This window comes from Trichomycterus rosablanca, chromosome 15, assembly GCF_030014385.1.
Source record: "Trichomycterus rosablanca isolate fTriRos1 chromosome 15, fTriRos1.hap1, whole genome shotgun sequence".
In the NCBI taxonomy this organism is placed as follows: domain Eukaryota; kingdom Metazoa; phylum Chordata; class Actinopteri; order Siluriformes; family Trichomycteridae; genus Trichomycterus; species Trichomycterus rosablanca.
In genome coordinates, this window is record NC_086002.1 from 29,878,339 (window position 1) to 29,950,427 (window position 72,089).

The following is a 72,089-nucleotide window of genomic DNA, read 5'->3' on the forward strand; positions in this document are numbered from 1 at the left end:
AGCTGTGTTTTATAAAGTAAGGGACTGGAGCTTACGCCTTGTAAATGGTGAACAGCCTGATCAGTTCTTTTACTTTGTTACTGGTGGAGCTGGCACTGGCAAATCCCATCTCATCAAGTGTATCTACCATGAAGTGACGAAGATTTTGAGAAGATTGCCCACTATAGATGAGCAGGATGGCATATCAAGGCCAACTGTTCTTTTAACGTCTTTCACCGGAACAGCATCGTTTAACATTTCTGGCAACACTTTGCATTCAATATTGAAGCTGCCAAAAAACTTGAAGCCACCATACCAAGGACTTGGAAATTCCTTGGATGAGATGAGGATCATTCTCTCACATGTGCAAATCATGGTTATTGATGAAATATCCATGGTTTCTAAAGAGCTTTTTGCATATGTGGACCTGAGACTTCAACAGGTCAAAGGTAGCAAGAAAACCTTTGGAGGAGTATCAGTGCTTGCCGTTGGAGACTTTTTTCAATTGCCACCAGTGGGAAAGGCTAAGCCATTGTGTGTCTATGAAGACAACACAATGGATATTTGGCAAGATCGCTTTCAGATTATTAGCCTAACAGAAATAATGAGGCAAAAAGAGGACAAAGCATTCGCTGAAATGCTTAATAGGCTTAGAATTAAGAAGAAAGCTGAGCCACTGCTTGATTGTGATAGAGCCCTCCTAGCTTCACGCACTTTTTTCAGCAAGGATGATTGCCCCTCAGATGTGTTACACATCTTTGCCACAAACAAGGAAGTGGATAATCACAACAATAACACCCTGTTTGCCTTTAGTTCTATTGTAATTCGGATTGATGCAGAAAACCATATAAAGGACGATAGAACAGGAAGAATGGTAAGGCAAACAGCTTCATTTCAAGGACGCAAAGGAGATCTACCGGATTCGTTATTGTTGTCAGAGGGTGCACGTGTGGTCATAACACGGAATTTGGATACAGCAGATAGTTTGGTTAATGGGACTTTTGGAAAAGTCTCACGAATCATCAGTAAGACTGACCATAAAGGCAATGCGTATGTGGAGTTAGTTGGATTAGAGCTGGATAACCCTACTGCTGGAGTCAAGAGATGTGGTGCTGACAAAATTGTTTTTATCGAGAGAGTGGAAGAGCGATGCAAGAAAAAGGGACTGGTACGGTGCCAGTTTCCTTTGAAACTTGCATTTGCGTGCACTTCACATAAAGTACAAGGCATGACCTCATCATCAGCCGTGGTATCTCTGAGGCGGGTTTTTGAACCTGGTATGGCTTATGTAGCCCTCAGCAGAACCACCTCATTGCAAGGACTTCACATCATTGACTTCAACAAAAATAAGATTTTCTGTAATGAAGAAGTTTTGTTGTCACTGGAAAACATGGCAAAAGCAAACATTAGCTTTGTCATGCCACTTCTGGTGCATACTAAAAGCACGGTCAATAAAAGCCTAACTGTCATTCATCATAACGTTGAAGGTTTACACTGTCATTTCGATGACATGAGAAAACTGTTATGATTGGGGAAGGAAGGACCCAAGGATGCAGAGGAAGTTGGATAAAGGGTTTTATTTACTAAATAATAAACACAATATACAAGAAAATAAACAGAATAACACAAATAACAAAAAGGGGAAGCGCGAGGCGCGAACCCTGGTCGCTCACCTCCTGGCTGGGAGCTAACGCAGCCTGCCACAGCAGCGCTGAAAGCAAAACCGCTCCCAGCACTAAAGAGGTGAAGCGACCGGGTTCGCGAGGTGGAAAACCTCGCGCTGTTGGCCGGAGAAGGGGGAAAAAACACGGGCTTTTTACAAGCCCGGGTGTTACGGTCGGCAGCAAGGATTGCTGGAACGCAACCGCGTCATTACGCTACAAAACACAGCGGCGCTGTCACCAGCCAAGTTGGCTGGGAAGTGGCCGCTGTAATAGCGCTCCAGACGGCGGAACGCGACGCTGTCACCAGCGGTTTACGCTGGGAGGGGATCGCGTTCCTCTGGGCGCGTTAACAGGATCTCATGGTGGCGGCGGCACGGCGGCTCGACGGCTCGGCGGCAGCGGCCCGACGGCGACCTGAAGGCAGCGACCAGGCGGCGGCGGCGGCACGACAGCGGCGCCTCAAATGGCGGCAGCTTGGTGGCGGCGGCGGCCTGGTGGCGCCCCAATACCGGTGGCCCGGCGGCAGCGGCACAGCGGCGGCGGCACAGTGCGGCGGCACAATCTAGAGATAAAACAAAATAAAAAAACATAAAAGGGCACCGCAGTGCCAAACAAACTGAAAGAAAGAAAAAGGCCAACAAACGCAGAAGATGCGACGGCTGCAGCTCTGCGCCTATCCCTTAAATAGGGGAAGGCACAGGACACAGCTGCAGCGCATTCGCCCTAACGAGCTGGCCAGGTATTTCAGCCAGCTCGTTCACTGCTCTGTAAGGCCTGTGGCGTCAGGGAGAGATGGCACATTCCCCTGACGCCACAGAACCTAACAAAAACATCATGAAATATCTTTGGGAGATATTTTGTGCTTCACTGAAACACACGTTCGGATCAGCTCTTCCACGGGAACTTCAACTGGAAGGATACAGCATGTATAGACGGAACAGGCAAGTGTCTTATAGCAGCTTTCCTCAGTTGGCAAACCAGAAGGGTGGTGGTGTTGCAATATATGCAAAGAACCATCTAAATGCCCAGGTTCTACAATATGTTTTGGGAGTCACTGATATGGAGTTCCTTGCTCTCAAAGTCAGTGATCCAGTACAAGCTGTAGTAGCTGCTATTTATAGACCACCAAGCTACAACAAGGAAAACTTTTTATTAAACCTCAGAAATCTTTTGGATGCCATCGACATGATGGTCGAAGAACTTGTTATCATCTGTGGGGATTTCAATGAAGACTCTACTTCAACCAATGCGAAGCCCATCAATGAATTATTTTCAAGAAGAGGATACACCCAGATGATAAAAGAAGCTACCACAGAAAAAAATACAACTCTGGATCTTATCTTTATCTCACAGCCTGATAAGTGCTTTTCATCAGGATCATTAAAATCATATTACAGCTACCACAGCCCAATATTTGCCATTGTGAAAGATTGTTAAAAATGTTTCACATGTTCCTGATAGGATCTTAAACGGCCACAGCAACGAAAAAACAAAAACTCTTTAAAGTTTAACAACTGAAATTGTTCCTAATGACACTGTAAACGACGCCAGCAACCCAAATAAAAGTGTGAAGAAAAGTTCTGGGAGGGTGGGAAATAGCTTAGGTCAAAATGTTAATACAAAGCTAACCAAAAAAAGAGAAACTCCTGACATGTTGCTGATAGGATCTTAAACGGCCACAGCAACAAAGAATTGCCTCAACAAAATAAGAGAAACTCCTGACATGTTGCTGATAGGATCTTAAACGGCCACAGCAACGTAGAATTGTCTCACTTAAAAAAAAAAAATGTAACCCCGACTCAGGTACAGCATGGGGATTCGAACCCACACCCACCTGCCACGCCCGTATTTTAGCCTCATTCACTTCCATTCATTTTTTGAAAGTTTGAGATATCAACGCTGTTCCAACTCTATATCTTAAAGCCCACTGATGTAACCCAGACTTCGGTACAGCATGGGGATTCGAACCCACGCCCACCTGCCACGCCCGGTTTTCGGCTCCATTCACTTCCATTCATTTTTTGAAAGTTCGAGATATCAACGCCGTTCCAACTCTAAATCATAAAGCCCACTGATGTAACCCCGACTCAGATACAGCATGGGGATTCGAACCCACACCCACCTGCCACGCCCATATTTTAGCCTCATTCACTTCCATTCATTTTTTGAAAGTTTGAGATATCAACGCTGTTCCAACTCTATATCTTAAAGCCCACTGATGTAACCCCGACTTCGGTACAGCATGGGGATTCGAACCCACGCCCACCTGCCACGCCCGGTTTTCGGCTCCATTCACTTCCATTCATTTTTTGAAAGTTCGAGACATCGACGCCGTTTCAACTCTAAATCGTAAAGCCCACTGATGACACCCCGAGTTGGATAAAGCATTGGGATACGCACAACCGCCCGACCGGCACACGGCAATCACACTCGCATTTTCTCCGGAAATGCACTCTCTAGTTAGTGTGATTGCCTAAAGGCAAGCACACTATTGATATTGTTATTTTCGTTTTCAATAAAATATTACTATTCTGCCCGTTTTTTGTCCGTGCTTCTTCTCCCGCAGTTTTCGAGATATCGACCCCGTTCCAGCGCCAAATCGTCCGGCCCATACAGGAAAAGAGCGCTTGTATACAGCTTTTGGATCGAACCAACACAGTGCCCACAGTGCCCGTTTTAAGGTGCCCGTTTTGCCCCATTGACTCCCATTCATTTTGAAAAAAATTTCGAGCTATCAACGCCGTTCCAACTCTTGATCGACCGGGTCATTAATTAGCGCCCAAATCCAAAAAATCATCTGGATACGCCCATCCGTGTGGCATTTATGCCCGTTTTTGCCCGAATTTTTGGACAAAAATATTGACACCTTTGGCTTTCCACACAACGTCAACGTGATGACGTAGGCGACCTGTTCAGACCGTTCTGAGAGCAGAAAATGGCCGCCGTCAAAAAATCTGACTTATTTTGGTCTGTAACTAAAGTATTAGTGATTTTTAAAATGAAAACACTGCACAGAATGAAATTATAAGCCAGTTAGACTTAGCAGTGAGCGTCATATCGTTCGCGTTGCAACAGAAAAAAAGATATTATATCCGTTAGCTTTAAGGCTAACGAATGCATTAAAATCAATGGGAATGGCTAATATGCTAAAGTAGGGACCGAAGTGTGAGTGCACTCTGCCTGAAAGCTGTAAATGAGACACAGCCGATCATACATTGCGCAATACCATGGCCCCTACAGTGATAATCACATGTAAATGAATGAGTACTGATTTGTAAGCAGTAGAAACGTGCAGAAATGCATTTATTTACAGGTTTGGCTTTTCAAACACACCCAGAGTGAACTTGTGCTCACACCACAGCTTGTGCACAGATACAGTGGCCTGTCTGGGAGAAAGTATTCACACCCCAAGCACCGCACCACTTCTAAACGCATGCGCACCCCCGACCTGCGCACGCCCGCCGACCGCCACACGGCAATCACACTCGCATTTTCTCCGGAAATGCACTCTCTAGTTATTATTATTCTGCCCGTTTTTTGTCCGGCTTTCTTCGTCCGCAATTTTCGAGATATCGACCCCGTTCCAACGCCAAATCGTCCGGCCCATACGGGAATAGACCGCTTGTATACAGGTTTTCGATCCGCCCGCCCGTCCGCCCGTTACGCCCGTTTTTCCGGAAATTTTGTCCCATAGACTTCCATTCATTTTTGAAAAAATGTTGAGATATCGACGCTGTTCCAACTTTAAATCGTCCGGCACGTTATTGAAATAACTTTGTGTTTTTTGCTTTTCGATCCGCCCGCCCGTTCATCCGCCACGCCCGCTTTTTTACAGTTTTTTGGTCCCATTGACTTCCATTCATTTTTTCTGAATGGTTGTTGAATGGTTATTTGTACAACCTTTATTTAACCTATAAGAACCCCATTCACTTCCATTCATTTTTCTAAAGTTTGAGATATCAACGCCGTTCCAACTCTATATCTTAAAGCCCACTGATGTAACCCCGACTTCGGTACAGCATGGGGATTCGAACCCACGCCCACCTGCCACGCCCGGTTTTCGGCTCCATTCACTTCCATTCATTTTTTGAAAGTTCGAGATATCAACGCCGTTCCAACTCTAAATCATAAAGCCCACTGATGTAACCCCGACTCAGATACAGCATGGGGATTCGAACCCACACCCACCTGCCACGCCCGTATTTTAGCCTCATTCACTTCCATTCATTTTTTGAAAGTTTCAGATATCAACGCTGTTCCAACTCTATATCTTAAAGCCCACTGATGTAACCCCGACTTCGGTACAGCATGGGGATTCGAACCCACGCCCACCTGCCACGCCCGGTTTTCGGCTCCATTCACTTCCATTCATTTTTTGAAAGTTCGAGACATCGACGCCGTTTCAACTCTAAATCGTAAAGCCCACTGATGACACCCCGAGTTGGATAAAGCATTGGGATACGCACAACCGCCCGACCGGCACACGGCAATCACACTCGCATTTTCTCCGGAAATGCACTCTCTAGTTAGTGTGATTGCCTAAAGGCAAGCACACTATTGATATTGTTATTTTCGTTTTCAATAAAATATTACTATTCTGCCCGTTTTTTGTCCGTGCTTCTTCTCCCGCAGTTTTCGAGATATCGACCCCGTTCCAGCGCCAAATCGTCCGGCCCATACAGGAAAAGAGCGCTTGTATACAGCTTTTGGATCGAACCAACACAGTGCCCACAGTGCCCGTTTTAAGGTGCCCGTTTTGCCCCATTGACTCCCATTCATTTTGAAAAAAATTTCGAGCTATCAACGCCGTTCCAACTCTTGATCGACCGGGTCATTAATTAGCGCCCAAATCCAAAAAATCATCTGGATACGCCCATCCGTGTGGCATTTATGCCCGTTTTTGCCCGAATTTTTGGACAAAAATATTGACACCTTTGGCTTTCCACACAACGTCAACGTGATGACGTAGGCGACCTGTTCAGACCGTTCTGAGAGCAGAAAATGGCCGCCGTCAAAAAATCTGACTTATTTTGGTCTGTAACTAAAATATTAGTGATTTTTAAGATGAAAACACTGCACTGAATGAAATTATAAGCCAGTTAGACTTAGCAGTGAGCGTCATATCGTTCGCGTTACAACAGAAAAAAAGATATTATATCCGTTAGCTTTAAGGCTAACGAATGCATTAAAATCAATGGGAATGGCTAATATGCTAAAGTAGGGACCGAAGTGTGAGTGCACTCTGCCTGAAAGCTGTAAATGAGACACAGCCGATCATAGATTGCGCAATACCATGGCCCCTACAGTGATAATCACATGTACATGAATGAGTACTGATTTGTAAGCAGTAGAAACGTGCACAAATGCATTTATTTACAGGTTTGGCTTTTCAAACACACCCAGAGTGAACTTGTGCTCACACCACAGCTTGTGCACAGATACAGTGGCCTGTCTGGGAGAAAGTATTCACACCCCACGCACTGCACCACTTCTAAACGCATGCGCCCCCCCGACCTGCGCACGCCCGCCGACCGCCACACGGCAATCACACTCGCATTTTCTCCGGAAATGCACTCTCTAGTTAGTGTGATTGCCTAAAGGCAAGCACACTATTGATATTGTTATTTTCGTTTTCAATAAAATATCACCATTCCACCGGTTTTTTGTCCGGCTTTCTTCGTCCGCAATTTTCGAGATATCGACCCCGTTCCAGCGCCAAATCGTCCGGCCTATACGGGAATGGACTGCTTGTATACAGCTTTTGGATCGAACAAACACTGTGCCCACAGTGCCCGTTTTAAGGTGCCCGTTTTGCCCCATTGACTCCCATTCATTTTGAAAAAAATTTCGAACTATCAATGCCGTTCCAACTCTTGATCGACCGGGTCATTAATTAGCGCCCAAATCCAAAAAATCATCCGGATACGCCCATCCGTGTGGCATTTATGCCCGTTTTTGCCCGAATTTTTGGACAAAAAATTTGACACCTTTGGCTTTCCACACAACGTCAACGTGATGACGTAGGCGACCTGTTCAGACCGTTCTGAGAGCAGAAAATGGCGGCCGTCAAAAAATCTGACTTATTTTGGTCTGTAACTAAAGTATTAGTGATTTTTAAAATGAAAACACTGCACAGAATGAAATTATAAGCCAGTTAGACTTAGCAGTGAGCGTCATATCGTTCGCGTTGCAACAGAAAAAAAGATATTATATCCGTTAGCTTTAAGGCTAACGAATGCATTAAAATCAATGGGAATGGCTAATATGCTAAAGTAGGGACCGAAGTGTGAGTGCACTCTGCCTGAAAGCTGTAAATGAGACACAGCCGATCATACATTGCGCAATACCATGGCCCCTACAGTGATAATCACATGTAAATGAATGAGTACTGATTTGTAAGCAGTAGAAACGTGCAGAAATGCATTTATTTACAGGTTTGGCTTTTCAAACACACCCAGAGTGAACTTGTGCTCACACCACAGCTTGTGCACAGATACAGTGGCCTGTCTGGGAGAAAGTATTCACACCCCAAGCACCGCACCACTTCTAAACGCATGCGCACCCCCGACCTGCGCACCCCCGACCTGCGCACGCCCGCCGACCGCCACACGGCAATCACACTCGCATTTTCTCCGGAAATGCACTCTCTAGTTATTATTATTCTGCCCGTTTTTTGTCCGGCTTTCTTCGTCCGCAATTTTCGAGATATCGACCCCGTTCCAACGCCAAATCGTCCGGCCCATACGGGAATAGACCGCTTGTATACAGGTTTTCGATCCGCCCGCCCGTCCGCCCGCCACGCCCGTTTTTCCGGAAATTTTGTCCCATAGACTTCCATTCATTTTTGAAAAAATGTTGAGATATCGACGCCGTTCCAACTTTAAATCGTCCGGCACGTTATTGAAATAACTTTGTGTTTTTTGCTTTTCGATCCGCCCGCCCGTTCATCTGCCACGCCCGCTTTTTTACAGTTTTTTGGTCCCATTGACTTCCATTCATTTTTTCTGAATGGTTGTTGAATGGTTATTTGTACAACCTTTATTTAACCTATAAGAACCCCATTCACTTCCATTCATTTTTCTAAAGTTTGAGATATCAACACCGTTCCAACTCTAAATCGTAAAGCCCACTGATGTAACCCCGACATGGGTACAGCATGGGGATTCGAACCCACACCCACCTGCCACGCCCGTTTTTCAGCCCCATTCACTTCCATTCTTTTTTTTAAAGTTCGAGATATCAACGCCGTTCCAACTTTAAATCGTAAAGCCCACTTATGTAACCCCGACATTGGTACAGCATGGGGATTCGAACCCACGCCCACCTGCCACGCCCGTTTTTCGGCTCCATTCACTTCCATTTTTTTTTTGAAAGTTCGAGATATTGACGCCGTTCCAAAAGTAAATCGTAAAGCCCACTGGTGACACCCCGACTTGGGTACAGCATGGGGATTCGAACCCACGCCCACCTGCCACGCCCGTTTTTCTGCTCCATTCACTTCCATTCATTTTTTGAAAGTTCGAGATATCGACGCCGTTCCAACTCGAAATCGTAAAGCCCACTGATGACACCTCGATTTGGGTACAGCATGGGGATTCGAACCCACGCCCACCTGCCACGCCCGTTTTTCGGCTTTATTCACTTCCATTCATTTTTTGAAAATTTGAGATATCGACGCCGTTCCAACTCTATATCGTAAAGCCCACTGATGTAACCCCGACTCAGATACAGCATGGGGATTCGAACCCACGTCCACCTGCCACGCCCGTTTTTCGGCTTCATTCACTTCCATTCATTTTTTAAAAGTTTGAGATATCAACATCGTTCCAACTCTAAATCGTAAAGCCCACTGATGACACACTGACTCAGATACAGCATGGGGATTCGAACCCACACCCACCTGCCACGCCCGTTTTTCGGCTTTATTCACTTCCATTCATTTTTTGAAAATTTGAGATATCAACGCCGTTCCAACTCTATATCGTAAAGCCCACTGATGTAACCCCGACTCAGATACAGCATGGGGATTTGAACCCACGTCCACCTGCCACGCCCGTTTTTCGGCTTCATTCACTTCCATTCATTTTTTAAAAGTTTGAGATATCAACATCGTTCCAACTCTAAATCGTAAAGTCCACTGATGACACCCTGACTCAGATACAGCATGGGGATTCGAACCCACGCCCATCTGCCACGCCCATTTTTGGTCTCATTCAATTCCATTCATTTTTTGAAAGTTCGAGATATCGACGCTGTTCCAATTCTAAATCGTAAATCCCACTGATGACACCCCAAGTTGGATAAAGCATTGGGATACGCGCGCCCGCCAGACGGGCACACGGCAATCACACTCGCATTTTCTCCGGAAATGCACTCTCTAGTTATTTTTATTATTCTGCCCGTTTTTGTCCGGCTTTCTTCTCCCGCAGTTTTCGAGATATCGACCCCGTTCCAACGCCAAATCGTCCGGCCCATACGGGAATAGAGCGCTTGTATACAGGTTTTCGATCCGCCAGCCCGTTCGCCCACCACGCCCGTTTTTCCGAAGATTTTTTCTTATAGACTTCCATTCGTTTTCGAAAAATTGAGATATCGACGCCGTTCCAACTCTAAATCGTCCGGCACGTTATTGACGTCACTTCTTGAAGAAAGGTTTTCGATCGGCCCGCCCGTTCACCGGCCACGCCCACTTTTTTAAGTTTTTTGCCCTTTTTTGCCCCCATTGACTTCCATTCATTTTTTTGAATGGGAATTTCCTATACCGGCCTTCAGCTCAAAACGAGAGCTAGGATTCAGATACAGATAAAGTATTTACACCCCCCAAAAAACCCACTGCAGCTCTATACAGCATTTAGATACGCTCACTTCCCACTGAGGTAACCCCATTCACATACAGCATGGGGATTCGAACCCACGCCCACCTGCCACGCCCATTTTCCGGCTCCATTCACTTCCATTCATTTTTTGAAAGTTTGAGATATCGACGCCGTTCCAACTCTAAATTGTAAAGCCCACTGATGTAACCCCGACATGGGTACAGCATGGGGATTCGAACCAACGCCCACCTGCCACGCCCGTTTTTCTGCTCCATTCACTTCCATTCATTTTTTGAAAGTTCGAGATATCAACATCGTTCCAACTCTAAATTGTAAAGCCCACTGATGTTACCCCGACTTGGGTACAGCATGGGGATTCGAACCCACACCCACCTGCCACGCCCGGTTTTCGGCTCTATTCACTTCCATTCATTTTTTGAAAGTTCGAGATATCAACACCGTTCCAACTCTATATCGTAAAGCCCACTGATGTAACCCCGACTTGGGTAAAGCATGGGGATTCGAACCCACGCCCACCTGCCACGCCCGGTTTTTGGTCCCATTCACTTCTATTCATTTTTTGAAAGTTCGAGATATCGACGCCGTTCCAACTCTAAATCGTGAAGCCCACTGATGTAACCCCGACTCAGATACAGCATGGGGATTCGAACCCACACCAATCTGCCACGCCCGGTTTTTGGTCCCATTCACTTCCATTCATTTTTTTAAAGTTTGAGATATCGACGCCGTTCCAACTCTAAATCGTGAAGCCCACTGATGTAACCCCGACTCAGATACAGCATGGGGATTCGAACCCACGCCCACCTGCCACGCCCGTTTTTCGGCTCCATTCACTTCCATTCATTTTTTGAAAGTTTGAGATGTCGACGCCGTTTCCATATTAAATCTGAAAGTCCACTGATGACACCGTGAGTTGGATAAAACATTGGGATACGCACGCCCGCCCGACCGGCACACGGCAATCACACTCGCATTTTCTTCGGAAATGCACTCTCTAGTTACAAATTGTTCGTTTTTAAAATAACATACATTTCAAAGTTAAAAGAACCATTTGTATCATGATTTAAAATAATATTTATTTATTTATTTTATTAAAACTAGTGCAGAATGAAGCTGCATTTATGTGCATAAATTCAAAATCTTGTTGTGTATGTGTTTATTGTCAAGAGCAGAAAAATAAAGTGCATCTGATAAAAGATGATGAGGAGACTGTCAGCACTACAGAGGAGTAAGAAAAAAATCATAAACATAAACTTAAATCACCTGTATGGAGAATGAACAACAAATCAGTGTAGAAGTGAAATGATTGAAACTGTAGTGTCCATTGTAGAGGTCGATATGCATTTGAAGCATGGAAACCTGTGCTTGTAAAAAAAAATAAACAGCTATTAAATAGCCGCCACCGTAGTGACCACTATGTGTCAGAGGGTTAATATTATTATTAATCATTAACAGAACTGCTACACTTACTGCATCTTTTATCAAATATTTACATTATCATCATCTTCTATATTTAACATCATTAATAATTAATAACTAATTCAATCTATTTTATTGTTAGTTGGTTAAAATGTATGGTGCAAAAATGGGATTATGTACCCCTCAACCCAGGACCTCTACTGTTTGATGTCTTTTTAGGTCTTTTCTGACCATTCAACAAAGTTTCTTTCAAAGCATCTTGTGGTTATGTAGGAAGACGTTCTAACCTTAAGATCTCACTACCGTCTGTAATTTCCCAGTGAAGATCCTTGGAGGTTATCTGGGCTCTTGAGTAATCCTCCTCATGTTCTCCAGGCAGAATCATAACATCTCCAGCTTTAAATTTCTTTCATTACATGTCAGATTTCATTACATGTCATTACTTCTTTCATTACATGTCAGGGGCCTGTGGTAGCCTAGTGGGTAGGGCTTTGGGCTATCAACCGGAAGATTGGCGGTTCAAATCCAGGCTCTGCTATGTAGCCACTGTTGGGTCCTTGAGCAAGACCCTTAACCCTGTCTGCTCCAGGGGCGCCGTAAGTTGGCTGACCCTGCGCTCTGACCCCAGCTTCCAACACCAGCTGGGATATGCGAAGAAAGAATTTCATTGTACTGTACATCTGTATATGTATATATGACAAATAAAGGATATCTTTCTAGATAGTGAACAGCATGCTAATGCATCAAGCTAATACAGGGTTTTCTAAAGAAAAGTCCTCATTGACCCTCACCCTGTTTTGCAGCTCTTAACTCAATCTATCAGATTAATTCAGCTGGTACCAGAATGGACTCTCCAATTTCATTGCTTCAGTACTGACGTATAGAAGGAGGAGATGAAGGTCTATCAGCAGTTAAGGTTTGAGAGTGTTGATCTTGTACAGGAAGTGATGTCATGAGAGAAGATCATAGTTATACAGAAAGCATGTTTACAGATTTGAGCAGTAAGAAGCTGAACAAAGCGTCATATAGAATCCCAGTGTGAAGAGTAGATGGTGTTTATCTCCACTGCTCTTCATCTTCTTCTTCTCATAATTCAACATTTATTAAAATCAGAAGCTGTAGAAGACATCAGACATGATCAGATGTTTCAGTCACCTATCAGACTCAACACAATCAGAACCAGTATACACACTAGCACACACGCATGCATGCACACACACACACACACACACACACACACACACACACACACACACACACACACACACACACACAGAGACCACCTGGAACAATGATAGAACATTTTACATGATTCATTGTTCACTAAAGAACCCTGATACAGATGAAGTTTTGCAAATGAGCAGTTCTGATTCCACAATAAGACAGAAATACCACTGCATGTGTGTGTAATGTGTGTGTAATGTGTATGTAATGTGTATGTAATGTGTGCATGTGTATGTAATGTGTATGTAATGTGTGCATGTGTGTGTAATGTGTGTGTAATGTGTATGTAATGTGTATGTAATGTGTGCATGTGTGTGTAATGTGTGTGTAATGTGTATGTAATGTGTATGTAATGTGTGCATGTGTATGTAATGTGTACATGTGTATGTAATGTGTGCAAGTGTGTGTAATGTGTGCATGTGTGTGTAATGTGTACATGTGTATGTAATGTGTGCATGTGTATGTAATGTTTGTGTAATGTGTATGTAATGTGTGCATGTGTATGTAATGTGTGTGTAATGTGTATGTAATGTGTATGTAATGTGTGCATGTGTATGTAATGTGTGTGTAATGTGTATGTAATGTGTGTGTAATGTGTGCATGTGTATGTAATGTTTGTGTAATGTGTATGTAATGTGTGCATGTGTATGTAATGTTTGTGTAATGTGTATGTAATGTGTGCATGTGTATGTAATGTGTGTGTAATGTGTATGTAATGTGTATGTAATGTGTGCATGTGTATGTAATGTGTATGTAATGTGTATGTAATATGTGCATGTGTATGTAATGTTTGTGTAATGTGTATGTAATGTGTGCATGTGTATGTAATGTGTGTGTAATGTGTATGTAATGTGTATGTAATGTGTGCATGTGTATGTAATGTGTGCATGTGTATGTAATGTGTGTGCATGTGTGTGTAATGTGTGCATGTGTGTGTAATGTGTGTGTAATGTGTGCATGTGTGTGTAATGTGTGCATGTGTGTGCAATGTGTGCATGTGTGTGCAATGTGTGCATGTGTGCAATGTGTACAAGTGTGTGTAATGTGTGCATGTGTATGTAATGTGTGAATGTGTGTGTAATGTGTGTGTAATGTGTGCATGTGTGTGTGAATGTGTGTGTAATGTGTATATAATGTGTGCATGTGTATGTAATGTGTGCATGTGTGTGTAATGTGTGCATGTGTATGTAATGTGTAATGTGTGAGTAATGTGTGCATGTGTGTGTAATGTGTACATGTGTATGTAATGTGTGCATGTGTATGTAATGTTTGTGTAATGTGTATGTAATGTGTGCATGTGTATGTAATGTGTGTGTAATGTGTATGTAATGTGTATGTAATGTGTGCATGTGTATGTAATGTGTGTGTAATGTGTATGTAATGTGTGTGTAATGTGTGCATGTGTATGTAATGTTTGTGTAATGTGTATGTAATGTGTGCATGTGTATGTAATGTTTGTGTAATGTGTATGTAATGTGTGCATGTGTATGTAATGTGTGTGTAATGTGTATGTAATGTGTATGTAATGTGTGCATGTGTATGTAATGTGTATGTAATGTGTATGTAATATGTGCATGTGTATGTAATGTTTGTGTAATGTGTATGTAATGTGTGCATGTGTATGTAATGTGTGTGTAATGTGTATGTAATGTGTATGTAATGTGTGCATGTGTATGTAATGTGTGCATGTGTATGTAATGTGTGTGCATGTGTGTGTAATGTGTGCATGTGTGTGTAATGTGTGTGTAATGTGTGCATGTGTGTGTAATGTGTGCATGTGTGTGCAATGTGTGCATGTGTGTGCAATGTGTGCATGTGTGCAATGTGTACAAGTGTGTGTAATGTGTGCATGTGTATGTAATGTGTGAATGTGTGTGTAATGTGTGTGTAATGTGTGCATGTGTGTGTGAATGTGTGTGTAATGTGTATATAATGTGTGCATGTGTATGTAATGTGTGCATGTGTGTGTAATGTGTGCATGTGTATGTAATGTGTAATGTGTAATGTGTGAGTAATGTGTGCATGTGTATGTAATGTGTGTGCATGTGTGTGTAATGTGTGCATGTGTATGTAATGTGTGCATGTGTGTGTAATGTGTGCATGTGTATGTAATGTGTGTGCATGTGTACGTAATGTGTGCATGTGTGTGTAATGTGTGCATGTGTATGTAATGTGTGCATGTGTGTGTAATGTGTGCATGTGTGTGTAATGTGTGTTCAATGTGTGCGTGTGTGTAATGTGTGCATGTGTGTGTGTAGTGTGCATGTGTGTGTAATGTGTGTGTAATGTGTGCATGTGTGTGTAATGTGTGCATGTGTGTAATTTGTGAATGTGTGTGTAATGTGTACGTGTGTGTGTAATGTGTGAATATGTGTGTAATGTGTACATGTGTGTGTGTAATGTGTGCATGTGTGTGTAATGTGTACATGTGTGTGTGTAATGTGTACATGTGTGTGTGTAATGTGTACATGTGTGTGTAATGTGTGTGTAATGTGTGCATGTGTGTAATTTGTGAATGTGTGTGTAATGTGTACATGTGTGTGTAATGTGTGAATATGTGTGTAATGTGTACATGTGTGTGTGTAATGTGTGCATGTGTGTGTAATGTGTACATGTGTGTGTGTAATGTGTACATGTGTGTGTGTAATGTGTACATGTGTGTGTAATGTGTGAATCTGTGTGTAATGTGTGCATGTGTATGTAATGTGTACATGTGTGTGTGTAATGTGTACATGTGTGTGTAATGTGTACATGTGTGTGTGTAATGTGTGCATGTGTTTGTAATGTGCGCGTGTGTGTGTAATGTGTACATGTGTGTGTGTAATGTGTGCATTTGTGTGTAATGTGTGCATTTGTGTGTAATGTGTGCATGTTTGTGTGCTTAGGTGTGTGTGTATATAAAGCAACAGAAACTCACTATAGTTTCTTCAGGTTACATTGTGGATCCTCCTGTAGATCTTTGAGCAGTTTTACTCCTGATTCTCCTGGATAATTTTGGTACAGTTGCAGTTCTCTCAGACGTGATGATGGATTTGATTTCAGAGCTGAAGCCAGAGCAGTAAAACCTTCATCTGTAATAATGCATCTCCTCAACCTGTAGAGGAAAATTAAATAAAAAATTTAATAAAAATCATACATGATCATCCCCCACCTCCATCTCCATTCAGATCCACAACCAGACATCACTGAGAAATCTTCAACATGTAAAACTGTTCTATTATATTTACATTTTACATTTACAGCATTTAGCAGATGCTTTTATCCAGAGCGACTTACACAATGAGCGGAACACGATGAGCAATTGAGGGTTAAGGGCTTTGCTCAGGGACCCAACAGTGGCAACTTGGTGGTGGCGGGGCTTGAACCGGCAACTTTCTGTTTACTAGTCCAGTACCTTAACCACTGAGCTATCACTGGCCCTATTATATTAATGATAAAGTGTTTTATCTTGTGTGGGGAAAATGAGTAAAATATCAAACTCATACACACATCAATAACAGTTTCTGTATGAATGATCTTCTGTATCTACAGTGTGAAAGTGAAGATCTTACTCCAGTATCTCCAGTTTACAGTGTGAATTCTCCAGTCCAGCAGAGAGCAGCTTCACTCCTGAATCTTTCAGTTTATTGTTATCCAGGTCCAGATGTTTCAGACTGGAGGAGTTTAAACTAAGAACTGAGGACAGAACTTCACAACTTTTCTCTGTTAGATCACAACCCCACAACCTGCAGAGAAATAATCAGATCAATCAGATAAATGTAAGACGTCACCCTGCAGCAGAAGATGGAATCCGAATAGCAGATCTGATAATATTACCCAGACTGCAGTGCAGATGAAAGTGAAAGCAGTTAAATTGATGATGCTGAATCAGTAATCATTCTAGCATGAGTGTAAAATGTGATTTCAGACTTAAAGTGGATTCCACATTTTAAAGATTCCAAATGAGGAGTATTTAGTAGATTGTTGTTAGCTGGTAGATCATTTAGCAAAAATCACACTACAACATCTACACATTCAAAACCAAAAACCCTCCCAAACACCAACCAATGAAACCTGGGATTTCAGTTCTAGTTCATTTAATGGTGCTTAACGAATTAATCATGAGAGAAGAGAGGAGGAATTAGATTATCTGCTGTTTTTGTACTGTTTTTTTGTTTGTTTGTTGTCTTAGCTTAGCTTGTTAACAGAGAACAGAACAAATGAGGTTAATCACCACCACACTCCTAATGTATGGTACAGTGGTGCAGCTAGTACTGCATCATTTGTAGTTATTGGGATGTGAACACTGAGTTTTAAGGGTTCATTGAGGGTGGATATCAAATAATAGTGTTCCATTTGTATGTTCATTTTAACTGTAACACTTTTAAACATCTACAATTAACACAAATAATAAAATAAATATATAAGCTTGACAGCCTCCATATTTTTTATCTTCCCACACAAACCACATGAACACAATCGATTCAGGTAAATGAGTTTGATCTCAGCGAAACCTCCTGCTTGACGTGCATTTAAAAGCAGCATCTGTCCAGGGTGTGTTTCCAATTTGTTTCCCCACTACACCTTTGACCTGGATGAACTGGTTAGTGTTTGTTTGTTTATTAGGATTTGTAACATGTTTTACACACACAACTGGTTACACAAAATTTATCAGTTCACAAGTTCTATGTCAAACACAGTCATGGACAATTTAGTGTCTCCACTTTGTCTCCCTTCCATGTTTTTGGTCTGTGGGAGGAAACCGGAGCTCCCAGAGGAAACCCATGCAAACACGAGGAGAACATGCAAACTCCACACAGAAAGGACCCAGACCGCTCCAACTGGGGATCGAACCCTGGACCTTCTTGCTGTGAGGCGACAGTGCTAATGAGGTATTTTTACATCTGTTAATCATTAAATATGGCCCCATTGCTAGGAAAACAAGATTCTATAGAATCATCCCAAACCTGTCATTCGTTTACTCATTTCATGGTGCTCTTTTAGGGTAAACGTAAGGCCATGTTTTCCTTTCTGAGAACTTTAGGTAAATTTTAATAGAACATGTGTTTTGCACGTAGACTCGCGTACACTGTGTGCACAATTATTAGGCAAGTGAGTATTTTGACCATATCATAATTTTTATGCATCTTTTTCAACTCCAAGCTGTATAAACTTGAATGCTTATTGTATTTAAGCACATCAGGTATTGTGTATTTGTGTAATGTGGGAGGGTGTAGCCTAAGGAGATCAACACCCTATATTAAGGTGTGCATAATTATTAGGCAGCTTCTTTTTCTCAGGCAAAATGGGCCAAAAAAGAGATTTAAGTGACTCTGAAAAGTCAAAAATTGTCAAATGTCTTTCAGAGGGATGCAGCACTATTGAAATTGCTAAGATATTGGGCCGTAATCACAGAACCATCAAACGTTTTGTTGCAAATAGTCAACAGGGTCAAAATAAACGTGTTAAGAAAAAAAGATGCAAATTAACTGCCAAAGATTTGAGAAGAATCAAACGTAAAGGTACCAGGAACCATTATCCTCCAGTGCTGTCATATTCCAGAACTGCAACCTAACTGGAGTACCCAGAAGTACAAGGTGTTCAGTGCTCAGAGACATGGCCAAGGTAAGGAAAGCTGAAACCAGACCACCACTGAACAAGACAAATAAGTTAAATCGTCAAGACTGGGCCAAGAAATATCTGAGGACAGATTTTTCAAAAGTTTTATGGACTGATGAGATGAAAGTGACTCTTGACGGACCAGATGGATGGGCCCGTGGCTGGATCAGTAACAGGAACAGAGCTCCTCTTCTACTCAGATGCCAGCAAGGTGGAGGTGGGGTACTGCTATGGGCTGGTATTATTAAAGATAAGCTAGTTGGACCTTTTCGGGTTGAAGATGGACTTAAAATCCACTCCCAAACCTACTGCCAGTTTTTAGAAGACACTTTCTTTAAGCAGTGGTACAGGAAAATGTCTACATCTTTCAAGAAGACCATGATTTTTATGCAGGATAATTCTCAATCGCATGCATCAAAGTACTCCACTGCGTGGCTAGCCAGTAAAGGCCTAAAAAATGAAAGAATAATGACATGGCCCCCTTCCTCACCTGACCTAAACCCTATTGAGAACTTGTGGGCCCTTCTTAAATTGGAGATTTACAGTGAAGGAAAACAATACACCTCTCTGAACAGTGTCTGGGAGGCTGTGGTTGCTGCTGCACAAAAATTTTATCATCAACAGATCAAGAAACTGACAGACTCCATGAATGGAAGGTTTTTGGCTGTTATTAAAAAGAAGGGTGGCTATATTGGTCACTGTTTTTTATTTAAGGTCAGAAATGTTTATTTGTTAATTTTAAGTTGTTTATTTATTATTCTCACTTTAACAGATAAAAATAAACAAGTGAGATGAGAAAATTTTAGTTTTTTTATTTAGTTGCATAATAATTCTGCACACTAATAGTTGCCAAATAATTATGCACACATAGCTATTTTCCTAAGAAAGCCAAAACCTCACTTTCACTTTCTTAAATATTCAGGTTTGAGGTTTATTAACATTTTGAATTGAATAAAACCACAGTAGTTGTTCAATAATAAAATTTATCCTCAAAAATACAACTTGCCTAATAATTGTGCACACAGTGTATATAGGGCCAGTGATAGCTTAGTGGTTAAGGTACTAAACAAAAGGTTGCCGGTTCAAGCCCTGCCACCACCAAGTTGCCACTGTTGGGTCCCTGAGCAAGGCCCTTAACCCTCAATTGCTCATTGTGTAAGTCGCTTTGGATAAAAGCGTCTGCTAAATGCTAAAAAATGTAATGTAATGTATATAAGGAAAAAGTTAAAGCTGTGAGCTCAGAGAAGAATTGGCCAAGCTCTCTCTCAGACAAAGCCGGACTGTCTGACCGATACTGTATTCAACCTGTAATAAACTTCTTAATGGCAAATGAAACGGCTCAGTGTCAACGGCTCTCCTTCATCATCAATACATCATCGCTATGGAAGACACGACACTACCCACCCAACTGGTTAATGTAACTGAGTCAATGAGTCACGATGTAAAAAACTGTGTTAGAGCTAAAATGCTAAGTCAGAGCTAAGTTGCTAATTGAACCACACAAACTGATGATTTCTGGTTAAAATCTTACAGTCTCAGGATCCTAAACCAGCAGTAGATGTTTTCTGGTGCTCACGCTGCTGTGGAATTGATTACAGATGAATATAAACAGGTTACTAGCTTGTAGCTAAAGAACGTTGCAGTCACATCTATAAATATTGCCATATAAAAAGCTAATCCTTACAAAGTAATTATGTTCCTGTATAGAGGAACACTGAGAAGATGAAGATAGCAGTTATGAGTTTTGATTAAAGCTGAATCACATTTTGCTTCATCCATGATCAATTCCTATAGCAGGTTCAACACCAGAAACTCAGGTGCTGCTAGTTTAGGATCTAATCTCATGTAAGTTAGTGAGCTACAGTAAAGAAACAATCATGATAGCATTTAATGAAGTATGAAGACTCCAAAGAGTCCCAAACAAACCATCTACCAAGGTTCAACTTTTAATAAAATGATGCTTCAAAGTGAAACTGATCTTCTGTATCTACAGTGTAAAAGTGAAGATCTTACCTCAGTATCTCCAGTTTACAGTGTGGATTCTCCAGTCCAGCAGAGAGCAGCTTCACTCCTGAATCCTTCAGTTTATTGTTACTCAGGTTCAGATGTTTCAGACTGGAGGAGTTTAAACTGAGAACTGAGGACAGAACTTCACAACTTTTCTCTGTTAGATCACAACCAGCCAACCTGGAGAGAAATAATAGATCAGACTGCATTGCAGATAAAAGTAAAATCAGTTGCATTGATGAATTAAACAATAGCAGGACTGCTCTACTGTACTGATTTACAAAGGGGTGGAGCTTCACATTTCTACACAGTCCAAAATAGTGGAAGCGCTAACAATAGCCATGTAGTGACTGAGAATTAATACAATGTTACCCACTGATTATGAATGACAACTTGATCTTCATCTCCAGACTAAAACATAAGCTGCGTCTGGAATCGCATACTTCCATACTCAATAGTACGTGAAATGAGGTTGTGAGAGCGGTTAGTATGTCCGAATACACAGTATACACAAAGAGGTATGCGAGAAGTACCCGGATGACCTACTTATTGGGCAGCCATGTTTGAGAATGAAAGCGATGCACACTTGCGATCCGCTAATGTATCCCATAATGCAACTGGAGCTGCATAGGCATTCAAAGCAGAATAAGAACCAAGAAAGATAGTGGAAAACAGAGTCCTCTGTTCACAAGTGTAAGTAAAATATATAAAATAAAACATTTTAAAGACGAATAAATAAATATCCAAAAATTTCACGTCATCACGTTCTCACGTCATCACTTGACGTTGGTAAGATGGCGGATGTAGTATGTAGCGGTGTTGTGTGCATACTGCATACTTCTGTACTGAAAGTATGTACCTTTTTACCGGCCAAGTAGTGCATACTTCCTCCAGTCTAGTACATACTCTGTAAGTATGCGATTCCGGACGCAGCTCATGATGAGAGTGACTGTGTGTGTGTGTGTGTGTGTGTGTGAAAAGTGTATGTTCCTACGGATCTGGATCCACCATGGTCCTTTCCAGTATGAAGTGGTTCAATCATTTTATCAAAATTAAATTTACACTCCATAATTACTCACTATATTTTACTTTGTAATTGTTACACTCTCACTGCTGTATTTTGCACATCATAGCTGAACTAATAATTATCAGGAAGCTCTATGTAGAAACTGCCGTCACTAACATTCAGGGTTAGAGGTACAAATACTTCTGCTCCTGCTTTCAGGTGAAATTCTACATTCTGTATAAAACTAGTGCATGAGTCTAAACATGTAATTTACACGTCATGTTCATGTAAACTGAGCTCTGTTTATTCCACGTCTGAATGAAAAAAAAACTTTCCATGCAGTCCCATTGAAGTGGAGAGACGCTCAGCTTCTACGGGCAAATGCATTGACGCTAAGGGAATGTATGATAAGTTTGAGTCAGTCGATTTGTGATAAGTAGCTGATTCTGAACGAACTCGTCTTCGAGATGGATGTGTTCTAACGCATTTGTAGTCAATGAAATGTTAACACAACTGTACATAAAGTGGGGCCAAAAAGTATTTAGTCAGCCACTGATTGTGCAAGTTCTCCTACTTAGAAAGATGAGAGAGGTCTGTAATTTTCATCATAGGTACGCTTCAACTATGAGAGACAAAATGAGAAAAAAAATCCAGGAAATCACATTGTAGCATTTTTTAAGAATTTATTTGTAAATTATGGTGGAAAATAAGTATTTGGTCAATAACAAAAGTTCAACTCAATACTTTGTAACATAACCTTTGTTGGCAATGACAGAGGTCAAACGTTTCCTGTAAGTCTTCACCAGGTTTGCACACACTGTAGCTGGTATTTTGGCCCATTCCTCCATGCAGATCTCCTCTAGAGCAGTGATGTTTTGGGGCTGTCGCTGGGCAACACGGACTTTCAACTCCCTCCACAAATTTTCTATGGGGTTGAGGTCTGGAGACTGGATAGGCCACTCCAGGACCTTGAAATGCTTTTTACGGAGCCACTCCTTCATTGCCTGAGCGGTGTGTTTGGGATCACTGTCATGCTGGAAGACCCAGCCACGTTCCATCTTCAATGCTCTCACTGATGGAAGGAGGTTTTGGCTTAAAATCTCACGATACATGGCCCCGTTCCCTTAACACGGATCAGTCGTCCTGTCCCCTTTGCAGAAAAACAGCCCCAAAGCATGATGTTTCCACCCCCATGCTTCACAGTAGGTATGGTGTTCTTGGGATGCAACTCAGCATTCTTCTTCCTCCAAACACGACGAGTTGAGTTTTTACCAAAAAGTTCCATTTTGGTTTCATCTGACCACATGATATTCTCCCAATCCTCTTCTGGATCATCCATATGCTCTCTGGCAAACTTCAGATGGGCCTGGACATGTACTGGCTTAAGCAGGGGGACACGCCTGGCACTGCAGGATTTGAGTCCCTCTCGGCGTAGTGTGTTACTGATGGTCCCAGCTCTCTGCAGGTCATTCATCAGGTCCCTCCGTGTAGTTCTGGGATTTTTGCTCACCGTTCTCATGATCATTTTGACCCCACGGAATGAGATCTTGCGTGGGGCCCCAGATCGAGGGAGATTATCAATGGTCTTGTATGTCTTCCATTTTCTTACAGTTGCTCCCACAGTTGATTTATTCACACCAACCTGCCTGCCTATTGTAGATTCACTCTTCCCAGCCTGGTGCAGGTCTACAATTTTCTTCCTGGTGTCCTTCGACAGCTCTTTGGTCTTGGCCATGGTTGAGTTTTGAGTCTGACTGTTTGAGGCTGTGGACAGGTGTCTTTTATACAGATAATGAGGTCAAACAGGTGCCATTAATACAGGTAACGAGTGGAGGACAGAAGAGCTTCTTAAAGAAGAAGTTACAGGTCTGTGAGAGCCAGAAATCTTGCTTGTTTGTGGGTGACCAAATACTTATTTTCCACCATAATTTACAAGTAAATTCTTTAAAAATCCTACAATGTGATTTCCTGGATTTTTTGTTCTCATTTTGTCTCTCATAGTTGAAGTGTACCTGTGATGAAAATTACAGACCAATCTCATCTTTCTAAGTAGGAGAACTTGCACAATCAGTGGCTGACTAAATACTTTTTTGCCCCACTGTATTCGACCATTTAATTTTTGACATTTTAGGGGAAGCTGAGCTTTCCTTGCAGTCTTAGAGAAATCGCCACTGATGCTAACATCCTCAGACCTCAGCAAAAGTAAACTAGTGTACTTTACCGCTGAATCACCCGAGTGCCCTGTTCATGCTAACATGAGTGTCTTTATTTAAAAAGATTGTTTATTATTATTACATTTCTCTCTTTATTACTGAACATCATTATTTAGTCCTGATGTATTTGGAGCTCTGTGGTTGATAATTTTCACCATTTCAAATTACATTTTCTACTCAGTATAATCAGCAGATTGCAAGTTAGTAGGTGGTGCAGAAACTGTTAGCATTATATTTACTTAACTAAATTAATGTTAATTTCAGACACATTTTGAGATCCGACTGCAGCACTGTAGTTCTGCACCTTCTCAGTTTCGTACTTTTAACTATTAGTGTTTGTGTGATTAACTTATTAATCAAACATTTATATAATTACACATCAGTCAGATCAATTCACTTTATGCTATCATCCTCAGATCTCAGCAAAAGTGATCTAGTGTACTTTACTGCTGAAACTCCTGAGTCTTTGTCATATTTAGTCCTGATGTTTTTGGTGCTCAGTGGTTGATGATTCCACCTTTTAACATCAGATTTAATACTCAGTAAAATTAGCAAACTGCACGTTAGTAGGTGGTACAAAAATAGTTAGCATTAAAATTTTAATTACTAAATTGAATGTTACTTTTAGACACATTTTAAGATCTGACACTTTTTGTATGGTGAGAACGACATTACCCAGAGTTCTGTGGGTGCGTAATAAGGAAGTGTAAGGAGAGTTCGGAAGCATAATAAACAGAGCTGGATTACAACACTGGTCTCCGAGTGAATTAAATATAAGCTATTTATACACCTCCTTCGCTGTACCTAGACCGAGAAGATAGAAGCTAACCCACGTCCCTGCCGACACGTGGGCAGCATGCCGTATGCATCTTTGTTTTGCATTTAAGTCTCTTTAGCACATGGAATCATGTGCTGCTTTCTGATACTTCTAGCCTCTAATGACATGACTGGTGACTGGTCAGTGCTGGATTTGTCGGCTCGGAAGCAACTTGCCGTTTGCTCAGCAATCGAAACGGCTCTCAATCGCTATGTGTGAACTACTCAACAACTGAGTGCTTGCGCTTGGTGACCAAAGCGAGATTTTTAGCATGTCAGATATCTGAATATCAGTTGCCCAACAGGCAGTGAGTGCTTACAGCATCATTGGCTAACAGCCAAGAACGCAATATACAGTGTGAGTGAAAAAGCAAAGGAGAAGTTATAAACAGGTGGGACAGGGGCGTAATATAGTTTATATCGAAATGCATCAGCACACAAGTTTTACATTATTTCTGACCTTATCATCTCTACAAAGCATAACACCAACGCTGCATTCTAAACAATATTTATTAACCTCCAACTCACTATAGAACAATCCATGCTGCTCACGTAGCCAAATTCACTCAGATTCAATCATTTTTTTGTTCTTGATTTTATGCTTGATATTACCGCACAAACTTTGATCGCTCGCTAGTTGTTGACATGCATTTTTGGACGTGGTATCGCTAAACCTTTCATCACCGTTTGTTTTTAGGAGACCAGAAAAGCTCACTTACAAAATCTAATAAACAAATGTAGGCTCGGGGTGTCAAATTTTTGCACAATAATGTATAAGTTTATCACAAACCAGCAGTGGTGTATAAAGTACCGGAAGGTCATACTTGAGTAAAAGTACAAGTATCTTACCAGAAATTTACTTTGATAGAAGTAAAAGTCACCTTTTAGAATATTACTTGAGTAAAAGTCTAGAAGTATGATGTTTAATGTAAGTATCAAAAGTAATTTGATATTAAATGTACTTAAATATTAAAAGTAGAAGTAAAAGTAAATGCTGTTAGTATAAATGGAAGCGGTCATTTTAAATATAAAGATTGTTCTTTTAAGCCTGTAAACCACCTTAACAATTAACCTGTTTTCTTCCTTTCATCTGAACATGATTTGTGCCAATTCATGATCATAATCAACTGTTGACATCACCTGTTTGAAATCATGACATTATTTAGTTGTTTTTTTAACTTATTACTAGCCCTAAATGTTCCTGTTCCAAAGTTTTTAGAATGTGAGTCAATGTAAATGTAAGAAACACTGCATCTATTTTATTTGCATTTTCTATACTGTCCCATTTTTTTAATTGGGTAGTATATTTCAATAACAAAAAAATAATTTTGGCATAATTAATTTAAAGCAAAACTCAAGAGAGTTTAACAAAACGTGTGGCACTTTTATCCCTTTAATGATCTGTTCAACCATTATTTTAAATCAAAATATTTGAGTAAAATAAGCTGTATTTAAATAATAAGTTTAAACTTAAACTTTTTCACCTGTGAGAAATTCATGTTCATGCCTGGGTGTGGTTAGTGAAATTGAACCCAAGTGACAATTAAATTTGGTTAACTCAGGGGTGGACAAACCTTTTCACTGAAGGGCCACACTGGGTTTTAAAATTTTACAGAAGGGCCGGGCGATAGACTTTAACAAAGCCCTAGTGTTTGGAGTGTGCAAACAAGTGGAATCAACTGAAATGCAAGGTATTAAAGAAAAAAAGGTGAAACAAAATCAGGCTTTAAATTAGGGCTGTGCGATATGACTAAAAAACTCATATCTCGATATGCTTTTGAGAAGTGGCGATATACCATATGATATAACGTAAACTAAAAGTACAATGGCAGGCCACTGCCCGTATTTTACCTTATATTGTTTATGTTCTCTTAAAAACACAAAATACTGTAGTTCAGATACAGTCTGACAGAATTACAGTGTTTATTTTTTGTGATGCATTTGCATTTTGACATTAAACAAACCAGCAGAATCTCACAATCACATTTATGCTGTCGGTTTTACTTCAAATAAATGAGCATAAAAAAAATCACAATATTTGATAAAGCTTTGCTATCAAAATAAAAGCGCTCAGTAAACAGCAGAACCCAGATCAATCACACAGCAGCAGAAAATCATAACCTCTGTGTACCTGATCCGTGTGTTAATCCATCAGGGATACAATCCACTTTTTTCTTCTTGGCAACCATCTTGAATGTTTACAGTATATATAAGATTCATACTCAATTGTTTTTATCCACTAATGAAAACCGTCTTAGATTGTTTATTCTCTCGGCTTTCGTGGTAAAAAGCTGATTCATTCACTAAGCTGTCACTTATCCAACAACCAATGAACATAGAGATTGAAATTCCATCCAGTATCTGAATTTTGGAAGCTCTGATTGGTTTATAGAACTGTTTATCAAGGCATGACCTGGAATCTCTTTAATAAATGAACTGTTTCAAGTTGTATGAGCACGACACCATAATGAAATGAAAGTGTGAACAAAACGAATGAATCTTTACCGTAGATAAGATCTCAGCTCACTGATTCAATTCCAATGAATAATCCATTTGAAAAGAGTTATCTCTGACTTGTTGGCTCAGTGATTCAGTTTGCAAGCGGAGAATTTTGTAAATTCTTAACGGACCAGATCAAACACCCTAACGGGCTGTATGTGGCCCACAGGCCGTAGTTAATTTTTCACACAAGGTCAGGCAGGGCTAAACAGCATTTGTTCTTCAATAAATAAAACTGTTATTTAAACACTGCAAAGTGATGTGAGTCAGAACAAAATCACACTGGTGGTCAGTAAAGTATTTTTAATTTAAATACTCACACAGCTCCTTTTGTTGATTGAATCACTGGCCGCAGTCTTCGAACCCCTTCATCTGACGACATGTATTTCTTCAGGTTAAACTCTTCCAGCTCCTTATCTGAGTTACATAAAGCAACCACCACCGCTGCCCACTGAACAGGAGAAAAATCAACTCCATGTAGACGATTATCACCAGGCTTTTTTAGGGATGTTTGGACTTCAAGCACTAAAAAAGATCATTCAGGTCATTTAGTCAGTGGACTGACTAACTTCATTTAATATTAATATAAAAATGATATACAACTCAGCCGAACACATATCTGGGTGTTCAAGTTTTTCACAAATATGTAATAACCAGCACAGTAAAAAAAAAGGTAGTGGTTGGTTGGGGCTTTGACTCAGTTAATAAACAGATCACAAGTTCATCTCCATGTGCACTGTTTAAACAGAACATTTTCCCAAAAACATTTTGCAACAAACATAAAGGAGAAGATTGTCACTGGGGCTTAGGACAAGACAGAAGGGGCGGACACACACGCAGAGATGCAGACAAACTAAGAATTTATTAGTAACAAAAGCTAATCACAAGAGCTAGTAACATAGCTAGTAACAAGAGCTAAACACAAGAGCTAGTAACATAACTAGTAACGAGAGCTAGTAACATAGCTAGTAATGAGGGCTAAACACAAGAGCTAAACACAAGAGCTAGTAACGTAGCTAGTAACGAGAGCTAAACACAAGAGCTAGTAACATAGCTAGTAACGAGGGCTAAACACAAGAGCTAAACACAAGAGCTAGTAGCGTAGCTAGTAACGAGAGCTAAACATAAGAGCTAGCATAACATGGCTAGTAACAAAGAACTAGCAACATGGCTAGTAACTAAAGCTAGGAACATGGCTAGTAACTAAAGCTAGGAACATGGCTAGTAACAATAGCTAGGAACATGACTAGGAACAATAGCTAGGAACATGACTAAGAACAATAGCTAGGAACATGACTAGGAACAATAGCTAGGAACATGACTAGGAACAATAGCCGGAAACATGACTTGGAAACATGATTTAACCTGAAGAGAGACCAGAGACCTCAGCCATACAGAGCCAAACCTAGCTAAAATAGTTCAATAGTTCCCAGTGTCTGTCTCCTGCTAACCTCTTAAATAGAGGGCAGCTGATTATTTGAACCAATCAGGAACAGGGGTGTGGCAGGAGACAGCGTGTGCTCCCGGAGAGGGGGGCGTGGCACACAAGCTCCAGAGCACACAGAGGCTTCAAGTGTTACAGGAGCGGGGAACAGGGGGAACAGGAGCGCCATCGGAGTGCGCCAACTCGGGAACAGGAGCGCCATCGGAGTGCGCCAACTCGGGAACAGGAGCGCCATCGGGGAGCGCCAACGAGGAAACAGAAGCGCCATCTGGGAGCACCAACATGGAAACAGAAACGTCGTCAGGGGACGCCAACATGGAAACAGAAACGTCGTCAGGGGGCGCCAACGTGAGGACTGGAATCCCATCTAGAAGTGCAGACGTGGACCCTGGCGAAGAGGCATCGGGAGTCAGCTGCATGGAGCCTGGCGAAGAGGCTTCGGGAGTCAGCTGCGTGGAGTCTGGCGAAGAGGCTTCGGGAGTCAACTGTGTGGAGCCTGGCAAAGAGGCTTCGGGAGTCAGCTGCGTGGAGCCTGGCAAAGAGGCTTCGGGAGTCAGCTGCAAGGACCCTTGAGAAGAGGCGTCCGGAGTCAGCTGCGAGGACCCTTGAGAAGAGGCGTCCGGAGTCAGCTGCGAGGACCCTAGATAAACTCCTTGAATCAGCTGTGAGGACCCTGGAGAGGCGTCCAAAGTCAGCTGTGAAAACACTGGAGAAACATCATTAACCAGCTGCGAAAACACTGGAGAGGCGTCCGAAGTCAGCTGTGAAAACACTGGAGAAGCATCGGAAATCAGCTGCTTGGACCCTGAAGAAGCATCCTGAACGAGCTGCTTGAACCCTGAAGGGACGCCTTGAATCAGCTGCTTGAACCCTGGAGGGACGCCTTGAATCAGCTGCTTGAACCCTGGAGGGACGTTTTGAATCAGCTGCTTGGAACCTGAAGAGGTTTCTTGACTCAGCTGCTTGGAACCTGGAGAAGCTTCTTGAATCTGCTGCTTGGAACCTGGAGAAGCTTCTTGAATCAGCTGTTTGGAACCTGAAGAGATTTCTTGACTCAGCTGCTTGGAACCTGGAGAGGCTTCTTGAATCAGCTGCTTTAACCCTGGAGGAGTGTCATGAATCAGCTGCTTGGAACCTGGAGCCGGCAGCAGCAGAGCTGAAGGAGAATTGTCTGTAGTAGACTGTGGCTTGAACTCTGCAGGCTGGAACATAAAGCTTGGAACTTTGACAGGAAACAGAACTGGAGAGGACTTGGAACTGTTCGACTCTGTCTGGGTGGTAGGAGGGCCCGAACGTTCAAACAGACCATTTTTGAAACCCTGACCTGCTGACTGACACCTAGAACCGACAGAGACAGATGAACACGGAACAGGACTAGACAAACTAAAACGCATGGAACCTGACTTAGAGACATAACGGACTTGGACAGACGGACAAGACATGACAGGCTGGCTGACTAAACAAGCATGATCAGACAACCTAGGACTTACTGAACCTGACTTGGACCCAGGACAGATCTGGGCAGACGGACTAGAAACAGGCAAGATCGACGGACTAACAGAATTAACTGGACTACACAAAGTCTCAGACTGACTAGGAGTCATTAAAACAGACGGAACCGGCAGATGACTCACCCGAACTTGAGTACCTGAAACTGGAGCCGGTGAACAAACAGAAAGACCCCTGGAGCCCTTGGGGTCACTACAAGAAGCATCACAAAACAAATGATCCTGACTGGATCCTAATGTGGATGTGGGATGATCACGAGCATAAGTAGCGGGCACTGGCACCCGGACCACATCAGCAGTGGGCCCCGGGGGAAATTCCACCTCCCCAGTGGGCACTGGATGCCGGGTATAAGCTGCAGTGGGCGCTTTGCTGCGTGTAGCGTCTCCAATGGGTATGGGAGGTTGAGTGAACTTCCCTATCCCAAACACATAAGGTTTTTTTTCCTGGAAATTTGGCTCTCATGAGGCCCTCAAAGACTTCAACCGAGTTCAGCTCAGCACCCTTATCAGACCAGAGCTGCCTTGCCCATTCTTGAGCAGCACCCTTCAGCTTTGGCATCATGAACAACACCTTCTGTGTCTCAGTAGGCTGAGGGTCAAGAAGGTCTTGCAGGTAGAGCTGGCTCTGAAGAAGGAAGCCCTCGAACCAAGGGTCACTTCCATCATAGGGTGCTGGCCTACTAAGCGGGAATGTTTGAGGGAACCTCATGGAGCCAAATTCAGGGAAGCCTGGAACATAAACCATCTCGCTGTGTCCTTAAAAGGGGGAACTATGAGCCGCTCAGGTGGCGCAGCGGTAAAAACACGCGCTGCAACCAGAGCTGGATTTCGAAAGTGCGTCGTTTCGAATCCAGCTCTGCTATCAGCCGGTCGAAGGCTGGGCGGCTATATGAACAACGATTGGCCTGTTGTTCAGGTGGGGGGGGGGGGTGGGATTGGAGACCGGAGGGGGTGGGTCTCTCTCTGTCAGAATGCGATTACGACCTCTGCTGGCTGATTAAGAGGCACCTACATAAGAGATGAGGAAAGAGTGCCCTTAGGGTGTGTCTCTCCGCATGCAACGCTAGGTGGCGCCAAACTCATCAGTGTGGGTGGCAAAGATGCATCCGGCTGCTGCCAGTGTTTCGGAGGGGATGTTGGTTAGCTTCGATCTCCTGTCAGGGCAGAGTTCGGCATAGACAGAGAGGAAGCACGATGCAGACTGAACAATTGGATGCGCTAAAGGGGGAGAAAAATGGGAAAAATATTAAAAAAAAAAAAAAAAGAATAAAAAAAAAAAAGGGTGAACTATTATGTCACAGGGGCTTAGGACAAGACAGAAGTGGCGGACACACACGCAGAGATGCAGACAAACTAAGAATTTATTAGTAACAAAAGCTAATCACAAGAGCTAGTAACGAGGGCTAAACACAAGAGCTAGTAACGTAGCTAGTAACGAGAGCTAAACACAAGAGCTAGTAACATAGCTAGTAACGAGGGCTAAACACAAGAGCTAAACACAAGAGCTAGTAGCGTAGCTAGTAACGAGAGCTAAAAATAATAGCTAGCATAACATGGCTAGTAACAAAGAACTAGCAACATGGCTAGTAACTAAAGCTAGGAACATGGCTAGTAACTAAAGCTAGGAACATGGCTAGGAACTAAAGCTAGGAACATGGCTAGGAAATTGTTAGAATTTTTGGAACATAACATCATTATTAAACATCATTATTAAACATAAATTCAATATGGGAAGTTTTACGGCATTTTCCAAGTTTTACGACATTTATGCCGCATGGCCCTTTGTTCAAAATGGCGTCTGCCATGATCTCTTGGCGGAGTTCCTCCAGACCCCCACCTAGGGGGCCTGGGCCTTTTTAGCACGTTTCATTGGCTCCACCAGTAGTGGAGGAGGAGGAGCCTAGTTTAGTTTAAAAGGCCACGAGCCCAGAAGCACGCTCTCTTTTCTTGGCTGGTGATTTTCTAGATGAGAGAGGAACGCCGATCTGCTTAGCTCTGACATATTTTCACAGATCATTCCTTACACTTAATAAAGTGTTTTTGAAGAGTACTTTCTGGATTCTCTGACTGCTTCTTCAGGGCCTCTCGAGAAAAAGATTAGTCGTAACAAACTAAAGCTAGGAACATGGCTAGGAACAATAGCTAGGAACATGACTAGGAACAATAGCTAGGAACATGACTAGGAACAATAGCTAGGAAACATGACTTGGAAACATGACTTGGAAACATGACTTGGAAACATGACTTGGAAACATGACTTGGAAACATGACTTGGAAACATGACTTAACCTGAAGAGAGAAGAGAGAAGAGAGAAGAGAGACGAGAGACGAGAGACGAGAGACGAGAGACCTCAGCCATACAGAGCCAAACCTAGCCAAAATAGTTCAACAGTTCCCAGTGTCTGTCTCCTGCTAACCTCTTAAATAGAGGGCAGCTGAGACCAATTAGTTCAAATGCACCAATCAGGAACAGGGGTGTGGCAGGAGACAGTGTGCTCCCGGAGAGGGGGGCGTGGAACACAAGCTCCAGAGCACAAAGATTAACGATTCTTTAATTTAAATTTTTTTTAAATGAAAGACTAAAAAAAAAGTCATTATCTACATATAAAGGCTTGTGTTTTTAAATATTTATTTGTATGTTCCAACCATTGTAAAGTGTTCTTTAGCTTGGAAAAGGCGCTATATTAAAAAACAGCCAATGATGTCCTGGTATCTGTTTCACAGCTACTTCAGCCTCATTTTAATAGAAATCCTCCCAGTAGTGTGAACAGTGCAGACAATTTTTTTATCCAGTTAGTTCACCTCTGCAGTAATGCAGTGACCAAAAAGCCAAACACAAAAGATTGTAGGAAAACAGAACGGAACTAAAGAACAAAATGGAAAGTACATGTTGAAGCAGCTGGAGAAGAGTTAAACAGATGTATAAGTGCTGTTTTTAACTCTGATATCTAGATAAACAGTAATTATATGTTGTTATTCTCTGTTCTATTTTTTTGGAATGTTTTGTTACAACTAGGGATGCATCAATCCAATTTTTTCCCAACCGAGTACGAGTACAAGTACATGTATTTTTGTACTCGCCGATACCGATACCTATTTAGAATGATGCAATCTGGAGCATTATGGAATAGTGTAGTTTTTAGTGTAAAATAGTGCAGTGGAACAGTTGCTTGGGTTGCCATCACTTGTAAAGAGAAAAAAGAAAACAAAAACACCGCCCAGACATCATTGAGAAAGCTTCTGACAAGCTAACGTAAACGTTCATTAATAAACACACGTAATTTATGTTGTGCACATCATACATGCGATGCGATTCTGCTGATTGAAATATTTACTTTAAAAAGATAATACAGTCCGATCCCATCTGAGTCGATTCTATTGTACATTCGTGGTTCACCTCGGTAAATCGTAAACGACTCTGAGTCGGCTCCCGCTCTGTGGTAATTGTGCACTAGGCACAAGGTATCGGATGTTTAGTATCGGAGCCTCGTTTGCGAGTACGAGTACGAGTTAATGAGCGCGGTATCGGGCCGATACCCGATACTAGTATCGATACTCATGCATCTCTAGTTACAACCTGATGTAAAAATATCAGTTTTCCATAAAACCATTTTTTAAATATTCATTGTTATGTTCCAACTATGATAAATGTCCTTGCGTTTGGGAAAATCACTATATAAATGAAACATACTGTTTTTATTATTTCCAAGAAAAACCAGAAGAAACAAACCAGTGATGTCATGGTATCTGTTTCACAGCTACTTCAGCTTTATTTGAATAGAAATCCTCCCAGTAATAGTGCACTTTTTATCCTGATACAGAGATTTGTGACCAAACAAGCCAAACAGAACTTTTTTTGGAATGTGTTATTGCAGGCCTGAAATGCAGGAATGGATGTTTGTTACTAAATGATGTTGAGCAGATAAAACATAAAATATCTCAGGTTCATCCTGTCTGACATCAAATTAAATTCAAAGTAAATGTCAGACTCTGTAAATCTCCATGCTGTCCCAACTTTTTCTGATTTGGGGCTGTATATACAGTGGGGGAAATAAGTATTTGATACACTGCCGAAGTTTTCCCACCTACAAAGAATGGAGAGGCCTGCAATTTTTATCGTAGGTACACTTCAACTGTGAGAAACAGAATGAAAAAAAAATCCAGATAATCACATTGTATGATTTTTAAATAATTAATTAGCATTTTATTGCATGAAATAAGTATTTGATCACCTACCAACCAGCAAGAATTCTGGCTCTCACAGACCTGTTAGTTTTTCTTTAAGAAGCCCTCCTGTTCGGGCCGCTCAGGTGGCGCAGCGGTAAAGTATGCTAGCGCACCAGAGTTGGGTTTCTAGATACATCGTATCGAAACTCAGCTCTACCTTTCCGACTGGGTTGGGCGGCAGTATGAACAACATTTGGCTGTTGTTCAGGGGCTTAGAGGTAGAGTTGGATCATAGGTCCTCATAACTGGTACAACTGCGGCCCCTGCTGGTTGACTGACGGCGCCTGCACAGGGCTGAGGAATAACATTGAGGGGGGTGTGACCCTCTGTGCGCAGTATCTCTCGGTGTATGAACTCAGCTTGTGCAGGTGAAAAATGCAAGTCTGTACTGATTGCGTGCCGGAGGGGGCGCAAGTCAGTTGAGTGTCATCCTCAGTCGGCGGCAAAAGGGTCGAATCAGTATAGAGGACACAATCAGGGTAATTGGACACGATTAGAATGGGGATAAAAGTTGGGGGGGGAAAGTGGGAAAAAATAGACAATTAAAAAAAAAAAAAAAAAAAAAAAAGAAGCCCTCCTATTCTGCACTCATTACCTGTATTTATTGCACCTGTTTAAACTCGTTACCTGTATAAAAGATGCCTGTCCACACACTCAATCAATCACACTCCAACCTCTTCACCATAGCCAAGACCACAGAGCTGTCTAAGGACACCAGGGACAAAATTGTAGACCTGCACAAGGCTGGGATGGGCTACAGGACAATAGGCAAGCAGCTTGGTGAGAAGGCAACAATTGTTGGCACAATTATTAGAAAATGGAAGAAAGACAAGATGATTGTCATCGTGGGGTAAGGATGATCCTGAGAAAGGTCAGGGATCAGCCCAGAACCACATGGGAGGACCTGGTCAATGACCTGAAGAGAGCTGGGACCACAGTCTCAAAGATTACCGTTAGTAACACACTACGCCGCCATGGATTAAAATCCTGCAGGGCACGCAAGGTCCCCCTGCTCATGCCAGCACATGTCCAGGCCCGTTTGAAGTTTGCCAATGACCATCTGGATGATCCAGAAGAGGCATGGGAGAAGATCATGTGGTCAGATGAGACCAAAATAGAGCTTTTTGGTATCAACTCCACTCACCATGTTGAAGGATATGTACAACCCCAAGAACACCATCCCAACCGTGAAGCATGGGGGTGAAAACATCATAATTTGGGGGTGCTTTTCTGCAAAGGGGACAGGACGACTGCACCGTATTGAAGGGAGGATGGATGGGGTCATGTATCGCAAGATTTTGGCCAACAACCTCCTTCCCTCAGTAAGAGCATTGAGGATGGGTCGTGGCTGGGTCTTCCAGCATGACAATGACCTGAAACACACAGCCAGGGCAACTAAGGAGTGGCTCCGTAAGGTCCTGGAGTGGCCTAGTGGCCAGTCTCCAGACCTGAACCCCATAGAAAATCTTTGGAGGAAGCTGAAACTCAATGTTGCCCAGTGACAGCCCCGAAATCTGAAAGATCTGGAGAAGATCTGTATGGAGGAGTGGGCCAAAATCCCTGCTGCAGTGTGTGAAAACTTGGTCAAGAACTACAGGAAACGTCTGACCTCTGTAAAGGTTTCTGTACCAAATATTCAGTTCTGTTTTTCCATTCATCAAATCAAATACTTATTTCATGCAAGAAAATGCAAATTAAGTATTTAAAAATCATACAATGTGATTTTCTGGAATTTTTCTTTAGATTCTGTCTCTCACAGTTGAAGTGTTCCTACGATAAAAATTACAGGCCTCTCCATTCTTTGTAGGTGGGAAAACTTGCAAAATCGGCAGTGTATCAAATACTTATTTTCCCCACTGTATATTCCATATTGTTAACATATATTAATAATCATGTTTCTAGGTTTCTTTTGTTTGCTTCTGATTCTGTTTTCTCTAACCTGTTGTCTTTGTTTTGAATGTTTTGTTACAATCTAACGTAAAAGTAAAATGAGCTGAACTGAGAGCTCATGTATCAGGTTCACGAACATTAACTTCCAAAATAAAACAAATTTTCTGAATTCACCTTTCTCCATCTGTTAACTAAAATAAGAAAAAAAACAGTAAAACATTTTCTTGTAAAAAAAAAACACAAAAATTTGGTTGAATTAAACTGTAACAATGTGATTAGGCAGAATGTTATGGATCCTTTTCCTTTAAAAACTCATAAAATGTGTAACCACCACCAGCCCTACCCCACAAACCTTCACATGCATTTATGGTGCATTCACATGAGAAGCATTTTGGAGCAAAAATAAAGGGGAACCGTCAAGATTAATGATTTTTAAAAGGGGAAATGTTTTGTAATGCCAGAGCTTTTTAAAAACTATTTTTTCCATAAAACCATTTGTTAAATATTCATTGGTATGTTCCAACTATGATAAATGTCCTTGCATTTGGGAAAATCACTATATAAATTAAACATTAAACATGTTTTTATTATTTCCAAGAAAAACCAGAAGAAACAAGCTTCAGCTTTTTTTTAATAGAAATCCTCCCAGTAATCCCTGGTGAAAAAAAAGTATACTTAAGTATACTAATCTTCAATATGCTAAAGTGCACTAAAGTGTATTATTGTCAAACTAATGATCAATACACTTAAAGAGTGCTAAAATGGAACAACTATTTTTGTACTTAATATACTTTAGTTGTACAAAAATAATACAAAAACTCAACTTTAATTGTATTAAGTGTACTAAACTGTACTAAATTGAGACAATTTTAAGTATATTTAATTCAACTTAAGTATGCTACTGCATGTGTATTTAATTCTGTTTCACATACACTTAAAATGAAGTTGAAGCACATTTAATCAGTATTTCAAGTGCACTTAGAGTACATTAAAAATAGAGTTTAAATATATTTATTTTAGAGCAAAAACATTCTAACACTTCTTTGTAGTTCAGAAAAAGCTGAATTGTATCTGAAACAATCTAATAATTTTTTTTTGTATCTGAAACAAAAAAAAAAAAAGCTGAAACAGGTATCGTTATTTCTTTATATCTTGAGGTGGTGTTCGAACTTCTGGCAGACGCGGGATTCGAACCCCTAACTTTCACATGACAGTTCTTAAGTGTTAGTGTGTTATACCGCTGCGCCACCGGAGCGCTATAAACTAAGTTGTAATACTACCTTATGGATTTAACGCTTTATTGTTCTGGTCACTTTAAAATACACTTGGAATGTAAATTTTAACTCGTTCATTCAAGTACACAATACATTTTTATGTAGTGAATTCTTTGCAAGTATAATCACAGCATCATGTGAAATCCATTAATTACATGCAAAGTAAAAACACATAACATAGTATTAAAAAGTACCTGAATATGTTCTTTGATATGATTAATTTATTTTCCATACTAAAATTAAAGAATAATGAAATATTTTTAAAATAACAAAAATACTATTAACGTTTTACCAAGTAACTTGATGTTAAAAAGTACAAATTGTTTAACATTTTTTGCAGAAATATACCAAACATATATTATGAAAACAAGTATTTGAGTTGTATATTAAATTTAATGAAAGTTAATTTTAACTACAAGTATACTTCATGGTAATTGGCCAGCGATAGCTCAGTGGTTAAGGTACTGGACTAGTAACCAGAAGGTTGCCGGTTCAAGCCCCGCCACCACCAAGTTGCCACTGTTGGGTCCTTGAGCAAGGCCCTTAACCCTCAATTGCTCATCATGTTCCACTCATTGTGTAAGTCGCTTTGGATTAAAGCATCTGCTAAATGCTAAAAATGTAATGTATTTATTAATAGTATAATTATATAAGGTTGGTATTACTACATATGTCATTACAGTGCTCATAAATAAATAAACTGATAAATTTGTATTTGAAGAGAAGTATATTAAATTAAATTAAACTTAAATGTAACTAAAAGTATACTTCATGGTAATGTATTTATTAAAAGTGTACTTTTTGTATATATGATATAGTATGATAAAAGTTTACTTCTCAAAGTATGACATTAATATATTTTTAACATGTTTGAAATAAGTACAGACATTTGCCAGTTTATTTATTGTATACTTAGACAAATCTTAGTATATTTTAAGTACATTTAAGTACACTTTTTTTTCACTAGGGATAGTGCACTAGACCGGCCTGCTTTTTATTCTGTTAGTTCACCTCTGACGATACAGAGATTTGTGACCAAACAAGCCAAACAGAACTTTTTTTGAAATGTGTTGTTGCAGGCCTGAAATGCAGGAATGGATGTTTATTAATAAATGAAGTAATAAATGAAGGTTCATCCTGTCTGACATCAAATTAAATTCAAAGTAAATGTAAGACTCTGTAAATCTCCATGCTGTCCCAACTTTTTCTGATTTGGGGTTGTGTATATATTCCATATTGTTAACATACACAGTGGTGCTTGAAAGTTTGTGAACCCTTTAGAATTTTCTATATTTCTGCATAAATATGACCTAAAACATAATCAGATTTTCACACAAGTCCTAAAAGTAGATAAAGAGAACCCAGTTAAACAAATGAGACAAAAATATTGTACTTGGTCATTTATTTATTGAGGAAAATGATCCAATATTACATATTTGTGAGTGGCAAAAGTATGTGAACCTCTAGGATTCGCAGTTAATTTGAAGGTGAAATTAGAGTCAGGTGTTTTCAATCAATGGGATGATAATCAGGTGTGAATGGGCACCCTGTTTTATTTAAAGGACAGGGATCTATCAAAGTCTGCTCTTCACAACATGTTTGTGGAAGTGTATCATGGCACGAACAAAGGAGATTTCTGAGGACCTCAGAAAAAGAGTTGTTGATGCTCATCAGGCTGGAAAAGGTTACAAAACCATCTCTAAAGAGTTTGGACTCCACCAATCCACAGTCAGACAGATTGTGTACAAGGTCACAAAGGACCCCAGGGTAACTTCTAGGCAACTGAAGGCCTCTCTCACATTGGCTAATGTTAATGTTCATGAGTTCACCATCAGGAGAACACTGAACAACAATGGTGTGCATGGCAGGGTTGCAAGGAGAAAGCCACTGCTCTCCAAAAAGAATATTGCTGCTCGTCTGCAGTTTGCTACAGATCACGTGGACAAGCCAGAAGGCTATTGGAAGAATGTTTTGTGGACGGATGAGACCAAAATAGAACTTTTTGGTTTAAATGAAAAGCGTTATGTTTGGAGAAAGGAAAACACTGCATTCCAGCATAAGAACCCTATCCCATCTGTAAAACATGGTGGTGGTAGTATCGTGGTTTGGGCCTGTTTTGCTGCATCTGGGCCAGGACGGCTCTGAATTCTAAATTATATCAGAGAATTCTTAAGGAAAATGTCAGGACATCTGTCCATAAACTGAATCTCAAGAGAAGGTGGGTCATGCAGCAAGACAATGACCCTAAGCACACAAGTCGTTCTACAAAGAATGGTTAAAGAAGAATAAAGTTAATGTTTTGGAATGGCCAAGTCAAAGTCCTGACCTTAATAAAATCGAAATGTTGTGGAAGGACCTGAAGCGAGCAGTTAATGTGAGGAAACCCACCAACATCCCAGAGTTGAAGCTGTTCTGTACGGAGGAATGGGCTAAAATTCCTCCAAGCAGGACTGATCAACAGTTACTGGACACGTTTAGTTGCAGTTATTGCTGCAAAGGGGGGTGACACCAGATACTGAAAGCAAAGGTTCACATACTTTTGCCACTCACAAATATGTAATATTGGATCATTTTCCTCAATAAATAAATGACCAAGTACAATATTTTTGTCTCATTTGTTTAACTGGGTTCTCTTTATCTACTTTTAGGACTTGTGTGAAAATCTGATAATGTCATGGTTAGATTAGATGGATAAGATAGGATAAGATAGGATAAGATAGGATAAGATAGATAGATAGATAGATACTTTATTGATCCCGAAGGAAATTAGTCCCAGTAGCATTGTACATTAAATCAAATCAAATACACACTATAAAGAAAACAAATTACAACAATATAATTCTAGAAAGTACAAACACTTTTGACAGATTGAATGTAACCTGATTTTTACATGTATCGCATAGCTACAGAGCAGTTACTAATGATGAGAATGGATTGAGTGTAATAAACAAAATAACATAACCGAATGGAATTAAAAGTGCAGGAAGGTGCAGTTCCAAGTATACAGTACACGGTCCAGATTAAATATAGATTAAATATTAAATATAAAGTGATAAGTGACAAGTATTGCACATTGGATTGGGCCAATATAGCCATACCTATACGTACATTAGCATACATATGCATGTGTATGAATATACTTAAGTACACATATATACATGTATATACGCTCAGTCCTTAGTGATCACCCATTGTCCACGAATGCTGGAGTTATAGAGCCTAATGGCTCTGGGGACGAATGATCTTTTTAATCTGTCTGTGGAGCAGCTCAGTGACAGCAGTCTGTCACTGAACATACTCCTCTGTTTTATAATGCAGAAATATAGAAAATTCTAAAGGGTTCACAAACTTTCAAGCACCACTGTATTAATAATCATTTTTCTAGGTTTCTTTTGTTTGCTTCTGATTCTTATTCTGTGTTCTCTAACCTGTTGTCTTTGTTTTGAATGTTTTGTTACAATCTAATGTAAAAGTAGCTGAACTGACAGCTCATGTATCAGGTTCACAAACATTAACTTCCAAAATAAAACAAATTTTCTGAATTCACCTTTCTCAGCGTACTCCTTTCTCCATCTTTTAACTAAAATAATAAGAAAAAAAAAAACAGTAAAACATTTTTATGTAAAAAAAACAAAAACAAAAAATATTTGGTTTAATTAAACTGTAACAATGTGATTAGGCAGAACATTATGGATCTTTTTTCTTTAAAAACGTATAAAATGTTATAAGAGTTTTGGACTCAATGCGGCAAAAGTGCACAGCACCGCCACACTCCATAGGAAACAACGAGACAGACATAGTGGTGGTTTTGCTGCTTCTCATGTGAATGCGCCCTGCTGGCTGAAGTGAAGAAGTTTTCTAACATGAACAGCATAAAAGTAGCATGAAACAATAAAACATTTAAATGTACAATTCAGGATGATTCTCACCTTTCCAACTCATGAAAACTACAAACCCAATTCCTATGATCATGATCAAACTTCCAACTGAAACACAGATAACAGCAGTTTTCCATGCTGAGAAAATCTGATCTGAAACACAAAACAAAGAAATAAAATATAAATACAGTCAGCTCCAAAATTATTGGCACCCCTGGTAAAACATGAAGAAATAAAACTTTTAATTGGAGGAAATTTATTTCAAGAAAACAAAACTTTTAACATAAAAATTGCTTTTAATAATACATTCTTATATATTTAAAAAAATGATAAACTAAATATAATCCATGATTACATTGCACTTTATCTGCAAATCAGGGATTGATGAAAATAATTCACTGTTCCTCCATTAATGGTAAGTTCTAGACCAGTGGTGGGCAAACTACGGCCCGTTGGCCACATAATGATCAGCCCGCTAAGAATGTACAAAGTTCTCCGCTTGCAAACTGAATCACTGAGTCAACGAGTCAGAGACGACTCTTTTCAAATGGATTATTCATTGGAATCAAATCAGGGAGCTGAGCTCTTATCTACGGTAAAGATTCATTCGTTTTGTTCACTCTTTCATTACGGTGTGGTGCTCATACAACTTAATTAAACAGTTTATTTGTTAAACAGATTCCGAGGTCATGCCTTGATAAACAGTTCTATAAACCAATCAGAGCTTCCGAATTCAGATACTGGGTGCAATTTCAATCTCTGTTCATTGGTTGTTGGATAAGTGACAGCTTAGTGAACGAATCAGCTTTTTACTGTGAAAGCCGAGAGAATAAACAATCTAAAGACCGTTTTCATTAGTGGATAAAAACAATTGGGTATGAATCTTATATATTTTTGAAACATTCAAGATGGTTGCCAAGAAGAAAAAAAGTGGATTGTATCCCTGATGGATTAACACACGGATCAGGTACGCAGAGGTTATGATTTTCTGCTGCTGTGTGATTGATCTGGGTTGCAGTTCTGCTGTTTACTGTGCGCTTTCATTTTGCAGTGATAGCAAAGCTTTATCAAATATTGTGATTTTTTTATGCTCATTTATTTGAAGTAAAACCGACAGCATAAATGTGATAGTGAGATTTTGTTGGTTTGTTTAATGTCAAAATGCAAATGCATCACAAAAATAGACACTGTAATTCTGTCAGAATGTATCAGAACTACAGTATTTTGTATTTTTAAGAGAACATAAACAATATAAGGTAAAATACGGGCAGTGGCCTGCCATTGTACTTTAAGAGATATGAGTTTTTTAGTCATATCGCACAGCACTACTTTAAAGCCTAAATTAACTACTTTAAAGCCAGTTAATTCCACTAGTTTGCACACTCCAAACACTACCGACCCCGACCTTTGTTAAAGTCTATCGCCCGGCCCTTCTGTAAAATTTTAAAACCCATTGTGGCCCTTCGGCCAAAAAGTTTGCCCACCCCTGTTCTGGATCCTGCAGCAGTTAACTGTTCACACACCCTCACACGTCCACCTTCATGTTTGACGCTGTGGTTCTTAGAGTCCCAGAATCTAAAAAAATGGCATTGTACATATGTAACCAAACCTAGTTAATAATTTAATGCGTTTAATTGGTTAAATAAGTGACAGTGACAGAAATGTCTAAACACAAGAAATCAGGACAAGGACAATTTTAATGACACTGTACTGTATGTATTGCTGTCATCATCACAGCAAACTTCACAGGCTCCTACAGTTCAATCACTACTTACTAGAGATGATCAACTCAGTCTCCTTCATGTGATGTCTCTGTTGGACTCTGCAGTAGAACCTGCCTGCGTCACCGTTGAGTACAGTGATACGTTGTTGAACACTAAAGAATTCTCCGTCTCTGTGTGTTTCTGTTACTCCACCACTCAGGTTGATTCCCTCATCACCCAGCCACAGAACCTCTGGCTCAGGCCTCCAGTTTTTAGATTCACACAATAGACTGAATCCTCCTGAATGATCAAAGCTCTCCAGAGTTATCAGTGGCTCTGTTCCAACAGCTGTAAATCAAGTTACACATCAAGTATCAGTATTTCCTCTTTCATAAACACAAATACACTATATGGACAAGTATTGGGACACCCCTTCTAATTTTTTAATTAATGCATTAAAATATGCAATATTTTTGTTGTTGTCCACCCAAACAATTCAAATGCCCACATCAGGATAATATCCTAGTAACACCTCTGTCCAACAAGCTTATGATAATGTGTCCAAATACTTTTTTTAAATGTAACAATATTAATCATAAATCAGCTACTATACCTTCAACTTTTACTTGAACAGTGAAATCATCATACCAGGTTTCAGCGACAATGTAACATTTGTATTTCCCCTCATCAGAAACTTGAACATTAGCTAACAGCAGTGAGGCGTCTCCTTTCTCCAGCTTCTCATCAGATAAAGCTGTTCTCCCTTTGTAAGATGGAATTTGCCCTAAATTAATTACTGTGTGATCTGTATAAAGATGTACTAGTGAGTTTTTTGTGTCTGGCCTGAACCACTCCACTCTCATGTCCACTGCACTGGTTTTGGGTTCAATCAAACAAGGCAGAACAAGATCAGAACCAGTAACTGCATATAGAGGAACATCTGGACCAACCAACCGAAAAGTTTCTGCAGAGAGAAAAAATATAAAAACAAACATGAATGTCTTTTCATCACAGTCAGTTCACTCAGTGGCTTGATTTATATCCCATCTTCTAATTCAGTTATTGGTTACTTATTAATATAATGGTGCGATAACCTTCATCCGCTCCCACTTGTGGCAGGAGGGTAAATTGACTTGCTGTAGTCCCAAACAGACTACAACCCCCCACGCCACAGCTTATTCCAGACTATATAAGGAAAGCTCAGAGATCAGAGTGGTGCTAAACATTATACTAATGTTGTTGTAAGGTTTTGATTCTTTTTAGTGCATCAGCCCACAATTACTTTCATGTACACAAGATAATCACAGCACCGAAAATGTCGATTCCTCTTTTGTAAATGGCACACTAAACCATTTTGTCAAGACTGTAGAGCATTTGTCTTCAATGCTCTGCCCTGTAGTATAGACTAATGTCGTATGTGTAAAATGTGATAAAAACATGGATCTGTTGTTTGTTATTTCTTGTTTATTAAATTCTATGTTCTCTGTATTTGCTATATTTTACACAGTGGATTGAATGGGGAACCCACAGCAGCTTTAATTCTTACTTTACCTGAGAAAGCATGATGGAAGAACAGAATCATGAAACAAACACACTTCATTTCTGAAATGAGAAAAAATAAAACAATACATCAGTTTACTTATCCAGACCTTTTGAACTGAATTTTGTATGAAAGAACATACAGGCAATAATACTCTTTCTGCTTAAGAGAGCAGTTCTTGGTTTACTTTCCAAAAAACTCTTGTTCAGTTCAATTGCTACCCTGATTCAATCCAGCAACAATGACATGTTACCCCCTGTGTTCCAGCAGCTTTCCTGTTAATGTGACTTTTTAATTGTTTAAGAACTGAAGACACTAATTGTTGACACTAAATGTTTATTTATTCTTGCTTGATACAAGACTTCAGCTGCTGAACAGCGTCAGCAGGTTAACCTTTAATAAACAAATCTTTAATAAGATTTAATTTGTATTGTTATCAATACCCTAAAGAACAGCAGCTAGCAGAGGGATACACCTAATTTAATACCAAACAGGAAGAAGCAACCACCCTAGACATGATGCAAAAAAACAGTTCAACAATGATATTTATAGAGTATAAACAGTAAACAACATACCAAATAATAAATGTATTTATAAACGGTTTAACAGGGAGATCATATTAACAAAAGAAAAACATTTAAGACTTTTAATATTTTAGTCTGGAGCGATAAAGCAAAATGATTTCCTCCAAACATTCCTGCATCCAGTCAGAGGGACGTATTAGTAACAAGGTAACCACCAGATATTTAACAGCTTCAGATCAGCAGCTGAATGCAGCAAAATAACAAACCAACAGGTAAGAAAAATTTGTACCACTATTACACAAACAATAACACTGTTAGTGTCACGCAGGGTCAAGAGGTGAGACAAGGAGAGGCAGACACATGCAGAGATGCAGACAAACTAAGAATTTATTTGTAACAAAAGGTAATCACAAGAGCTAGTAACATAGCTAGTAACGAGAGCTAAACACAAGAGCTAGTAACATAGCTTGTAATGAGAGCTAAACACAAGAGCTAGTAACATAGCTAGTAACAAGAACTAAACACAAGAGCTAGTAACATAGCTAGGAACAAGAACTAAACACAAGAGCTAGTAACATAGCTTGTAACGAGAGCTAAACACAAGAGCTAGTAACATAGCTAGTAACAAGAACTAAACACAAGAGCTAGTAACATAGCTTGTAACGAGAACTAAACACAAGAGCTAGTAATAACCTGGAGCAAGGAACAACCTGGAGCTAGGAACAACCTGGAGCTAGGAACAACCTGGAGCTGGGAACCGAAGCTAGAAACCTGGAGCTTAGGAACAACCTGGAGCTAGGAACAGAAGCTAGAAACCTGGAGCTTAGGAACAACCTGGAGCTAGGAACAGAAGCTAGAAACCTGGAGCTTGGGAACAACCTGGAGATAGGAACAGAAGCTAGAAACCTGGAGCTTGGGAACAACCTGGAGCTAGGAAAAGAAGCTAGAAACCTGGAGCTTGGGAACAACCTGGAGCTAGGAAAAGAAGCTAGAAACCTGGAGCTTGGGAACAACCTGGAGCTAGGAACAGAAGCTAGAAACCTGGAGCTTAGGAACAACCTGGAGCTAGGAACAGAAGCTAGAAACCTGGAGCTTGGGAACAACCTGGAGATAGGAACAGAAGCTAGAAACCTGGAGCTTGGGAACAACCTGGAGCTAGGAAAAGAAGCTAGAAACCTGGAGCTTGGGAACAACCTGGAGCTAGGAAAAGAAGCTAGAAACCTGGAGCTTGGGAACAACCTGGAGCTAGGAACAGAAGCTAGAAACCTGGAGCTTGGGAACAACCTGGAGCTAGGAACAGACTAGGAACAATAGCTAGAAACATGACTTAGAAACATGAGTTAACCTGAAGTGAAAGACCAGAGACCAGAGACCAGAGACCAGAGCCAAACCTAGCCAAAATAGTTCCCAAAGTCCGCACAAAAGCTGCCCCCCCCCCTCCCCAAAGGCACTACTCCTGGAGTGCCTTTAAGAAAAACAAAACAAAAACAAGGAGGTCCTGGGCCCTGCGGGGCAAATTTGAAGTCATTGAGGAAGTCTTGAGGCAGGCATGGCAAAAGCGTCAGAACACAGGCTGCTGACGGAAAACCCGTCAGTGAGAGTTCAGAAGCACGCTCTGGGAGTGCTGACTTAACAGGAGCACCATCAGGGGGCGCCAACTCGGGAACAGGAGCGCCGTCAGGGAGCACCAACACGGAAACAGAAGTGCCATCAGTGGGCACCAACGAGGAAACAGAAGCGCCGTCGTGGGGCGCTGACGAGGAGCCAGGAGCACCATCTAGGGGTGCTGACGAGAGTTCAGAAGTGCCGTCGGGGGGCACCAACGTGAGTTCAGAAGCACCCTCTGGAGGTGCTGACTTGAGAGTAGAAGCGCCATTGGGCGCGCCAACTTGAGAGCAGAAGCGCCATCTGGGGCGCCAACGAGAGTTCAGAAGCACCCTCTGGATTCTGCATTAATGCTGCCATCACAGAAGTGTAAATGACCTTTGCCAAGGGCACTGACACAGCCCCATACCATGACAGACCCTGGCTTTTGGGCTTGTTACTGTTAATAGTCTGGATGGTCCTTTTCATCTTTGGTCCAGAGCACACTGCGTCCATTTTTCCCAAAAAGACCTGGAATGCTGATTCATCTGACCACAATACACTGTGTGATGGTCCATCCTAGATGCCTCAGAGCCCAGAGAAGTTGATGCCGCTTCTGGACACGGTTAACATAAGGCTTCTTTTTTGCACAGTAAAGTTTTAAGTGGCATTTGTGCATGTAACTCTGTATTGTAGAGCTTGAAAAGGTTTGCCAAAGTAATCTCTCACCCATGTGTTTTTCTGATTTGGGGTTGTAGATCTAAAGTTATACTGAGTGTATATGCCATCTAGTTATCCAAAAAGAATAGATCTGAATTAGTAAGCTTGTATAGGTGCTTTTTTGTTTTATGACAAAAAAAAGCTGTTTGCATGTATAAATAAATAAAGCTTTTTGTTCTCCATGTTCCTCACAACATTGAATTTTTCAGGCTTCATGTCTTCAAAAGACACAATAACAAAAACCTGATCGAGGAAAACATTCTGCTTTCTTTTTAAATTCAAATTTAAATTTTCTTTGATTAGTTTGCTTGTACACTTTATAAATGAAAAAGGTGAAGAACTAAACTTGGCAGATTGCTACATACACTATTGTACATAAAAAAAAAACGTTGCAGTATATTGAATAAACAGCTCTTTTAATTTTGTTATTTTCCCAGTTACTCAGTATTTTATTATATCAGGGCATGTACATGTTACTTTTTCAAAAACAAAATATTATACAAAATATACAGTGGAATGACTGATTTCTAATTGTTTTGAGAGCTTTTTAAACTTCTTCCCAGACTCATATGCATTTACAACCTTCTTTCTGAAGGTCTCAGAGAGCACTTTAGATCTCACTTCAATAATCAAGAGCAAACTAATGTCTGAGGTCTAATCATTGCAGCTGATGTAGTTATGGTTCCACCTTGTACCTAGGGCTATGTGGGACCAATAATGGGGCATTTTGCTAAAGCCATAAGTCAGTGGAAGGAATAAAGGTTTTTATTTACCAAAGAGCCATTAAAAAACAGTCACACATGCTAAAATTGTTGTGCTCTTTAGTACCAAACTGGATGGCACCAAATAAATCAACAGAACATAACCACACTGTCCTACTCTGAGTAACATAACAGCTATAAAATGAATAAAACAAACAAACAAACAAACTCTAAGCTTCCCTGTAGGTGCAGGTAAAATAACCAAACTGAAGTATTTCCTAGCATAAGAAATTAAAACAGCTAAAACTAAAAACACAGTACATGGTTTGACACCAGTCCCCCTCCTTCTCTCTCTCTCTCTCTCTCTCTCTCTCTCTCCGTCTATCAGTCATCTTGACTTCCAATCTGCAGATGTAAACTTACCAGTAGTTTAACTGACAGCACAGAGTATATAATATCCTCTCTCCTTTAACCATGTCAAAAACTGTATATACACAGTAAAGTCACATTTTAATGACCATTTCTTACTTTCGATGTCGACAGCGTGTAGCTCAGCTTGGTGGGTATATAAGGTGTGTTATAGGCTGTCTGCACACATATCCCTCATTGCTCTCATGGGTAAAAGGGGCGATTTGGGGTCGAGGGTGGCAGTATTTTAAACTGAATAAGTTTGCCATTGATGCAAGAGGGCAACATCGGCTACGTCCTATGCACCCTCCAGCTGCTGTGGTATGCACTGCAGTCAGCACGGCTCCAGATACCTGTAACAACCTACCAGGACCTGATTGAGTCACTCCCAGTTTGTCTAGCTGCACAATCTGGATATTAGCTTTAAGAAATTAGTTTTTTTTTTTTCATTTGCACCTGTCCAGATAATTTATTTATTATTAATTGACTTGTTATTGACTTTTGCAAAGTTAATGTAGGTACAAGGTAAATATGCCTAAGGAATTTAATGTAGAGTGTGTTGGGGAAGGGACTATGTGAAATTGCCCAGCAGTGCGTCCTCAGGAGCAAGATAAGTAAGCACATAAATTAAGTGTAAATGAGTTGGGTTTATTTATTCATGATACATGATCATTTTGATTTTGCACACATAGTAAAATTATATAAAAAATGCATGTCCTATAATAAAACAACTCATCCATATTTCTTAAATGTTTTATGGTCTTTTGCATAGTTCAGCTTGCCAAAATGTGCACAGCTGCAACTGTATCACAAAAGTGATAGCTAGGGTTTTAATCATTTTATGTTTAGATGGTTTTAATTTGGATCATAAGAAGGAACACGGATTGAAGGAGAAACTTCAAAATCATGAAATGCAGAGAAAAAAGCTATCAATGCCCCTTTACCTCATTTTACCTAATTTCCTAAATGACTGATGATTATTCCAGTGTTGAAGGAGGATTACAAGCTTGCTATATTAATCACTCTTTAATTTAAAAAAACATCTCTGATCAGTGCATGGTGCTAAAACATGCCAACATGCAGCCATATTTGAGTCAGATGCGGGGTTCCGAGCCGACAGACAGCCGACACTGTCGAACCTGAGCCGGAATCGGCCCAGATCTATCGTGCTAGCTGGGTATTCGCTTTTTTTTTTTTTTTTTTTTAAGAGTCGCTAGAGGGGTCTGAACACTAACTAAAAAGTTAAAAAATAGATAAAAGTTAGATAAAAGTTGCTAAGTTGGCAACACTGGTTTGGGCTGAGCAGAGCGGTAGAGAGAACAGAGTGGCGACACTCCCATAGGGAACCGTTGTAAAGAGGGCGGGACATTTTTCTGTGCAGCTTCCATGTTGTGGAGCTCTGAAAAGTTCCAAACATTCACTTTCAACCCATAGAGCCATGGCTGGATTACTGACCGGGCCAGTGGGGCCAGCGCCCAGGGGCCCTTGAGGTCAGGGGGCCCCGGGGGGGCCCTGGCCCAAAACATTTTGCGATGCCTATCAACATTTATGATACAATATATTTTTATTTCCGAGGGCCCTCCATTTTAAGGATCCTCTGACTATTAGGGACTTTGACCCCAGGGCCTCTTGGGGGCCCTAGCCATGCTTTTGGGGCCCCTAGCCATGCTTTTGGGCCCTAGCCATGCTTTTGGGGGCCCTAGCCATGCTTTTGGGCCCCTTATGAAAATGGATGAAAAACTCTTTGCCCAGGGGCCCAGACTATCCTTAATCCGTCCTTGCATAGAGCCACATTCATTTCCACTACTTAGCAAGCATTTTCAGCGCTATGTTGCATTGTCATTAATATACTTAATCCTGTTATTGTTTAGCATTTCCTCAGCACTAAATGTTACATGTTTATCTCATTTAAAAGGTATGACTGAATTTAGCTTAGTCAGTTAGCTAGCTATCGAGATTGTTGACGTAGGGTAAAGTTACATTTTAAATTGTTCTGGTTATCAACTGGTTTACAGTGAGGAAAATAAGTATTTGATACACTGACGATTTTGCACGTTTTCCCACCTACAAAGAATGGAGAGGCCTGTAATTTTTATCGTAGGGACACTTCAACTGTGAAAGACAGAATCTACAAAAAAATCCAGATAATCACATTGTATAATTTTTAAACAATTAATTTGCATTTTCTTGCATGAAATAAGTATTTGATTTGATACAATGGAAAAACAGAACTGAATATTTGGTACAGAAACCTTTACAGAGGTCAGACGTTTCCTGTAGTTCTTGACCAAGTTTGCACACACTGCAGCAGGGATTTTGGCCCACTCCTCCATACAGATCTTTCAGGTTTCGGGGCTGTCGCTGGGCAACATTGAGTTTCAGCTTCCTCCAAAGATTTTCTATGGGGTTCAGGTCTGGAGACACTCCAGGACCTTACGGAGGCACTCCTTAGTTGCCCTGGCTGTGTGTTTCAGGTCATTGTCATGCTGGAAGACCCAGCCACGATCCATCTTCAATGCTCTTACTGAGGGAAGGAGGTTGTTGGACAAAATCTCGCTATACATGACTCCATCCATCCTCCCTTCAATATGGTGCAGTCGTCCTGTCCCCTTCACAGAAAAGCACCCCCAAAGTATGATGTTTCCACCCCATGCTTCACGGTTGTACTCATCCATCTTCTTTCTCCAAACATGGCGAGTGGAGTTGATACCAAAAAGCTCTATTTTGGTCTCATCTGACCACATGACCATCTCCCATGCCTCCTCTGGATCATCCAGATGGTCATTGGTGATCTTTAAACGGGCCTGGACATGTGCTGGCGTGAGCAGGGGGACCTTGCGTGCCCTGTAGGATTTTAATCTATGGCGGCGTAGTGTGTTACTAACAGTAATCTTTGAGCCCATCCCAGCCTTGTCCAGGTCTACAATTTTGTCCCTGGTGTCCTTAGACAGCTCTTTGGTCTTGGCCATGGTGAAGAGGTTGGAGTGTGATTGATTGAGTGTGTGGACAGGTGTCTTTTATACAGGTTACGAGTTCAAACAGGTGCAATTAATACAGGTAATGAGTGCAGAATAGGAGGGCTTCTTAAAGAAAAACTAACAGGTCTGTGAGAGCCTGAATTCTTGCTGGTTGGTAGGTGATCAAATACTTATTTCATGAAACAAAATGCAAATTAATTATTTAAAAATCATACAATGTGATTATCTGTTATTTTTTTTGTTTTGTTTTTTTAGATTCTGTCTCTCACAGTTAAGGTGTGCCTACGATAAAAATTACAGGCCTCTCCATTCTTCGTAAGTGGGAAAACTTGCAAAATCGTCAGTGTATCAAATACTTATTTTCCCCACTGTATATTGACAGTTAATGTCAGCTGCACTACTGCCGTTTTAGTGCATGGTTGTGATAAAATGAATGAAAATAGATTTGGGTAACCTGACATTTGCGTGCTAGCTTGCTGGTTTTAGACAACTTCTGAGGAAAAACAAGTGAGGACACAGTGAGAGAAGCTGCTCTGAGACAAGTGCTAATTGTATTTTATTTAGTCAGTGTAAATATTAAAAATTTGCACACATGCATTTTTGCTCACACTTCACCATTTTGTCGTCCTGTTGTTTCCTCTTACATTGTCAACATTGAAGTCCTTCAATAAATCCCTATATTTAAAACCTAAATGTGTCAGTCTCCCTTTTCATGTTGTGATCTCATCAACCAGGCAGAACATTGCCATTTGTTGATATTGTCATGATACATGCTTTTGTTGTACTGTATGTCAGGGTCTTAAAATATCAAGGCTGTGTGGTTGAGCAAGGGTTAACTCTTTTCTCAATGAGCAGATTTTACATTAGACCTAAGTTACATGGAGAAATCCTGCTTTGTGAACACATATCTCAGAAAATACAGAGAATTTAAAAAATTGTGTCAGATTAATTGATACCACTAGTCTTTTCGCCTAAAATGAGTTGATTAATCAAGAGTCTTGTTACAGAAATGATCATAAAACGTTAGAGCCATAATAAATCATGCTACTTTTACTTTCATACATTTGAAGGTAAATACTTTAGTACTTTTACTCAAGTGGAGGTAAAGAGTATTTTTACTTTTACTACTACTTTTACTGGAGTAATATTTTACTAATGTTTTACCTTGGATATCTTCACTTTAACTCAGCTACATGGTTTGTGTACCTTGTCCACCACTTACATTAGACAAAATGAACTTATATTCATATTCATAATTAATTCATTAATGTATTACATGTAGGAATCAATTATTAATCACTCATGAAATAAGACATGAATTAATTAATGTACCTGCACTATAATGTTAATGGTACGGTAGTGTGTTTATGAAAGTTCATTCAGTGCAGGTAAACCTTATGAATCCAGCCACATGGCTTGGTGCTTAGCCAAAATGATTATTATTATGAATCCTCAGGAAAGTGAAGGGAGGTTAGTTTATGCAAAAAAACAAAAAAAAAAGCTCTTTAATCTCTGTACTGTATATTGTCTCTACTATTTAATGACATTGCATTATGTAATGTATGCTAATATAATGCACTGTGTGTTAACAAGAACGACCTATTAACAAGTCATTATAAACATCAATCTTCCACTTCATATACCAAACTGACATTAAAGCAGATGCAGTAAATGTAAAGGCAGGTGAAAATACCCAGAAACTGTACAAATGTTTATTATTTAGTGTTTAATATTTCATTCACTGCTGCCGGTCCCATATGAGAACATGACAGCGCCGGGTTTGTTTGGAACTATTGGAGGGTTACATGAACCACGTGACCGTGTGACGGCGAGATCAAGGAGTGTCGCAACTCTCTCTCTCTCTCTACAGCTCTGACACAGAGCAGGAGAATCAACAGATGATTGTCTAATTATTGTCTAACTGTTGAAAAGAAAACAAAAATCCTCTCTGGTGTAGATTCCCATTGTACTCGTGACTCTGAACTCAGAACCAAGCTCAGTACCATGGGTGATCGGGCCTTCTGTTCTGCTGCCCCCCGCCTTTGGAATGCCCTCCCTGACCATTTGAGGGCTACATAGATGGTTGGTACTTTTAAAAAGAGACTCAAAACCTTTCCTTTTAGCAGAACTTACGAGTAATTTTTAATTAATGTGAGTGAGTGAGTGTGGCTATTTTTTTTATTATAATTATTATTTATTTTTATTGCTTTTTTTTTTGTAGTGATGTCTTTTATCTTATGGCACTTTGAGATTTGTACCAAATGTAAAGTGCGTTACAAATTAAATTTATTATTATTATTATTATTAATAATATAAGTAATAATTATTTTAATAATAATAACAATAATAATAACAATCTTACTCTCATCAAAGTAAGTGTTAGCTTTCTATTCACGTTCTAGCTGGTGGTTTCTTTATAATCATACATACAGTAGAGTGGACACAGTAGAGTAAAAATATTCACACACATAAAAATGTTCATCTGAAGAAGCTCATTTCAACCTTTCTTCTGTAAAGTTTAAACTCTTAATGCAATACTCTCATACATGTTTATTATTTAATTTTTTATGTTTTATGTATATTATTGATGTTGTGTTGTGTGGGTTTGTGAGTTTGTGTGGATGACAGAAAAACACAGTAGAGAAAATAAAAGATTAAAAATAGCTGTGTTGGTGTGGACTGAGCCCAAATGACAACGTTAAATGTGACCTGTATTTCCAGACAGTTCCCGTACAGAAAAAATATCAGGTAATAAACAATAAATTCGAAATATTTTTCCATTAAGTACAAATGAATAACATTTACATATTACAGTTTTATATTCAGTTACTCACCGTGATTATCTCCAAACCTTCTTTACGTTTCTCTCCAGACTAACTGTAGAGCTCACTTTCACTTTAACTCGATTTTAATGCCGCCTTCAACTGCTCCACCTAATAGTCCAGAGTTCAAAGTCCCGTGTACAACCTGAATCTACACTAGAGGGGAGTTTAGTTTGTAAACAGTTAAACATACTGAATCAGACGGTAATGAAATTGATATTTTTGTGTGTGAATAAGATTAAACGACCTTCATGTGTTATTAATGAGGAACAGAAATACCATCTTTTTTCTTTCTTTTACACTATTAGTCTACAAGTAAACGCTGCACTCAAACTAACATATCCATTTTCCTAACCCACCTGAATTCTGCTTCACGTTCTGACAGAAAATAGCTGCTATTCTCTAATACAGTCCTGTCCAAAATTTTGTGCACCTCTGAATCTAATCTTATGGTTGATCAAGTGATAATAAGTTACAACTGTCATAATGAGCTCCTTTGTGCCATGCCCCCAGGCTGGTTGGAGGGCAAGAGAGTTTGGAGAGAGCCGATTCAGCAGAGTAAACACGGAAGGTTTGAATTACACTAATACAACTGTACAGTGAATGTAAAGTGGATAATGGATAATGAGGAATCAGATGGTTATATATGGGATCATGAGGATTTGGATGATAACGACGAAATGTTCTGGGAGGAAGTCAGGAAAAAACAAGTGAGACGAAGATCAGACTTTAGCAGTAGTAATGAGTCCATAGACACAGTTAAAGGAGTAAGTCTGAATTAAGACCTAGAGTTAAGGAGCCAACTAAAGAAGTTTGGAAAGTAGTTATTGTGTTTGAACAATAAGGAGGGCCAGACTTACACCTCATTCATGTTAATAAAGCAATTAATCATGCACGGTTTATGGGTAATGGTAGACTATTTATTTTTGCAATGTCTAAGGCTCAGCGAGGTGCGATCTTAAAAAAGACTACATTAAATGGTACTAAAATAACCTCACACATCCCAGGAATAGCGGCAAAGAAAAGAGGAGTCATATTCAGGATTTCCAGTTTCAAGGTCTCTTGAAGAGATCAAGAGTAACCTGAAAGGGGGAGAGATAGTAGATGCAAAACACCTGACTAAAGGTAAAGAGAATACAGAAAGTTTGTCAGTCCTGCTTTACTTTAAAAATGAAATGCCTGCTAAAGTCCAAATGAGTATCATGTGCTACCCAGTAAGATAATTAATTCCCCCTCCATTACGGTGTTTTAAATGCCAAAGATTTGGTCATATAGCTGCACAATGTAAAGGTAGCCTAAGATGTGTAAAATGTGGAGGTGAACATGAGTTTGGGAAATGTGGAAGAATGTTCAGTTAAAATGTTGCAACTGTGGAGGTCAGCATAAAGCTGCTTATGGAGGGTGTGAGAAACAAAAGGAAGCAAAGGATATACAAAAATACAAACTGACTCATCAAGTTTCATATGTAGATGCACTCAAGGAAATACATAGAGCTAAGAAAGACACTAATGCTAATGGTTTCGTTTCTCCAATAGAGCAAACTTCTAGGATACCAACAAATTATATCTACAGTTCAAACACAGTGAGACAGAATGGTGAGAACCATATGAGAGAGATAACACAACAGACAAAGGTAGACTTACCAACGTCTAACCAAATGTCAGAATGCTGTGAATGTAAAACAAGAATATCCAATGAGACTCTGTTAATTAAGAAAAATGAATTTATAGCATTTATCTGTTTTATAGTCAGTCACAATGCAACATTTCAGAAAGAGTGACCGAATTAGATCAGTTGTGGAAAATGCAAATGACTTTTTGGGCACTACAACTAGAGCTGATGAGATTCATGAAATGTTATATAATAAGTATGGAGAGTCACAAAATGGCTAAATATTTAATGGCATTAATCATTCTTCAATGGAATGCAAGAAGTCTGATTGCAAATGGGCAAGAGTTTAAAAGATATGTTCATGAGTTAACTAATAAACCAGATATTATTTGTATACAGGAAACATGGTTAAAATCACATTTAGATTTTGTTTTAAAAGGCTACAACAGCATGATAGAGGAAAAGATAGAGGAGGAGGATGTATAACTTTTATCAAAGAAGGAGTATCATACAGACATATAAAAACAGCTGAGGAACATTAATGTATTGTGACTGATATTTTTAATGGTACTAATGGTAAATATGCAATTGTTAATTATTATAATCCATGCAAAGTTTTAGTTAATGAAGTGCTGAAAAACATTTTCAAAAGAACTCTTAGAGAAATTTGGTGTGGGGAAGTAAGCATATTTAAATGGGGAGGTTGTTGAGGAAATGATTAATGACAGAATGCTTGTATGTTTAAATAATGGTAACGGTACATGGATAAATATATACAAAAATGAAACATCATGTATTGACCTGACTTTAGTTGATAGGAAAATAGCCAATATATGTGAATGGGAAGTAGATCAGAACACAAGCATTGGTAGCAATCATTTCCCTATCTTCTGTAAAATTGAAATGGAGTTGAAGACTGAAAAGAGTTACATTCATCATAAATAGCATTTCATAAAAGCAAACTGGGAGAAGTATTATCAAAGTTGCAATGAAGAAATGAAAAATATACCGGAGACAGACCAATCTGTAGATCAGATGAATGAGTTTGAGCAGTCTTATTCTCACTGCAGCTAGTCAGAGCATTCCTAAAAGTCAGAACGAAAGAGTAAATGTTCCATGGTAGAATGATAAATGTCAAGAAGTCATTAAAAACCGAAATAGAGCTTTTTTACATAAAACATTAACTGTAGATAATCTTATGGAATTTCAAAGGAAGAAGGCTCTAGCAAGGAAAGTAATAAAATATGCTAAAAGAGAATCTTGGAGGCAGTTTTGTTCTACAATTGGAGGGGAAACAACTTTGGCTAGATGGTTAAAAAGATGTCAGGCAGATATAAACCATCAAGTATTTCGGTACTAATAGATGACAATAATACTAAAGCTGTATCAGATAAAGGAAAGGCTGATAAGCTGGGTAAAATGTTTGCTGAAGTCCATAAAGGCAATCACTTAGATGAATATTTCAAAAAAGGAAAGAGGATATCTTAAAAGTGAATAAAGGTATCCTAAATGCCAAAACAGAAACAGGATCTATACTGGATGAAGAATTTAATATTTCAGAGTTGCGAATGGCTGTAAATAACACAGCATACTCCTCACCAGGAACTGACAATTTATGTTATCCAATGTTTAGGAAGCACTATTTAATAGAATTTGGAATGAAGGTAAATTACCTAAAATATGGAAAAGGCAATAATTCTTCCATTTCCTAAACCAGGAAAAGATCCAAGTAATCCAGGAAATTACAGACCAATAGCTCTGACCTCACATTTAGGAAAGCTCATGGAAATACTGGTAGTTGCTCGTCTGAGCTACTTTTTGGAAAATAAATGTTTGGTTAAAAGTTATCAAACAGGATTCAGGAAGAGTAAGTCAACCACTGATGCCCTAGTCAAACTCTGTAATGAGATAGAGAAATCATTAATTATGAAAGAGGTAATGGCTGCAGTCTTTCTTGATATCGAAAAAGCTTATGATACTATGTGGAGGGAGGGTCTGTTAATCAAATTGGAGAAGATGGGGATTAACGGGAAAATGTTCAACTACATTCTTGACTTTTTGTCACAATGCACCTTGAGGGTCAGAGTAAATAATGAACTATCAGAAGTCAAGTCAAGTCAAGTCAACTTTATTTATATAGCGCTTTTTACAACAGACATTGTCTCAAAGCAACTTTACAAAATCCAGGACCAACAGATACAAAAATCCCTGTTGAGCAAGCCGAGGGCGACTGTGGCAAGGAAAAACTCCCTGAAAATTACAGGAAGAAACCTTGAGAGGAACCAGACTCAGCAGGGCCCATCCTTCTTGGGTGGCCTGGAGGATACTTTAAATAAATGTACGATTTACACAAAGCATACAAACACAGAATTAAATTATCTAAAAGTTATAACTGGTAATAAATAGATAAATAGATAAATAATAATAGAGTTGTTATTCGCTCTAGTCTTCAATAAAGTCTGTAGTGAGTTCTTGTCATTCTTGGTGCAATTACTCCAGACCCGTCATATCCGGCAGGAGCAGCATCGTTGTCACTGCAGTCTCGACTTTAATCCTTAACCTCGGCGGGTAAACAGGTTTCCATCAGAATGCCCTTGGAGTAAAACAACAAAGAATGTAGTTAATAATGTACAATGCTAGTTGAGTAAAACAGTTTTACAGAGAGTTTTAGACTCCGGCAGCCCTAAATATTACAGCATAACTAAAAGGGAGAGCAAGCAGGTAACAAGGTCATGAAGGCTTTCACAGGACATCAGCGCCCACCTCTCCTACCCAAACCGGAGTGATCGGACAAGAGAGGCAGAACGACAGCAACCCAGCATCCCTGATCACCACAAGTTTCTATGACCAAGAACCCCCAAGCTCTGCGCCTTTGTCTATATTAATCAAAAGCCTGAGAAAATAAATATGTTTTCAGTCTAGACTTGAACATTGAGACTGTGTCCGAATCCCGAACAGAGGCAGGAAGATTATTCCAAAGTTTTGGAGCTTTGTAAGAAAATGCTCTTCCACCAGCTGTGGTCTTTTTAATTTTAGGAACTACAAGTAGGGTTACTCATCTTGAATGAAGTGGGTTGTAGTGATTAATAAGCTCACTCAGATACTGTGGAGCCAGACCATGTAGCGCTTTATAGGTTAGTAAAAGTATTTTGTGATCAATGCGGAATTTAACTGGCAGCCAGTGTAGAGATGATAGAACAGGAGTAATATGATCAAATTTTTTAGTTCTAGTTCACTCGAGCTGCTGCATTTTGAACTAACTGGAGTTTGTTTATGGATCTACCAGAGCATCCAGTTAGAAGAGCATTACAATAATCTAACCGAGAAGTTATAAACGCATGGATCAGTTTTTCGGCGTCATTAACAGATAGTATATTTCTTATTTTAGAAATATTACGCAAATGATAGAAAGCAACTCTAGTAATATTATTAACGTGTGTATCAAAAGTGAGATCTGAATCTATTGTGACACCTACGTTTTTTACATCTGGGCTGGGAGTAACAGAGAAAGTGTTTAGGTTTAGCACCAGGTTAGACAACTTGTCTCTTGCAGCTTTAGAGCCAACAAGTAAAACCTCAGTTAACTTACAGTTAAGTAAAAGAAAATTACACGACATCCAGTTTTTTATGTCGTTTACACAATCTTCTATCTTACTGATTGTGTCAGTATCATTTGGTTTGGCTGATATATACAGCTGTGTGTCATCTGCATAGCAGTGAAAATTTATGCCATGTTTATGAATAATTTCTCCTAGTGGAAGCATATAGAGTGTAATTAAAAGCGGTCCCAGTACCGACCCCTGTGGAACACCACACTTTACTTTTGTAGTTTCTGAGCATTTATTATTTACACTAGTGTATACTGTATACTACATACAGCAACAATACATACTGTATACTGAATAGTGCACTAGTGTATACTGTATACTACATTCTGCACCAGTATATACTGTATACTACATACAACAACAATACATACTGTATACTGAATAGTGCACTAGTGTATACTGTATACTTCATTCTGCACCAGTATATACTGTATACTACATACATCAACAATACATACTGTATACTGAATAGTGCATTAGTGTATACTGTATACTTCATTCTGCACCAGTATATACTGTATACTACATACAGCAACAATACATACTGTATACTGAATAGTGCACTAGTGTATACTGTATATTTCATTCTGCACCAGTATATACTGTATATTACATACAGCAACAATACATAATGGTTACTGAATAGTGCATTAGTGTATACTGTATACTTCATTCTGCACCAGTATATACTGTATTCTACATACAGCAACAATACATACTGTATACTGAATAGTGCACTAGTGTATACTGTATACTTCATTCTGCACCAGTATATACTGTATACTACATACAGCAACAATACATACTGTATACTGAATAGTGCACTAGTGTATACTGTATACTTCATTCTGCACCAGTATATACTGTATATTACATACAGCAACAATACATACTGTATACTGAGTAGTGCACTAGTGTATACTGTATATTTCATTCTGCACCAGTATATACTGTATACTACATACAGCAACAATACATACTGTATACTGAATAGTGCACTAGTGTATACTGTATACTTCATTCTGCACCAGTATATACTGTATACTACATACAGCAACAATACATAGTGTATACTGAATAGTGCACTAGTGTATACTGTATACTTCATTCTGCACCAGTATATAGTGTATACTACATACAGCAACAATACATTCTGTATACTGAATACTGCACTAGTGTATACTGTATACTTCATTCTGCACCAGTATATACTGTGTACTACATACAGCAACAATACATACTGTATACTGAATAGTGCACTAGTGTATACTGTATACTTCATTCTGCACCAGTATATACTGTATATTACATACAGCAACAATACATACTGTATACTGAATAGTGCACTAGTGTATACTGTATACTTCATTCTGCACCAGTATATAGTGTATACTACATACAGCAACAATACATACTGTATACTGAATACTGCACTAGTGTATACTGTATACTTCATTCTGCACCAGTATATACTGTATACTACATACAGCAACAATACATACTGTATACTGAATAGTGCACTAGTGTATACTGTATACTTCATTCTGCACCAGTATATAGTGTATACTACATACAGCAACAATACATACTGTATACAGAATAGTGCACTAGTGTATACTGTATACTTCATTCTGCACCAGTATATACTGTATACTACATACAGCAGCAATACATACTGTATACTGAATAGTGCACTAGTGTATATTGTTTACTTCATTCTGCACCAGTATATACTGTATACTACATACAGCAACAATACATACTGTATACAGAATAGTGCACTAGTGTATATTGTATACTTCATTCTGCACCAGTATATACTGTATACTACATACAGCAACAATACATACTGTATACTAAATAATGCACTAGTTTTTACTGTATACTTCATTCTGCACCAGTATATACTGTATACTACATACAGCAACAATACATACTGTATACTGAATAGTGCACTAGTGTTTACTGTATACTTCATTCTGCACCGGTATATACTGTACACTACATACAGCAACAATACATACTGTATACTGAATAGTGCACTAGTGTACAGGTATATTGTATACTTCATTCTGCACCAGTATATACTGTACACTACATACAGCAACAATACATACTGTATACTGAATAGTGCACTAGTGTATACTGTATACTTCATTCTGCACCGGTATATACTGTACACTACATACAGCAACAATACATACTGTATACTGAATAGTGCACCAGTGTATACTGTATACTTCATTCTGCACCAGTGTATACTGTATACTACATACAGCAACAATACATACTGTATACTGAATAGTGCACTAGTGTATACTGTATACTTCATTCTGCACCGGTATATACTGTATACTACATACAGCATCAATACATACTGTATACTGAATAGTGCACTAGTGCATACTGTATACTTCATTCTGCATCTGCACCAGTATATATTGTATACTACATACAGCAACAATACATACTGTATACTGAATAGTGCACTAGTGTATACTGTATACTACATACAGCATCAATACATACTGTATACTGAATAGTGCACTAGTGCATACTGTATACTTCATTCTGCATCTGCACCAGTATATAGTGTATACTACATACAGCAACAATACATACTGTATACTGAATAGTGCACTAGTGCATACTGTATACTTCATTCTGCATCTGCACCAGTATATAGTGTATACTACATACAGCAACAATACATACTGTATACTGAATAGTGCACTAAAATGTGCAGGAAATGCCATCATAAAATATGATCAGAGGTGCACACACTTGCAGGAGACTGTATGAGAGGACAGCAGGTATTTTCTGACAGAACTTGAAGCAGCATGAGAGTTTGGAATGTGGGAATAAAAAGGCGGCCTCTAGTTTGAGTGCAGCATTCAATGGTAGACAAATTGTTTGATGTAATAAATATTGCGTTTCTTTTCTTCTTTAGTAACACATAAAGGCAGTTTATTATTATCATTCACACAGAACATAAATATTAGTTTTATTACTGTCTGATTCTGTATGTCTAACTGTTAAAAAACTAAAATCCTCTCTTTTGTAGCTTCAGATTACAATCGCGACTTTGAACTCAGAAAGTGAGAGATTTGGAGGAGCAGTTGAAGGCTACATCAAGTTAACGTGAAAGTGAGCTCTTCGGTTTTTGTGGAGAGAAATATAAAGTTTTCTAGAAAATCACGGTGAGTTTGTGAATATAAACTTGTAATATGTAAATGTTATTAATCTGTATTTGATGGAGATATGTTTAGGATTTATTTTATTACCTGATATTTTTTCGGTAAGGATTTAACACCGTTATTTAGGCCTCAACAACAACACGGAGATTTTTTTACACTTTAGTCTTCTGTGTTTTTCTCTCATCCACACGAACTCACAAACCCATGATTAATGAAAACAGGATAAAGAGATTTCTGAAAACTGCTTCTTTGTTTTCGTCTGGATACTAAAATGTAACTTTACACAGATGTTGTGACGTCAGCGCGCTGGTATATACATACATGCAGGCGGTGGAGAAAATAACAGAAACACACAATCAATAATAAACATAAAACATCAAATAATAAACATGTATGAGAGGATTACATCAAGAGTTCAAACTTTACTGAAGAAAGGTTGGAATTCATTACTGCTAATGTGTCCACGCTGTGTGTGATTATAAAGAAAGCACTATAGTGGTTAAGGCACAGGACTAGTAATCCAAAGGTTGCTGGTTCAAGCCCTACCACTGCTGGGTTGTTGCTGTTGGGCCCTTGAGCAAGGCCCTTGTTGCTCAGATGGTATACTGTAATGTAAGTCGCTTTGGATAAAGGCGTCCGCTAAATGCTGTAAATGTAAGATATGAACTCAAGATATTTCATGTTTTATCTGGTCAACTGTTATGATTCAAGAATAAATAAAAGCTGATGCTTTTAACCTCATACTTTCCTAATACTTTTATTCTACACGGTCTACATTTCTTATAGTCTTCTGCCATGTGCAGTGCAAGAATTCACTAAATTACACAGCAGTTCTCTTTTTATTTATTTATTAATTTTTTTATTTATTTTTGCCATTTGTAAATGATTGTAAGCATTTATAAAGGCCATGCCACGTTCATTAGGTGAAATGAAGCCAGCAGAAGAACAGGATGATATTCTTACTCGCAGTGATTAAATTACTCAGGTTAGAAAGTCCTGATACACGGCACATGCTCACCTGACTCTCTCTCAACCATGCCGCCTTTAATCGTTAAGGGGTGTGTGGCCCATACAGGGATCGAACCCACGACCTTGGCGTTATTAGCACCACGCTCTAACCAACTGAGCTAACCGGCCAGTTCAGCTGTTTGCGTTAGATCTTTGTACATAATTCTACACTAACTCCATTCAACCAGCTGCATGGCAGCACAACAACCATTTGAGATTCTGCACACTTTCAGTGAAGATCTGTAAAAATAAGCAGCTCCTAAACTGAATTTGGTTGTTATTGCACCAGAAATGCAGCAGTTTCATGTTATTTTAATGATCCAAGATCTCAGTCCTACTTCAGACATCACTGTCTAGTCATTTCTTATGTTCAGACTTTCTTAATACACATCTAAAAGGTTTTGTGGGTTCTTATATGTGTGAACCATGTAAACTATATATTAAGTATATACAGTGGGGCCAAAAAGTATTTAGTCAGCCACTGATTGTGCAAGTTCTCCTACTTAGAAAGATGAGAGAGGTCTGTAATTTTCATCATAGGTACACTTCAACTATGAGAGACAAAATGATTTAAAAAAAAATCCAGGAAATCACATTGTAGGATTTTTAAAGAATTTATTTGTAAATTATGGTGGAAAATAAGTATTTGGTCACCCACAAACAAGCAAGATTTCTGGCTCTCACAGACCTGTAACTTTTTCTTTAAGAAGCTCTTCTGTCCTCCACTCGTTACCTGTATTAATGGCACCTGTTGGACCTCGTTATCTGTATAAAAGACACCTGTCCTCAAACAGTCAGACTCCAAACTTAACCATGGCCAAGACCAAAGAGCTGTCGCAGGACACCAGGAAGAAAATTGTAGACCTGCACCAGGCTGGGAAGAGTGAATCTACAATAGGCAATATGGTGTGAATAAATGAACTGTGGGAGCAATTGTAAGAAAATGGAAGACATACAAGACCGTTGATAATCTCCCTTTGGGTCAAGGTCTCATCCCGTGGTGTCAAAATGATCATGAGAACGGTGAGCAAAAATCCCAGAACTACACGGAGGGACCTGATGAATGACCTGCAGAGAGCTGGGACCAAAGTAACAAAGCTACCATCAGTAACACACTACGCCGAGAGGGACTCAAATGAAGATGAAACCAAAATGGAACTTTTTGGTAAAAACTCAACTCGTCGTGTTTGGAGGCTGAGTTGCATCCCAACAACACCATACTTACTGTGAAGCATGGTGATGGAAACATCATGCTTTGGGGCTGTTTTTCTGCAAAGGGGACAGGACGACTGATTCGTGTTAAGGGAAGAATGAACGGGGCCATGTATCATAAGATTTTAAGCCAAAACCTCCTTCCACCAGTGAGAGCATTGAAGACGACTGATTCGTGTTAAGGGAAGAATGAACGGGGCCATGTATCGTGAGATTTTAAGCCATCAGTGAGAGCATTGAAGATGGAACGTGGCTGGGTCTTCCAGCATGACAATGATCCCAAACACACCGCTCGGGCAACAAAGGAGTGGCTCCGTAAAAAGCATTTCAAGGTCCTGGAGTGGCCTAGCCAGTCTCCAGACCTCAACCCCATAGAAAATTTGTGGAGGGAGTTGAAAGTCTGTGTTTCCCCAAAACATCACTGCTCTAGAGGAGATCTGCATGGAGGAATGGGCCAAAATACCAGCTACAGTGTGTGCAAACCTGGTGAAGACTTACAGGAAACGTTTGACCTCTGTCATTGCCAACAAAGGTTATGTTACAAAGTATTGAGTTGAACTTTTGTTATTGACCAAATACTTATTTTCCACCATAATTTACAAATAAATTCTTTAAAAATCCTACAATGTTATTTCCTGGATTTTTTTTAATCATTTTGTCTCTCATAGTTGAAGTGTACCTATGATGAAAATTACAGACCTCTCTCATCTTTCTAAGTAGGAGAACTTGCACAATCAGTGGCTGACTAAATACTTTTTGGCTCCACTGTATATAAGTTCTTGACTGAGCTTAAAGCCGCCAACCAGCGACTGGAGCAGATACGACTCAGGTCCTGCACACAGTAAGTAGTGCTGAGGGAATCATATGAATACTTATTTGAACGGAAACATTGTATGTCGGTCTCCACTAGATACTGGAGGAAAGGACACACCAGGTTTGCATGAGAAAACCTCAAATTTTCGTTAATTCTGAATTAACTTATCCGGTTTAATCACTTAACCCGCTTTCTGGAATACCCCCCTGCTCGTGATGTTGGTGAATTAAACCTACATCTCTCTGATGATCTGACCGATGAGCTGTCTGTTCTGGCTTTTTGCTTAAGCCTGGCTAGCTCAGTCGGTCACTCGAGCTTGAGACTCTCTTGAATCTTAGGGTAGTTGTTTCGAGCCCTACGTTGGGTGAGTATCTTCCTTTAACATCTACTGAAACGCCCGCCCGCCACGCGGGAAATGCAATCTCTAGTTATTATTATTATTTCATTTTTGTAATATATAAAAATTAGAGAGCACTGTGTAAATATTGGACAGAACACATGATGGGTTATTTTAACTTGTTGGGTTGTGCAGTTTAACCATTGTGCTGAGTTGTGAGGTTCCTTTTTTTACCATGGATCAACTATGTAACTTTACTGCAGCTTGTGTTTAAATGAAAGGTTTACATTGCTGTGTTCAGGATTTCCTCTTTAGTGATATTTAATGTTAATAGCTGTTCTGATCTAAATGCTGCTGCCTTTGACCTTTAAAACTGAGAAGTGATTTGTGAGATCATTAAAATAAGTGAAATGTTTATTTTGTACTTTGGTTTTATATTATTTGTGCAAACATTTGTTTTATGCAACTTTAAACCTGTAATAATAGATGAAAAATTTAAATGTGTCTTTATTTGCTTTAACTGAGCTAAAGTTTTTAACAGGGACAAAAATGACAGTTTGTGTAGCAGGTCTGGACACGTAAATAAAATGTTATACTGTTTATTAGCATGAAGTAAACATTAGCAAGTCATGTGACTCGTGTGAAAAAGAGCGTGTCTCTGTGGTGCAATTGGTTAGCGCGTTCGGCTGTTAACCGAAAGGTTGGTGGTTCGAGTCCACCCAGGGACGAGTGTCTTTTATTGCACAACCTGCCTGTTGATCAAACGGATAGGAGACACAACAACAATGTGTAGCTCCACAGAACAGTGGAAATAAGTAACTGAAAACATCCAGTAAACAACAGTCCTACAAGCACAAATATCCACCTGATAAGTCACTGGAGACCGGCTGTTCTGGTTTCTGTAGATGTTAAATGAAGACACTCGCCCAACGTGGGGCTCGAACCCATGACCTTAAGATTAAGAGTCTCATGCTCTACTGACTGAGCTAGCCGGGCTTAAGCAGTAGGTCAGAACAGACAGCTCATCGGTCAGATCATCAGAGAGATGTAGGTTTAATTCACTAACATCACGACCAGATTAAGAACTAATTCACAGTTTACAAACACAATTCAGAATAAGCAACAGAAACAGACACAGACTTACTGTCGCCTTTAAACTACACAATTACTGAACCCGCTCCATTATGCTTCAAACCTCAGTGTATATTATCTGGAAACAGATGCTCTTCATATAGAAATATACTTTACATTTGCTTGTAAATTAAAACATCAATTCAGGTTGTTTTTAGTTCAATTGAAAAAATATTAACAGTAGCTCAACTTCCTAAAACCCAGAATCTACATGTATAAATGCTACATTCATTCCACAAAGTTTACAAACTACATGATTTAATGAGTGAAAACTTGATGTTTGGAGCCCCTCTGGTGTGCAGGCTGGTACTGTGTATCAGCACTACTTACTGTGTGCAGGACCTGAGTCGTATCTGCTCCACTCACTGGTTGGTGACATTAAGCTCAGTCAAGAACTTTAAGAAATATATAGTTTAGATAATTCAGACCAGGGCCGGCGCTAGGGGGGGGCTGAGGGGGGCATTGCCCCCCCAAATTGTGTCTTTGCCCCCCCAAGCACAATGCAAGCAACGGCTATTTTTAAAATTATCTCTGAACCAATCACAAAAATGCATTTTGTTTTACAGTGTGAAGATATTTCCTTGCTTATTCCTGATTGGCTCTTTGAGTCATATAAAAATCGGCAGACTGCCCCAAACAGTTCAGTTCGGCAGTATATGTTCTGTTAGTGTGAGCGAGAGGCAGGTATACTGGTAAAGTATTACCAGTTACAGAGTTTAAACTGACTTCCACATGGTAATATTTGCTTAACTGTGGTTTTTCGTTGCTTTAATGTTACTTACCTCTTACATAGGTGTTGCTTAAATTATTTTATTAGCCGTTAGCGGTTAGGCTAACGGTTCTCCTAACACAGGCTTAAGTTTATTGATGTCTTTCTGTGTGCATTTTTCATTTAATAAATATACATTGTAGAAACACTGTCCTGCATTCTCTTTATGTGACCGCACTGGTGATAGGTGTATCCTCAGCATCATGTGAAAGCTCTTTCTCTACACTGTCAAGAGTTCTTACTCCCTTTCATCGCACAATGCTGCATGACAGAAAAAGAAATTTAGTGATTCTGGGCCATGAAAAGTCAATAACCAATAGGCTTGATATGGAGGAGTTTGTCAGATTATTTGCTAAAAGAAACAGAAGACTGCTTCTGTAAATTCTTTGTTCTGAGTTCATTTTAGAATACAGGCTCAGCTAAAGGTTTTAGATAATTGTATCCACAGTGTGCATATAGAGATTTCATTTTTTGTATATAGTTTGTTTGGTTACGTTATTTTTAACTTGGCATTATTTTTACATGACCTTCTCGTTGCAAGGCAGGAGTGTTACTGCCACAATATATAGGTGTATAGTTGTGTTCAATGAAAATATGATTACTGTTGTTCATTTGCACTTATAGTCTTTACATAATTTGTTATACTGTGCATAAATACTGCATTGTACCAGTACGTTTCATAACATCAATAAAAACTTCAATACTTTACCAGATTTTTTACCATTAAAGTGCAGTAGATAGGAAAATTTTCCTTATTTTATGTACTTTCATATTTTTTTCTTTTTCAAAATAGAAATGTGACGAGTATCCCCCCCCCTTTTTTTTTTTTACAGAATTAGTATTCTTTTGTTTTCTTTATATTTTAATTTCCCAATAATATAAATATTCTCACTCATTCCTATTTCCACGTTTGAATATTCTCAGTCTGTGTGTAGGTACATTTGTCAGCTTTGACTTAAATTTGTATTAAAGCCTTTCAAGAAATAGAGTTGTTCTATTAGTAATGGCAATTTAATTAAGGGGGCGTATTAAAATGAAATACAATTAGATAATCTTTTTTCTCCATTTACATAATCAACATGTATTTTTTAATCATTGGGTTTTAAGTTTAAGTTCGAAAACATGCATTTTTATTTCTTTACCTCATACATCACTTTAAGCCAGTATCAATAGCTTGGCTGTCATCATTCATGCACAAATCAAGCCTTGAATATATTTCTGGCTTCAAAAACATGACTTCAACATGCCCCCTCATTAGGTTTTACTGCCCCCCCAAGCAAAGCAGTCCAGAACCGGGGCTGATTCAGACATATAAGAATTAAGAACCCACAAAACCTCTTAGATGTGGATTAAGAAAGTCTGTTTCAGCTGTTGAATTGGGTCAGTGTAGAATTATGTACAAAGATATAAAGAGAGAATAGATGTACTGGACGGTTAGCTCAGTTGGTTAGAGTGTGGTGCTAATAACGCCAAGGTCGCGGGTTCGATCCCCGTACGGGCCACACCCACTTCTGGACTTAAACTAACAAACAAGTAATTCTTCTCTAACTAGCAGGTACTATTAACCTGGACTTCAAACATTGTCTCTGGCAGTGTGAGGTTTTTTACTGCCCCTCTCATTCAGGTCAGAAACATGCAATTATCTCAATTTACCAAACTTAATGACCCTTCTGTAAATGGTTTAACCCTTTCATGCCTGAGTGGAACATTCCATTTTCGGACACTATGTAACATGGTCATAGAAAAAACCTTATTGTGTAAATACCGTACATAGCATAGACTATATACACACACCATTATAACCAGAAGAATCAGTTCTTTAAAATGATATAAAAGTCAGTATGGTTATTTAAGTGTAATATAACCAAATCTATACAAAAATCCTTCAAAATCAACCTAAAAAACCTCTCAATTTTTATTTCATACATAAATACTTAAATTTTTAACACATTTCTGTGCAATTTAGAGAAAAATATAGAGTATATGAAATGTTTGCAATTTTGTGAGCCATTTGTCAAGATAATAATTTTGAATCTATCATCTTCTATTCAAAAGTTATGATCAATTTAGCAGAAGGTGTCATTTAGCAATTTAGAATGTCCGTGTAGCTCCTTTTTTACCTCACTTTTTACCAATGTCAGCATACACTATAAACCAATGAACGTGTACTTTTATGAAAAAAAACCCTGCATATACACACACCATTATAACCAGGAGAATCAGTTCTTTAAAATTCTATGAAACACAATGTTTTTCAAGTGTAATATAATAAATGTTTACAAAAAACCTTCAAAATCAACCTAAAAAAATCTCTCGTTTTTTATTTAATTCATAAATACTTACATTTTTAACACATTTCTGTGCAATATAGAGAACAATATAGAACAGATGAAATGTTTGCAATTTTGTGAGCCATTTGTCAAGAAAATAATTTTGAATCTATCATCTTCTATTCAAAAGTTATGATCAATTTAGCAGAAGGTGTCATTTAGCAATTTAGAATGTTCGTGTAGCTCCTTTTTCACCTCACTTTTTACCAATGTCAGCATACACTATACACCAATGAAAGTGTACTTTTTTCTTAATTATTACTAAATTGTCAACATTCATATTTTTGAAATAAGACAGCAGATAAAATGTATTTGACAAAATAAGCACTCTAACAACAGTGTATAGTTCAAAAACATTAAAGATTTTTATTAGAATTATATACACTTCTCATTCTATAAATAATTTCAAAACAACAATACAATATAGTTCAGCACTACTGAAGAACATCACTCCATAAAACAAACTTTCAAATAATCCAATTCAACAATACAAGAAAAAGCAATTATTTGTTCAGGATAATCATTGAACAATTCAGTAAACAGTTTTGAGGCAACAGGATATCAAATCTCATCTAAGCCATTTTGCCAAAAATTCACTACAACATATTTAACAGACAATGCACAATGGATAATTACCTCAAATTACCTCCTTCCAATGAACACTGAACTTTGACCTGTGAAGAGAAAGAGAAACAAAGAACATATACACAAACACAGGGGTTGAGGAAGGATGAGAGGGACTGACAGTAGAAGACAGAAGCCCTGTGTAGGTCTAACTGCGAAACTCATCTCCTTCGCTAGAATGCCAAGACTGAAAACAGTTTCGATTGCCAACTAAACAAAATCTTCTACCTTGGCACTCAGGAGCCATGCATGCAATCTTTGTTTTATTTTCTTTTTTGAATTTTTTGTAGCAAAGCCAGCAATTTCTTGATACTTGCTCTATCCGAGGAATGTGGGTGACGTAAAACGATGAGGAAGTGGTTGGAGCTACTGAAAGCTGAGATGGCAAAATTGAATCAATAGAAATGTCTGAAAGTTGGCACGACAGATTTTCCCTAAAGTTTATCTGGCTGTAGCCTGCTGAACTAAACCCATAACGTGATGCTGGATTGGAATGATGCCAGTCCTGAAACAAAATGAAACTATTAACGACGGCTATGTCCACAAAATGGAAGAAAAGTGTTTTCCACCACTTTTGAGTTTTCTGAAGCAGATTGTATGTGTTTAACATTTGATCAGACCTGTCAACACCTCCCATGTGTTTATTGTAGTCCTTTACTACAGCTGGTTGACGGACTACTTTCCTGTCCCACGTGGCACCATTCTTTACCATCCTAGAAACCTCTGATGAATCATTAGCATTGTGAAAATTAGAGAGGCATGTAACTGCTCGCGTGTCCTTCCACTGAACAACTAAGACATTTCCGTCAATTCTACACCACCTCTTATCACCACGGTTAGCTTGCTGCTCCCATTTCTTGACATCTTTGAAATCCACTGGGAATTTCTTACGATTAATCCTACATGTCCCACAAGCATTGATTCCCCACTCCTTAAGTCGGACCATAACAGTTGGTGATGTATAGAAGTTGTCAAACCATACTGT

The 72,089-nt window shown here is 39.4% G+C and overlaps 2 protein-coding genes and 1 non-coding gene across 4 annotated transcripts in view; 1 reads left to right on the forward strand and 2 right to left on the reverse strand.

Annotated features, from left to right (window-relative positions):
* Positions 1 to 11,619: 11,619 nt before the first annotated feature.
* LOC134328789 (NACHT, LRR and PYD domains-containing protein 14-like) lies at positions 11,620 to 54,583 on the reverse strand. Of its 2 annotated transcripts, none has more exons than XM_063010018.1 (6): positions 41,153 to 41,506; positions 27,583 to 27,787; positions 20,735 to 20,908; positions 16,675 to 16,848; positions 16,041 to 16,217; positions 11,620 to 13,015 (listed from the first exon to the last, which is right to left on the reverse strand). In XM_063010018.1, exons 2-6 carry the CDS (start codon positions 27,642 to 27,644, stop codon positions 13,009 to 13,011), a joined length of 594 nt encoding a protein of 197 aa, XP_062866088.1. In that variant the 5' UTR covers positions 27,645 to 27,787; positions 41,153 to 41,506; the 3' UTR covers positions 11,620 to 13,008. The 2 variants fall into 2 exon arrangements, 1 of the variants encoding a protein (XP_062866088.1); XR_010014753.1 differs by lacking the exons at positions 11,620 to 13,015; positions 16,041 to 16,217; positions 16,675 to 16,848; positions 20,735 to 20,908 and adding exons at positions 43,259 to 43,534; positions 43,800 to 44,150; positions 44,738 to 44,788; positions 54,476 to 54,583 and having other exon boundaries at positions 27,655 to 27,787; positions 41,153 to 41,636.
* Positions 54,584 to 66,904: 12,321 nt separating this feature from the next.
* On the forward strand, positions 66,905 to 66,978 carry trnan-guu (transfer RNA asparagine (anticodon GUU)). Its single transcript has one exon. It is a non-coding gene; the product is annotated as a tRNA-Asn (tRNA).
* A 3,857-nt stretch (positions 66,979 to 70,835) lies between these two features.
* LOC134329076 (uncharacterized) overlaps positions 70,836 to 72,089 on the reverse strand; it is a 2,462-nt gene continuing 1,208 nt past the window's right edge. The window contains exon 2 of the mRNA XM_063010321.1: positions 70,836 to 71,154. Coding sequence (XP_062866391.1) covers positions 71,118 to 71,154 — 37 coding nt within the window. The 3' untranslated portion in view covers positions 70,836 to 71,117. The remainder of the gene's footprint in view (positions 71,155 to 72,089) is intronic.

Bases quoted from the DNA above. Each gene is read 5' to 3' on its own strand.
- LOC134328789 (XM_063010018.1), bottom strand. From the start codon at position 27,644: ATGTCGTCAGATGAAGGGGTTCGAAGACTGCGGCCAGTGATTCAATCA. The intron at 16,849-20,734 runs GTAAGATCTTCA...ATTTCTCTGCAG, and splicing joins TGTAAACTGGAGATACTGAG to GTTGTGGGGTTGTGATCTAA. The intron at 16,218-16,674 runs GTAAGATCTTCA...TTTCCTCTACAG, and splicing joins TGTAAACTGGAGATACTGGA to GTTGAGGAGATGCATTATTA.